General features: G+C 50.1%; 2 protein-coding genes across 6 annotated transcripts; both read right to left on the bottom strand.

Annotated features, from left to right (window-relative positions):
- Positions 1 to 16,764: 16,764 nt before the first annotated feature.
- LOC142108842 (ephrin-A4-like) lies at positions 16,765 to 31,625 on the bottom strand. 2 transcript variants are annotated; one of them, XM_075192765.1, is made up of 6 exons: positions 31,414 to 31,625; positions 23,233 to 23,525; positions 19,080 to 19,148; positions 18,646 to 18,720; positions 17,828 to 18,417; positions 16,765 to 17,525 (listed from the first exon to the last, which is right to left on the bottom strand). In XM_075192765.1, exons 1-5 carry the CDS (start codon positions 31,524 to 31,526, stop codon positions 18,326 to 18,328), a joined length of 642 nt encoding a protein of 213 aa, XP_075048866.1. In that variant the 5' UTR covers positions 31,527 to 31,625; the 3' UTR covers positions 16,765 to 17,525; positions 17,828 to 18,325. The 2 variants fall into 2 exon arrangements, with proteins under 2 accessions (XP_075048866.1, XP_075048867.1); XM_075192766.1 differs by lacking the exon at positions 31,414 to 31,625 and adding an exon at positions 30,358 to 30,762.
- A 13,435-nt stretch (positions 31,626 to 45,060) lies between these two features.
- Positions 45,061 to 69,735, bottom strand: ADAM15 (ADAM metallopeptidase domain 15). Of its 4 annotated transcripts, XM_075192317.1 has the most exons (24): positions 69,572 to 69,735; positions 66,926 to 67,023; positions 64,787 to 64,860; positions 63,198 to 63,276; positions 62,916 to 62,992; positions 61,881 to 62,118; positions 61,666 to 61,731; positions 61,517 to 61,588; positions 60,486 to 60,655; positions 60,296 to 60,380; positions 59,558 to 59,700; positions 58,530 to 58,707; positions 57,694 to 57,786; positions 57,415 to 57,610; positions 54,009 to 54,117; positions 53,558 to 53,753; positions 53,240 to 53,317; positions 51,544 to 51,655; positions 51,315 to 51,459; positions 51,074 to 51,170; positions 49,172 to 49,276; positions 48,786 to 48,857; positions 46,338 to 46,462; positions 45,061 to 45,684 (listed from the first exon to the last, which is right to left on the bottom strand). In XM_075192317.1, exons 1-24 carry the CDS (start codon positions 69,654 to 69,656, stop codon positions 45,639 to 45,641), a joined length of 2,739 nt encoding a protein of 912 aa, XP_075048418.1. In that variant the 5' UTR covers positions 69,657 to 69,735; the 3' UTR covers positions 45,061 to 45,638. The 4 variants fall into 4 exon arrangements, with proteins under 4 accessions (XP_075048418.1, XP_075048419.1, XP_075048420.1 ...); XM_075192318.1 differs by lacking the exon at positions 48,786 to 48,857; XM_075192319.1 differs by lacking the exon at positions 49,172 to 49,276.
- Positions 69,736 to 72,089: the final 2,354 nt, after the last annotated feature.

Raw genomic sequence — 72,089 nt, 5'->3', positions numbered from 1 at the left:
TCTGACTCATTTACCTGATGAGGCAATTTCCCCTCTGCCCATAAGCATCTTACTCCCAGCTGATCTGCATCTCTCCCTCAGGACAGTGCTCGTATATAACCAGGGCCGGATTAACCCGAGGTCTAACTGGGCTACAGCCCAGGGGCCTCTGGCATCCAGGGGGCCCTTGAAAGTGCTCATCAGCATTATTGATCGGTGCTGGGGCGGCCCGATCCATGCTGCTGAGCCTGTCACTGTAGTTCTTCCGCGGCGCTCAGTAATTGATCTCGTAGAGTGAGACTATGAGTCTCACTCTCACAAGATCTCCTGAGTAAGGAGCTTACAGCGCTGTGGAAGGACTACAGTGACAGGAGAACAGGGAGAGGTAAGCGCTTGGGACGAGGCCTCACGGTGGAATTGGCTCACAGTGGCGGCCTCACGGGGGAATGGAGGCCCACTTAGCCCAGGGGTCTCCATTCCCTTAATCCAGCCCTGTATATAACAAGAGACCACCCTGCACTCAGAGCCCACTCCTCTCTCCAACAGGTTAGACCACTGTGTACCAGGTGTGTTCTCCCAGGTTAGATGTGAGACGGATGGGTCTATACTCCTGCTCTGCTCTCAGTTGTCACCTACTCATTACATAGTACGTAGGATGGACTTATACTCCTGCTCTGCTCTCAGTTGTCACCTATACATTACATAGTACATAGGATGGACCTATACTTCTGGTCTGCTCTCAGTTGTCACCTATACATTACATAGTATGTAGGATGGACTTATACTCCTGCTCTGCTCTCAGTTGTCACCAACATGCAACACAGGATGGACCTATACTCCTGCTCTGCTCTCAGTTGTCACCTACACATTACATAATACATAGGATGGCCCTATACTCCTGCTCTGCTCTTAGTTGTCACCTACACATTACATAGTACATAGGATGGACCTATACTTCTGGTCTGCTCTCAGTTGTCACCTACATGTAACACAGTACACAGGATGGGTCTAAACTCCTGTTCTGCTCTCAGTTGTCACCTACACATTACATAGTACGTAGGATGGACTTATACTCCTGCTCTGCTCTCAGTTGTCACCTATACATTACATAGTACGTAGGATGGACTTATACTCCTGCTCTGCTCTCAGTTGTCACCTATACATTACATAGTACGTAGGATGGACTTATACTCCTGCTCTGCTCTCAGTTGTCACCAACATGCAACACAGTACACAGGATGGGTCTAAACTCCTGTTCTGCTCTCAGTTGTCGCCAACATGCAACACAGTACACAGGATGGACCTATACTCCTGCTCTGCTCTCAGTTGTCACCTACACATTACATAGTACATAGGATGGTTCTAAACTCCTGTTCTGCTCTCAGTTGTCACCTACACATTACATAGTACATAGGATGGTTCTAAACTCCTGTTCTGCCCTCAGTTGTCACCAACATGCAACACAGTACACAGGATGGACCTATACTCCTGGTCTGCTCTCAGTTGTCAACTACACATTACATAGTACGTAGGATGGACCTATACTCCTGCTCTGCTCTCAGTTGTCACCTACATGTAACACAGTACACAGGATGGGTCTAAACTCCTGCTCTGCTCTCTGTTGTCACCTACATGTAACACAGTACACAGGATGGGTCTAAACTCCTGCTCTGCTCTCAGTTGTCACCTATACATTACATAGTACGTAGGATGGACCTATACTCCTGCTCTGCTCTCAGTTGTCACCTATACATTACATAGTACGTAGGATGGACCTATACTCCTGGTTTGCTCTCAGTTGTCACCTACATGTAACACAGTACACAGGATGGGTCTATACTTCTGGTCTGCTCTCCGTTGTCACCTACATGTAACAGTACACAGGATGGGTCTATACCCCTACTCTGCTCTCAGTTGTCACAATGCACTTTACTGAGCCCAAACCCAGGGCAGTCCCCAGCATACGGCACAATCAACATTTGTCTTGGGGACCGGATAACGTATGCCGCCTGTGCACAGATTTCACCTGAAATTACCAATTACTGCATTATGGTAAAATATGGCACCCGTTTTTGTAACCCTCTTTGTAATGCATTTGGGAATTTAAATACATGATTGAGAGTTCTTCTGCCCAGAAATTCCTGCTGCAGCTCCGTGGGTAACACCAGAGGGCTTATTACAATATCGGCAAGCTGCAGAGCCAAGGACGGGCAGTGCTAATCCGTATACCAAACACTTGGTAAAGCCAACTTGGAGGGCTGTTGCTCTGGAAGATTAGGCCAGGCTCCCAAGGTCGCCAACATGACCTTGTAACCCCCTGTGATCTGGAAACCAGGCCGGATCCAGTTCCTGTGTTTGTTGTAGCAGGTCGCCTCTCATTACCAGATTCCGGGGGAACATCCAGAGACGTATAAATAAGAGAAGCTTCTATATTACAGGATGTGGCTTCCGCAGAAGTGAGTGCGAGCGTGGACATGTTTCCATCACAGACAGGTCTACGTTCCTCGTCTATAATGGTAGCAAGCCTCACACCGACCCATGGACACCGCAATCCTTCCAAGACGGTACGTGATGCGGCCTCCATTCTGCTGATAACTTGTGCAAACAAATTCACTTTTTACTCATAACTAGCCTTTTAATGTGCAACAGGAAGCAAAGCAGTGCAAACTAATATTGCTTCCCCGGGAAATGCATCATTTTTACACCAGAAAGAGAGAAAACCTGGAAGCTGTATATGTGATCTGTCTGTCATACCCGGGATTTCTATGTATAGTTTTCCTTTAATACATAGTTTGTTGCAGATGGCTGGGATTCCTCTCTGCATGGGAAAAACAAAGACATTAGCTGCTCTACGCCATCAATTAGGAATAAACCAGATCAATACTGAGAGAGCACTAATATACTACGTGCATGACTTAGTAAGGACCTCAAGGGGCCTGGATTGCTCCATGAGTTCACCTGCCCTCTGTGTAAGGTGGAGGAACTATAATTCAACCTATCATTCACTATGAACCTCGTGCCTCGCACCTCAGTGACGTTCCTTGTGAATAGGTTGGTTTAGGGAACAAAATGGCCCTGCCCTCCATCTATAGTAAGGCTCTTATTAATTGGCGCCCTCAGCGATGGGCATAGGGCCTTCCCAATGTGTGGCATGCTGAAGGATGCATTAATGTCATGGTGACCTCCGAATCCGCTACACAAACCCCCTGAGCCGATAAACCTGCTCCAAGTCCACTGTCACAAACCAGAGCCATTATCCCCAACGCATCCTGTTTCCAGCCTCTCGTTGGTTGCGGCAAGGGTTAAGCGCAAAGACCTTTTCAGCGGTAATAAGGATGAAACGTCTGAGATTGAGGGAGGGGGGGAGAGCGAGAGCCGGGCATGGGATCAGGATACAGTTTAACGCTACAAAGGGAGATTACAGTCATTAATTGTGCCAAGTGACAGCCTAATGCAAGCCAAGGGAAAGGCGGCTTTTAGACGGAGGTTAATGGTCAGGCTGATTGCCCTCCCTCAGACTCACATGCCCCCATTAGCAGAGGGAAAAGAGCTACTGGATGGTTTCAGGGGATGGGCCCTTAATCTACTCCTGCTGGATGAGGCCCAGCATGGCCCCTCCGCTCGTAGGAAGGTAGAATCCATTAGTCCTGGCGTGCCCAGTGTGAGAGGACACAACTCTCCACTTCCCCCCCTCCTCACTCGGGGACACACTCGCCCCCCCATGCAAATACCAAACAAAGAGCTAATTAAATTTCATTTACAGCCAAAATCCAGCTGCAGGACCCCCAACGCCCTGGAGGACCCTCTATAAAAGCACTCCAGCAACGGTTAATAAAACATGGTGTTATTTTGGGTGGGGGATCTGCGACCTCACTAAACCTTTCCATAAGAATAATAACAGAGCGCAGACTAAGGTTCATGTAATGAGACTGCCACAGACATCACAAAAAATCGCGGCTTTCCTGACGGGTGAAACTGCTTTAAAATCTGGGAGATGTCAGATATTTTCTCTATATATAGAATCGCTCTAACACTCAGCAACACCAGCTCATGGCTCCTTGTTCTGCATGTAAACTTATCCATCAGTGCAGCTATGGTGATTCCCATACACAGAATGGGAGGGTACCACCTACTGGAGGAGTAATACGTGAAAAATGCAGAATTCTTATAACGAGCCATAAAGGACCTCTGAGAAATGGGAGCAGACTCTAGGTCTAATCTGGCATGATAATGACACCTCTGCTGTCACAATAGGTTACAATCAGTTTGGCACATTATATTGATAAATAACATATCAAACCCTTGTCATGTCACCTTGTCACATGACTCCATGTGCCCTTTTCCATGCCACCTCAAACATATTTATAATAAGAAATAACTCACCTGTATATCCAACTCCCACCACTGTCCCGGGGCAAATCCGAGATCATTTGTACACACTGCGAGAAACGGTACTGCTCATACAAAGAGGGAGAGAGGACATTGTATTATCTCTCCCACTACACACTGTCCCTGACAGTCTCCTCTGTGTCTCCCACTGTACCTGACAGTCTCCTCTATCTCTCCCACTGTCCCTGACAGTCTCCTCTGTCCCTCCCACTGTACCTGACAGTCTCCTCTGTACCTCCCAATGTACCTGACAGTCTCCTCTGTCCCTCCCATTGTACCTGACAGTCTCCTCTGTGTCTCACACTGTACCTGACAGTCCCTTCTGTCTCTCCCACTGTACCTGACAGTCTCCTCTGTCTCTCACACTGTACCTGACAGTCTCCTCTGTACCTCCCAATGTACCTGACAGTCTCCTCTGTGTCTCACACTGTACCTGACAGTCTCCTCTGTCTCTCCCACTGTACCTGACAGTCTCCTCTGTCTCTCACACTGTACCTGACAGTCTCCTCTGTCCCTCCCACTGTACCTGACAGTCTCTTCTGTCCCTCCCAATGCACACTGTCCCTGACAGTCTCCTCTGTCTCTCCCACTGCACACTGTCCCTGACAGTCTCCTCTGTCTCTCCCACTGTACCTGACAGTCTCCTCTGTGTCTCACACTGTACCTGACAGTCTCTTCTGTCCCTCCCACTGTACCTGACAGTCTCCTCTGTCTCTCCCACTGCACACTGTCCCTGACAGTCTCCTCTGTCTCTCCCACTGTACCTGACAGTCTCCTCTGTGTCTCACACTGTACCTGACAGTCTCCTCTGTCTCTCCCACTGTACCTGACAGTCTCCTCTGTCTCTCACACTGTACCTGACAGTCTCCTCTGTCTCTCACACTGTACCTGACAGTCTCTTCTGTCCCTCCCACTGTACCTGACAGTCTCCTCTGTCTCTCCCACTGCACACTGTCCCTGACAGTCTCCTCTGTCCCTCCCAATGTACCGGACAGTCCCTTCTGTCCCTCCCACTGTACCTGACAGTCTCCTCTGTCTCTCACACTGTACCTGACAGTCTCCTCTGTACCTAACACTGTACCTGACAGTCTCCTCTGTACCTAACACTACCTGACAGTCTCCTGTCCCTCCCACTGTACATTGTATTATCTCTCCCACTACACACTGTCCCTGACAGTCTCCTCTGTCCCTCCCACTGTACCTGACAGTCTCCTCTGTACCTCCCAATGTACCTGACAGTCTCCTCTGTCCCTCCCATTGTACCTGACAGTCTCCTCTGTGTCTCACACTGTACCTGACAGTCCCTTCTGTTCCTCCCACTGTACCTGACAGTCTCCTCTGTCTCTCACACTGTACCTGACAGTCTCCTCTGTCCCTCCCACTGTACCTGACAGTCTCTTCTGTCCCTCCCAATGCACACTGTCCCTGACAGTCTCCTCTGTCTCTCCCACTGCACACTGTCCCTGACAGTCTCCTCTGTCCCTCCCACTGTACCTGACAGTCTCCTCTCCCACTGCACACTGTACCTGACAGTCTCCTCTGTCCCTCCCACTGTACCTGACAGTCTCCTCTGTCCCTCCCAATGCACACTGTCCCTGACAGTCTCCTCTGTATCTCCCACTGCACACTGTCCCTGACAGTCTCCTCTGTCCCTCCCACTGTACCTGACAGTCTCCTCTGTCTCTCACACTGTACCTGACAGTCTCCTCTGTCTCTCACACTGTACCTGACAGTCTCCTCTGTCTCTCCCACTGTACCTGACAGTCTCCTCTGTCTCTCACACTGTACCTGACAGTCTCCTCTGTCTCTCACACTGTACCTGACAGTCTCTTCTGTCCCTCCCACTGTACCTGACAGTCTCCTCTGTCTCTCCCACTGCACACTGTCCCTGACAGTCTCCTCTGTCCCTCCCAATGTACCGGACAGTCCCTTCTGTCCCTCCCACTGTACCTGACAGTCTCCTCTGTCTCTCACACTGTACCTGACAGTCTCCTCTGTACCTAACACTGTACCTGACAGTCTCCTCTGTACCTAACACTGTACCTGACAGTCTCCTCTGTCCCTCCCACTGTACATTGTATTATCTCTCCCACTACACACTGTCCCTGACAGTCTCCTCTGTCCCTCCCACTGTACCTGACAGTCTCCTCTGTACCTCCCAATGTACCTGACAGTCTCCTCTGTCCCTCCCATTGTACCTGACAGTCTCCTCTGTGTCTCACACTGTACCTGACAGTCCCTTCTGTTCCTCCCACAGTACCTGACAGTCTCCTCTGTCTCTCACACTGTACCTGACAGTCTCCTCTGTCCCTCCCACTGTACCTGACAGTCTCTTCTGTCCCTCCCAATGCACACTGTCCCTGACAGTCTCCTCTGTCTCTCCCACTGCACACTGTCCCTGACAGTCTCCTCTGTCCCTCCCACTGTACCTGACAGTCTCCTGTCTCTCACACTGAACACTGTCCCTGACAGTCTCCTCTGTCTCTCACACTGTACCTGACAGTCTCCTCTGTACCTCCCAATGTACCTGACAGTCTCCTCTGTCTCTCACACTGTACCTGACAGTCTCCTCTGTCTCTCCCACTGTACCTGACAGTCTCCTCTGTCTCTCACACTGTACCTGACAGTCTCCTCTGTCCCTCCCAATGCACACTGTCCCTGACAGTCTCCTCTGTCTCTCCCACTGCACACTGTCCCTGACAGTCTCCTCTGTCCCTCCCACTGTACCTGACAGTCTCCTCTGTCTCTCACACTGTACCTGACAGTCTCCTCTGTACCTCCCAATGTACCTGACAGTCTCCTCTGTCCCTCCCACTGTACCTGACAGTCTCCTCTGTCTCTCACACTGTACCTGACAGTCTCCTCTGTCTCTCACACTGTACCTGACAGTCTCCTCTGTACCTCCCAATGTACCTGACAGTCTCCTCTGTCCCTCCCACTGTACCTGACAGTCTCCTCTGTCCCTCCCACTGTACCTGACAGTCTCTTCTGTCCCTCCCAATGCACACTGTCCCTGACAGTCTCCTCTGTCTCTCCCACTGCACACTGTCCCTGACAGTCTCCTCTGTCCCTCCCACTGTACCTGACAGTCTCCTCTGTCTCTCACACTGAACACTGTCCCTGACAGTCTCCTCTGTCTCTCCCACTGCACACTGTCCCTGACAGTCTCCTCTGTCCCTCCCACTGTACCTGACAGTCTCCTCTGTCTCTCACACTGTACCTGACAGTCTCCTCTGTACCTAACACTGTACCTGACAGTCTCCTCTGTACCTAACACTACCTGACAGTCTCCTGTCCCTCCCACTGTACATTGTATTATCTCTCCCACTACACACTGTCCCTGACAGTCTCCTCTGTCCCTCCCACTGTACCTGACAGTCTCCTCTGTACCTCCCAATGTACCTGACAGTCTCCTCTGTCCCTCCCATTGTACCTGACAGTCTCCTCTGTGTCTCACACTGTACCTGACAGTCCCTTCTGTTCCTCCCACTGTACCTGACAGTCTCCTCTGTCTCTCACACTGTACCTGACAGTCTCCTCTGTCCCTCCCACTGTACCTGACAGTCTCTTCTGTCCCTCCCAATGCACACTGTCCCTGACAGTCTCCTCTGTCTCTCCCACTGCACACTGTCCCTGACAGTCTCCTCTGTCCCTCCCACTGTACCTGACAGTCTCCTCTCCCACTGCACACTGTACCTGACAGTCTCCTCTGTCCCTCCCACTGTACCTGACAGTCTCCTCTGTCCCTCCCAATGCACACTGTCCCTGACAGTCTCCTCTGTATCTCCCACTGCACACTGTCCCTGACAGTCTCCTCTGTCCCTCCCACTGTACCTGACAGTCTCCTCTGTCTCTCACACTGTACCTGACAGTCTCCTCTGTCTCTCACACTGTACCTGACAGTCTCCTCTGTCTCTCCCACTGTACCTGACAGTCTCCTCTGTCTCTCACACTGTACCTGACAGTCTCCTCTGTCTCTCACACTGTACCTGACAGTCTCTTCTGTCCCTCCCACTGTACCTGACAGTCTCCTCTGTCTCTCCCACTGCACACTGTCCCTGACAGTCTCCTCTGTCCCTCCCAATGTACCGGACAGTCCCTTCTGTCCCTCCCACTGTACCTGACAGTCTCCTCTGTCTCTCACACTGTACCTGACAGTCTCCTCTGTACCTAACACTGTACCTGACAGTCTCCTCTGTACCTAACACTGTACCTGACAGTCTCCTCTGTCCCTCCCACTGTACATTGTATTATCTCTCCCACTACACACTGTCCCTGACAGTCTCCTCTGTCCCTCCCACTGTACCTGACAGTCTCCTCTGTACCTCCCAATGTACCTGACAGTCTCCTCTGTCCCTCCCATTGTACCTGACAGTCTCCTCTGTGTCTCACACTGTACCTGACAGTCCCTTCTGTTCCTCCCACAGTACCTGACAGTCTCCTCTGTCTCTCACACTGTACCTGACAGTCTCCTCTGTCCCTCCCACTGTACCTGACAGTCTCTTCTGTCCCTCCCAATGCACACTGTCCCTGACAGTCTCCTCTGTCTCTCCCACTGCACACTGTCCCTGACAGTCTCCTCTGTCCCTCCCACTGTACCTGACAGTCTCCTGTCTCTCACACTGAACACTGTCCCTGACAGTCTCCTCTGTCTCTCACACTGTACCTGACAGTCTCCTCTGTACCTCCCAATGTACCTGACAGTCTCCTCTGTCTCTCACACTGTACCTGACAGTCTCCTCTGTCTCTCCCACTGTACCTGACAGTCTCCTCTGTCTCTCACACTGTACCTGACAGTCTCCTCTGTCCCTCCCAATGCACACTGTCCCTGACAGTCTCCTCTGTCTCTCCCACTGCACACTGTCCCTGACAGTCTCCTCTGTCCCTCCCACTGTACCTGACAGTCTCCTCTGTCTCTCACACTGTACCTGACAGTCTCCTCTGTACCTCCCAATGTACCTGACAGTCTCCTCTGTCCCTCCCACTGTACCTGACAGTCTCCTCTGTCTCTCACACTGTACCTGACAGTCTCCTCTGTCTCTCACACTGTACCTGACAGTCTCCTCTGTACCTCCCAATGTACCTGACAGTCTCCTCTGTCCCTCCCACTGTACCTGACAGTCTCCTCTGTCCCTCCCACTGTACCTGACAGTCTCTTCTGTCCCTCCCAATGCACACTGTCCCTGACAGTCTCCTCTGTCTCTCCCACTGCACACTGTCCCTGACAGTCTCCTCTGTCCCTCCCACTGTACCTGACAGTCTCCTCTGTCTCTCACACTGAACACTGTCCCTGACAGTCTCCTCTGTCTCTCCCACTGCACACTGTCCCTGACAGTCTCCTCTGTCCCTCCCAATGTACCTGACAGTCCCTTCTGTCCCTCCCACTGTACCTGACAGTCTCCTCTGTCTCTCACACTGTACCTGACAGTCTCCTCTGTCTCTCACACTGTACCTGACAATCTCCTCTGTACCTCCCAATGTACCTGACAGTCTCCTCTGTACCTCCCAATGTACCTGACAGTCTCCTATGTCCCTCCCATTGTACCTGACAGTCTCCTCTGTGTCTCACACTGTACCTGACAGTCTCCTCAGTCTCTCACACTGTACCTGACAGTCTCCTCTGTCTCTCACACTGTACCTGACAGTCTCCTCTGTCCCTCCCACTGTACCTAACAGTCTCTTCTGTCCCTCCCAATGCACACTGTCCCTGACAGTTTCCTCTGTCTCTCCCACTGCACACTGTCCCTGACAGTCTCCTCTGTCTCTCCCACTGAACACTGTCCCTGACAGTCTCCTCTGTCTCTCCCACTGCACACTGTCCCTGACAGTCTCCTCTGTCCCTCCCATTGTACCTGACAGTCTCCTCTGTGTCTCACACTGTACCTGACAGTCCCTTCTGTCCCTCCCACTGTACCTGACAGTCTCTTCTGTCTCTCACACTGTACCTGACAGTCTCCTCTGTCCCTCCCACTGTCCCTGACAGTCTCCTCTGTCTCTCCCACTGCACACTGTCCCTGACAGTCTCCTCTGTCTCTCCCACTGCACACTGTCCCTGACAGTCTCCTCTGTCTCTCCCACTGCACACTGTCCCTGACAGTCTCTTCTGTCTCTCACACTGTACCTGACAGTCTCCTCTGTCCCTCCCACTGTCCCTGACAGTCTCCTCTCTCCCTCCCACTGCACACTGTACCTGACAATCTCTTCTGTCTCTCCCACTGTCCCTGATCTTCTCTGTCCCTCCAACTGCACACTGTACCTGACCGTCTCTTCTGTCTCTCCCACTGCACCTAACAGTCTCCTCTGTCTCTGCCACAGCACACTGTACCTGACAGTCTCCTCTGTCTCTCCCACTGCATACTGTACCTGACAGTCTCCTATATCTCTCCCACTGTACCTGACAGTCTCCTCTGTCTCTCCTCTCGTGCAGTGCTTGGTAGTTTCTCTATGCAGCAGGGACAGAACATGAATATAGAAGACATCCTGATGCTGCTGCCCTGGGGGCTCTTCCTCAGACTCTCCCACCCAGGTTTATGAAGCTGACAATCCTGGCACCCAGCTTGATACTTTCTGTCTAATTAGAATGAAAGTCAATAAAGATTTAATAGTCGCTCTGTGTTGCATACTGGAGGCTCCATGCCGGAGAGATCGGGGCTCATCTCTTCTTAACGGTTCTCTGGAGATTATCAGTGTCTCGTATTCTATCACTCATTTACACCACTGAGCCTCCACCTGACACTGCTGCCTCCATCCTCTAATCCTTGTTTATTTAGCGACACTACCTAGGCTCCACCCGACCTATTTCCATCCTCTCAATGTTGTCTATTGAGATGCACTACTGACTCCAGCAGGCCCCATAATGCAGGTTCCCTTGGCTGTATAATGTGCAGTACCTTCTCATAACCATCAGATGGCTCTATGCAATCACTGAAATATATTTAGACTTGAAAATAGAATACAATGGCACCTGCTTCCATCTACAGGCAATATGGTGGTACTGCATGCTTAATGAAAATTGTAACAAACCCAGTAGTGGGAGTACCTCTGTTGTAAATAACAATCAGTACAATACACACTTATAAAACATGCCCTGATGAATGTGACGGTCTGAGGTTTACACACCTCAATATAAATGCTGTTACTCACGGCCGGGTATTGCCTGCCATAGCTACACAGTCTCCTTAATTGTGGGATTACATTTTACCAATACCATCAATATGGCCCTAAACCCATTTATAAGCCCCCGTCTCAGGTGTTGGGTATTGGGGGAGAGGGGTCTTTCTGAATACGGAGGAAGGCGTTAAAAGGAAGGTTAATTGTCTTCTATTTTAATAGTGTATCTGTAGTAGGGAATTAGATTGTAAGCTCCAATGGCTAGGGACGGATGTGCCTGGAAGAACATTCTCTGAGTGTACAGCACTCAGAGACTATACAATGAGTTGTAATAATCCCCCTAACAATGACTCCTCTCTGTTGACCTTTCTTCCTCCCCTTCCACTGTCTGGGCATGCAGGGGGTATTCTGGGATAAAGGGGCTTTTTCAGCCGCAGTGACAGATTTAGGAGAATCACAGGATGAGCTGCTGGGAGACTCTGACAATTTATCTTTCTACTTTCTGTGGGGGCTTCTAAAAACCCTGGACAAGAGTTAGGGGCTGCCCGCCGCCCCAAATATCGCTGTCACCCTCCACCTGCTGTGAATACTGATCACCTACCTCCCCCGTCCTGCTTCTTGTGCAATAGGGAAATGTTCAGTGAAGAATAAGAGGGAAGTAGTGGCCGTTCCAGGCACGTCTGCTCAGCTAAAGTGTGGAAACCCCTCGCCTCCGTGTCCTTGCATCTCCTGTACTCCATCCAGCAGTCGAGAGGGACAAATCACTGGCTGCTACAGGCCCAGCACTTGGCTGAAGGCCTGATAACACTGGTGGAGGTTACAGGAAGTGATGGAGGCCTATGGATGATGGAGGCTGTGGATGACGGGAGTATGTGGGATGATGGAGACTGTGGGTGACGGGTGTATGTGGGGTGATGGAGGCTATGGATGTCAGGAGTATGTGGGGTGATGGAGGCTGTGGGCGACGGGTGTATGTGGGGTGATGAAGGCTATGGATGTCAGGAGTATGTGGGGTGATGGAGGCTGTGGACGACGGGTGTATGTGGGGTGATGGAGGCTGTGGGTGACGGGTGTATGTGGGGTGATGGAGGCTATGGATGTCAGGAGTATGTGGGGTGATGGAGGCTGTGGGCGACGGGTGTATGGGGGGTGATGGAGGCTGTGGGTGACGGGTGTATGTGGGGTGATGGAGGCTATGGATGTCAGGAGTATGTGGGGTGATGGAGGCTATGGATGTCAGGAGTATGTGGGGTGATGGAGGCTGTGGGCGACGGGTGTATGTGGGGTGATGGAGGCTGTGGGCGACGGGTGTATGTGGGGTGATGGAGGCTGTGGGCGACGGGTGTATGTGGGGTGATGGAGGCTATGGATGTCAGGAGTATGTGGGGTGATGGAGACTGTGGGCGACGGGTGTATGTGGGGTGATGGAGGCTGTGGGCGACGGGTGTATGTGGGGTGATGGAGGCTGTGGGCGACGGCTGTATGTGGGGTGATGGAGGCTGTGGGTGACGGGTGTATGTGGGGTGATGGAGGCTTTGGATGTCAGGAGTATGTGGGGTGATGGAGGCTGTGGATGACGGGTGTATGTGGGGTGATGGAGACTGTGGATGACGGGTGTATGTGGGGTGATGGAGGCTGTGGGCGACGGGTGTATGTGGGGTGATGGAGGCTGTGGGCGACGGGTGTATGTGGGGTGATGGAGGCTGTGGGCGACGGGTGTATGTGGGGTGATGGAGGCTGTGGGTGAGGGGAGAACTTGAATGTAAATAGAGGCTGTGAGTACTGGGAGGACACAGCAGGTTGAGCCTCTCTCTCTATTCATCCATGTAAGAGGGATTAGGGCTGAGGGTGGAGTGTGAGTGGGGGATGGGGCAGCATTCAGTCCCTGGAGGACTTACAAATATCTCCTGTGGAACTGGGAATAACACGTAGGGAAGGGACACACGTGGTAGGTAATCGGGGGAATTGTGTCATGTGAATTGTGACTATTACTGTAAATGTGTTTTATGCTATTTATATGTCATGTGATTGCCCCATCCAGACACCTTACACCCTATGACAGGAGCTCGCCCCATCCAGACACCTTACACCCTGCTACAGGAGCTCGCCCCATCCAGACACCTTACACCCTGCGACAGGAGCTCGCCCCATCCAGATACTTTACACCCTATGACAGGAGCTCGCCCATCCAGGAAGCTTACATTCTGTGACAGATGGACAGGAGCTCACCCCATATAGGAATCTCACACCCTGCGACAGGAGCCCATACACGTATCTTACACTCCCGTCATCCACAGCCTCCATCACCCCACATACTCCTTGTGACAAGAGCTCGCCCCATACACGTATATCACACCCTGTGACAGAAGCTCGCCCCATACACGTATCTCACACCCTGTGACGGTGACGGGGTGCTCACCCCATACACGTATCTTACACCCTGTGAGAGAAGGACGGGGTGCTCACCCCATACACGTATATCACACCCTGCGACAGGAGCTCGCTCCATACACGTATCTCACACCCTGTGACAGGGTGACGCGGTGCTCACCCCATACACGTATCTCACACCCTGTGACAGGGTGACGCGGTGCTCACCCCATACACGTATATCACACCCTGTGACAGGAGCTCGCTCCATACACGTATCTCACACCCTGTGACAAGAGCTGGCTCCATACACGTATCTCGCACCCTGTGACAAGAGCTGGCTCCATACACGTATCTCACACCCTGTGAGAGAAGGACGGGGTGCTCACCCCATACACGTATATCACACCCTGTAACAGGGGGACAGCGTGCTCACCCCATACACGTATATCACACCCTGTAACGGGGACAGCGTGCTCGGCCCATACAGATATCTCACCCTGTCACTTGGGTGTGAGCTCTCGGATCAGAGGTGAAGGCACCTGGAAGTTATCAGCAGTCTCTGGTTAATGATTACCGACATTTGTTGCCCTACGTGAACTGTTGCATGAAGTCCCCGGCTCCCAGCACGTTCCTCCGTTCTACACTCACCAGGCTCCGTCCCATTGATGCGACTGTAACCTTGTGGGCGAGTGGATGGCGCAGCAGCCAGTATGCCTACGGATAGTGGGCTGCTGGATGGAAAGTGTTTATCCACTCTGACCCTTTAGTACCCCAACAAGCAGGGGCAGGCTGGGGAGCAAGACTCAGCCCAGCAGCTTATTAGGAATATTTTAAGGGGGAAAAAAAAAATGCAGTTGTCCCAATGATCCAGCCCAAAGTACCCACTATGGGACCAGCCCGGCGAGCAGATGCTCCCCTATCCCTGCCGACAAGGCATGTTTTCCAGATTGCCTATATTGGGGAATTTAACATTTTTGTCTGGGTCAGTAATTATCACGCCGTCCCTACAGCATGATATAGAAGTCCATGGCTTGATGGGGAGGGGTATATTGAGAGCGATGTTACCCATAAGTACATGGACAGGTGAGCAGAGGCCCCCCCAGCTCTCTACCCTCCACCTTCCCCATCAGCCTCTTATGTCCCTGTTCTGTTACTATGTACGATTTCTCTGACCAATCAGGTGCTGGCAAGTTTTGTGGCACCTTATAAACGACAACGGCATATCTTGGATTAATGAGGAGAACTGCAATGGTTTATACAGAATAATATTCAGTAATGGGACGGCCAGCGAGCTGGCCTTTGTGATACGCTATATGCGGAGGAGCACGGCTGTATATAGTGTGCGCACAGCTCCCCCTGCTGGCCATCCTGCAGCACAGCAAGCCTTGGACATTGTGTTGTGAAATACCGTTCACTCCTAGCTGTGGGAGTACTCTACATGCCTGAGGTCAGAGCTGGATAGTGTCTGACATCTGTTACTCCCAGCTATCAGAGTACCAGCCAGTACAATGGTGAAACATCTCACAGACAAAGAACTCTGGGGGAGAGGAGAGCGACAAGCAGGCAAGGTCTGTAATACAGCTCATGGGACAGAAATGTAAGGACCATTTCCTGGGTTTAGCATTGTCCCCATGTTCACACTGAGATCTGCTCTGTACTGACCACATCATCTTACAATGCTGTTAAAAATAGGGACCATTTCTCTTTTCTGACTCCAGCACCTGTGTGTACCTACCTTTAATCCAGTAGGTAACCCCACAATCAACCCTCTCCCCGTTTACATCTGCAACATTAGTGGCGCTATATTAATAAATGGTGATAATGTCCGGGATAGTATATCCCTATTTTTCAGCGACTGTTATGCTAATGAGCAAAAAGTGGTTGTAGGTTAACAATCCCTTATACAGTTATATATAATGCACGTATTGTGATTTTTTTTTAATGTATTTTCTTATGATTAAATCAGCTCCTGATTAAAAACATATGAAATTATCCCATCAGAGAATATCTATATATATATATATATATATATATATATATATATATATATATATATATATATATATATAGAGATATATATATATATATATATATATATATATATATATATATATATATATATATATATATATATATATCCAAAATAAAGACTTCATGGGGTAGGACTATGTTTTTTCAGCAAAGACATTGAAGAAGCTTTCTCCACATTAATAAGTGTTCCAGGTTGGTCTTCTTTAATTTCCCTGTGTGATTATACAACGCTGCGAAATATGTCGGTGCTATATAGAACGATAATTAATTTGCAGGATGCAGCAGCTAGTGGCTGGAGATGGGTTTGCAGATACCTGGCTGCACCCTGCTCTGGGGTGTAGAATTTAGTTATGGGCCAGGAGAACGCTCCCTGGATGAAGTCACAGGCGTTACGATAATTAGGGCTCATATAGAGGGCGTGTTGGTGCGTCACGGGAATGTATAATCAGCAGCGCACACGTGTACACACAGAAATGTCACCAGACGCTGCCACCGTCACACAGTCTCTGAGACACGGGACATTTCCCCAGCAATTACCCTATTCCGCTCGTATTGCCAGACTCGGAGACAGTCGATCAGACTTGAATTTCACACGTTAAATCACTGTCAGCAAATTAGGGGGATAATTACCCCCTAGGGAAGTCCACAACTTGTAAGGACTCTTTGAAATACAATATCAATTGCCCTTTAAAAGCCGCGTCAGGATTAAAGGCTCTCTTAGTACATAGAAGAAAAGCAATTACACAGCAGCTCCTGCAATTCCCCGTCTACCACCTCTGCCGACCTGCAGCAATGCTACCCACTACCTCCTCTGTGCGGCCTATATCACATCACTGCAGCACGTTGCATAACCGCTTGGACGGTAGTAGCCAACACTTGGGGAACAGGTGGTCACAATATTTTATTTTTGGCTCAGTTTTTAAAACAAAGAAAATAAATCTTGACATAATCATTAAAAATGGTCTGTAAACACGCCAAATACTGCAACACGTTATCTTCACGGAAGACACATCCCGTTCTCCTGAGAACAAATTCCCCGATCTGGGGAGAAAATGAGCCCCTGAAATGTTCCTCGGCGCAGAGAGGGACCAGCCAACAAAGACCAACGTCCATGGTGTGATAGAGGGAAAGGCGGGAAGGTTTAGGTGAAGGGAAGTGAGGGGGAAGGAAAGTTTTATGTCCAATGTGACGAGAAAAAGTGTAACAGGAATGTAATTCATTGTGAGCGCAATCCACAAAACAAGTGAACAGTAAGACAATCATCATCCGATCTTTGTGTGCACTTGTGCAGGTGAGTTATAGATCCCCATTTTCCTCTACTTTACAAATATTTCCTCTCCAGTACCAGAGAAAAACACCAGCGGCAAGGCCGGTCCATAGCACAGAGATCCCACTTCTAACACCAGTTTAAACAGAAGGGAAAGTCAAGTCCTCAGAAGAATTTGCATCCCTTGCCTCTTAATGTTCAGTCTCCAATGAGGAAGTCAAGTCAGAAAATAGGTCCATCATCTTTGGTCATGAAAGAAAACGTCTCTGTTCAAACTGCTCAGACCTTTATAACAGGGCAGTGGAAATACATCGGATACTGCTCCAAGCTTCTCCTCCCCAGCTGGGTCGTATCCTGAGCCCAGAGATGAAGGTCACTGAAAGGAAACGCCACATGTTACTCAACAGAAAATCACCGCCCTATAAGACTCTCTCCCTATATTGCAAGATTGTAACCTTTATTATCACAGAGTCTGTACAGTATACCACTAGAGTGCAAGCTCCTTGGGAAAGGATCTCCCTTGATACCACTAAGCTGTAAGCTCACAGTGTCAGAGTCTTCAGTTAGATCACTAGACTGATAGCTCCAAACTACATAATACTGGCTGTATGTTCTCTTATAACGGCTGTATGGCTGTATGTTCTCTTAGAGACCAAATGTCTCCAGGTGAGCACTTACCTGCAGGGTAACTGGAGGTCAGAACCACAAGATTAGAAGCCAGAGAAGACTGAGAGACGTTTCCAGGGACACAGAGCTCCTGCCCCAGGCCCAAGCACTGGGGTAATTGTTCAGAGGCAGATATTTAAGGCACAATGTTTTCTTGCTCCAGAATCCCACAAAGGTCTTTTCTGGATAAAGTGCTGAATTTCTTATTTCTACAACTCTTTAAAAAAATACATATATGCGAATAGATAGTCAGAAGTTCTTAACCAAAAACAAAATTAAAAATGGAAAGTCTGTGCAATAGGCAGATCCCTTCCGAATCCGGGCCGGATAGTTCCACAGGACAAAGGACCCCAGGAGCGTTCCACGAAAGGAGTCCCGCAAATGTGGCACATTAGTTCCAGAACAGAGGGGTGGAAGGAGTCCAGAAATGTCAAATTTGCTCCATAGCAGGGGGCCACCAGTTCTGATACATCGCTCCAGTTGGATGAGCCCATACCACGTCATTATACATCAGAACCAGAGAAGGAGGAAGAGGCAGAGGGTGACCAGGAGTGGAGAAACGTGGATCTGGAATGAGGAGCTTCGGCCTCGACGCTCGGAATCTGTAAAAGGACGAGAGACTTTAGGATATGATCTGTAGAAGTATAAACGCTACAATTCGCCAGCAGCGCCAGATACCCTCCAAATACCCCCAGTGTCCTCTCAGAAGAGGCCCTAGGTCTATTCTCACGTGCTCTGCCCCCGCAGCCAGTCAACCCCCGAGATGTATACAATCCCTCCGCCCACACCGTAAGCCCAACACCCCAAAATGGTTCCATAAAACCACTCACCTCCCGGGTACTTTCCTTCGCCGCCAGGTGCCCCGCCCCGGGGCTGGGATTTCGGGACCTCTGTGACTGGTCGCGCTGTTGTGAATGAGGAACACAAAAATGTGTCATTGTTACCCCACAATAATAACAGTCTTCCCTAAAATCTATACTTCCATTCCTGTGAGAAGTGGGTCAATGTGATCCGCAATATCTGTACTTTTCTCATTACATACACACTATATATATATATATACACACACATACATACATATACACATACATATTATATATATATATATATACACATACACACACACAAACTCAGGGAATCATACCAATATATTGCAGCTACAAAGCATTTTATCCCGCCTCCAAAGGAGAAACAAGATGGCAGCTCCCACACATTTACAGTGGTCACATGACCCATAAGAGATGTTGTGTTTGGCGATACTTACTGGTCGGTCGGCAGCAGACAGACACGCGGAGCTTCAAGCATTCGCCAACGCTGTCTGCGTACGGCATAGCTGCCAACAGAAACGTACAGTTATTATTTATATAATGTCACCAATTACACAGCGCTCTACAGAGAATATTAATCAGTCACACCATTTCCTGAACCATTGGAACTTACAATCTAAATTCTCTACCACTAATTCTATGTTGTTGGAGTGTGGGAGGAAAACCCGGCAAACATGTGGAGAACATACAAAACTCCACACAGCTAGGACCCTGGTCAAACTCATGACCCCAGGGCTGTAAGGCGGCAGTGCTAACCACTGTGCCACCCATACCACATTACCATGGCTGTTAGATCTAGAGGGAGATATCTGAGACATCATACAGATGATTAGTGAGCGCCACCCCTGGACAGAGACATTCCCTCCAGTATGGAGCCAGTCTGACCAGGTGTATGAAATACTTGGACATGGTTCCCCTGAGGACGTGTCTCTCTAGACGGAGAATTAGTGCATTCTTTTACCCACGCTGTGACCTTTCAATACCCCTCTCACCATGGCCCAACCCCAGGGGTAAGTAAGCCAAACTGACGCACTGTGAATCTAGTGTCGATCACAAACCGGTCTGACGACACAGGAATGACTGCAGAAATGAGAAAAGGAATGTGAAGTCTGAATATCCTGCTCATTAGCATTGCAATACTCTACTGATACTGAGAGGAGAAGACCAGGCATGGTGGCTTTTGCCCACAACCAGCTTGGAGAGTCCGGCTTCATGCAATATTAGCAGACCAGAAACCATCAGCTCTCTGCTTTCAATATAAAGTTTTGTCCAAGACATTAAACACACAAAGAGTGGGCGTCGCAGGCTGAATTGGTCTTTCTTTACCTGCCTCTGGTTTCACAATTTGCTATCATGAAAAGCAAACTCCAGTCTGGCAGATAAGACTCCTGGAGCCGGAAGTTAGCTCAGAAGTTCAGGAGAAGCCACCTCATCTAATAAGAGCGTTTGATGTCTTCCTGGAGAGCTGCATTGGGCTTAATCAAACAGAATGGATAATGTGGAGTGAGGAAGGGGGTCAGCCAACTTGTCTCCATGGGGCAATCTCCAAGAATATTGTAATTGACATTTGTGGAAGTGAAAAACCAAAGAGACGGCAACAGACAGGCAATACGGCTCTTACGTATACACAGAGCGAGATTTGTCCACCGTGATGCTTCACCCTACGCGACAAACTACGCTGAACCCCGAAGAGTAAAAGGCCTTGAAAGTTCCTCGCTGTCTTACAAGTTGACGCCATTAGCCGTGATTTATCCGCCGTCTTCACCAAACCCAGCAGAAACTTCCTCTGTTTGCCCCGGCCTGGGATTAGGGCAACGTGTTAGAGAGATCAGCCTCGGCTGCTGGGGATTACCCCAACAGGAAACACCTGGACTTGATGGGATCACCTGCAGCGTGGCACACCGCGGGTTAATGAGGCGCCACGCACATGAGAAACTCATCACGGCCAGGAGGAGGACACGGAGATGTGGGGGGCACGCGGGGAGAGGGGGGCTGCGAATACCAGAGCAAGATGTAGACAAACGCAAGAGGCCGGAGGAAGAGTCCGAGCAGCGATCGTTTCCTACAAATTATACGGTTATAATTGGACAGTTGTGACATCATTACTTAAGTATTCAGCTCTCGTGGGACGAAACAGGCAAATCAGGGTAGAGGGGCCCAGCGGCAGGAGAAAGGGGGCTTATAAAGCCAGAAATAAGACGTAAGAAGGAACTCTGCATGGGTAGTGCATTCAGGGAGCAGCCGTCCAGCACAGGCGGGGACATGTCATACATAACTGGTGAATACTGTAATCAGTGTCAGACCAGTAGCACATGGGGGCGAGGCCAAGAGCCGGCGTTAGCCCCCATAGGGCCAACAGATGCAGCCGTGGGCCGACATGGCCGCCTCTGAGGCGCTGATTAATGGCTGTTTGTTTTTCTCCACCTGTTTCATGCTGAAACTCCTTAATTACCAGCAGGCGGACAGACATAACATGAATGGGGCGGTGGGAGAAATAATGAGGCCGGCATGACAGCTCTCCCCCAGCCACTGACACCGGCAGATAGGAATGAGAGATAAGATTTCTGTAATCGGCCATCTTGTTCTGTCTCAGACCATTATCATCAGTGGCTGATCAGACTAATTGTTTTACACTGGTCACCAGGACAATGCGGGGACAGCGGCTAATTACAGGGCAGCAGCCAGACTAATACACTCTGTATCTCAGGAATCAGACTGTAAGCTCTGAGGGTTAATGTAGCATGATCACTACATCACAGTCCCTCCAAGTGGACATAGAAAACAGATACACAATCTTATCCCACAAGCGGCAGGGCTGTGCTGTAGAGCTTGTAATCTACCAAGACACGCTGTATCCCAGGAATTAGACTGTAAACTCTGAGGGTTAAGGAAGCAGTACATGATTACTACATTAATCAGCAGTCCCTCCAAGAGGACACAATATAATCACACAGCTGTGCTGCAGAGCTTGCAATCCACCAAGACACGTTAAATAAAACAAGATCAACGATACAAATACAGAAACAGTTTCACCAGTCTTATTCACTATTCCACTGGACTATGACTACTACCCCCACCCCAGTCACTACTACCCCCATCCTCCGCCACACACGCAGCTCCTCGTTCACTGTGACGTTGAAGGCATCCAGCAGGCGAACGGTTAAGATGCTTTTCACTTTTCCCATAGAATTAGGCATTAGAGGGGATTAAGTAAAGTATCCCATTTTCTGCCTGTAATCCCGGCTGCGTTTCATGTTCTGGCAGAATTTATCGCACAGTTTGACAATTAGGGTCATTACTGGGGAGGGGGGGGGGCAGACAGGACGGAGTCTCTGCCACTGTCACTTACCATTTAATTCTCAGGGTAATGCATTGGTTTTATCTGAGGACACAGGCAGCCCTATCTCTGCTGCTGGCACACAGATGCCCTGAGGGGGCTGGGGGGGGGAGCAGCTCGCAGGCTCCAGAGCAAGTGATAATGTTATTCATGCTTAAAGACCCCCCCCCCCAGTAGAGGCAGTGACCTCTAGGGGTCAGCCTAGGGGTCACCACTGTCAATGCTGGTGTGTAAGGGGGGGGGGGGGGGTGTTTAACTTCTGGGTGTTGAGAGAGAAAACATCTGCACATCCAACACACTGGGGGCACTTACTGGACAGACCCCCACGATGGGACTGAAAACATCAAAATAAACTGAAAAGGGGTCTTCTGTGACCTACGGTTTCTCCAACTCAGATCAGAGAGTCTTTTATAATAGAAAATAAAACAATCTACAAGAAGATATCACAAACCTAACGCTCGATTCACCACCTAAAATTTCGTTCATCAACGTTTAGCGGAGATTAGTCAATATACTCAACCATCAGAATTATGAGCAAAGAGGAGACTTCAGAAAACAACTATTAATGGAACGAAGGCGTAATAACAAAATAAACGTGTGTTTACATCAGAACTGACATCCAACAGAAACGGATGAGTGAAAAATGAAGCATCAGCCGCTCAGAGACACCGACAGAGCAACGGCGACCAAGACGCAGCGCTGGGAGAATCTGGTCCTTATTCGCAATCAGATCATTACCGGACTAATAATTGTATTAATTCATCATATAACTATAGAGATGCTTTCTCTCTGCTTCCCATCTTACCCACTCACAGAAACAGCTGTATGTAACTGGGCCGTTCTGTCGCTCAGCGCAACACAGCGACAACACTCCCCCCTCCCCCTCTTACCCGTCTAATTCTACCAGATTATTAAAGCACACTTTGCTGTATATCAAATTAAACAGCTCCGGCTGGGTTTGAGGTAACATGACCGGTCCATAACGCTGCGGTGAAGGTCTGAGATACCAGATATGCCAATGTGGAACAAGTCAGTGATAAGACCACAAATCGTTCAACGTGGCTTCCTTTGGGGGGTGATGGGGACAATATCGTGGATATCACAGACTCACCAGCCGACCAGGAGCCACCACACCCAGTATAAACGTTGGGGCGTCTATGTTCAGGTGACCCCTACGTTCAGCTTAGAGCATAAAACAATTGTACAACACCCCACAGAATTTACTGACATACAAGGATGACAAAGCTACTTACATATGTAGTAATAATCCTTCCCTCCATGGAACTCGAACCCCAAGGAGAACGGGGTGAATCGTTGAATCTTTTCAGAGAACTTTATGGGCGTGAAGGGGGCGTGAGGTAGGTTACACTCCCAACGTTTGAAGGCTCCTGGGGTTTCGTAGCATCCCTCGTAGCCCTCCCGGTCCACCATATACAGGGCGAAGGTTTCTGTGTGTTCCCTGGGAACCCGGATGTCGTAGTGTGGGCAGTAGATGTCCAGGTAATCGTTAATATCCACACGCACCGTATAGTCCTCCTTCAGGAACCTGCCGGAATAGAAGAACATTAGAGGACACCGATGGGGACAACCATTAAATAAAGAACTAGGGAAGAGGCACCTGTAAGACGGATTAGACGTCAATGAGGGAAACGTGAGGACAGACGGGCGAGATTGGGTAAAATGCTTTGGATAGGCAGATAAGCCCACCTGGCCCCCTCAGACTACCCCAGATATTCCCCTGCGGAAATCATGTGGTTCAGCCATGAGAGAGTCTGCCATCATTAGTACAGCTCATTAACAGATATACAGGTCACATCCCTCGTCCTCAGCACAAATTAATGAGCTACCTTATCCAGGTAGAGTACTGCCCATTATGATTGCAAGCCTCAATGACAAAGATCAGACAAAGGGCTCTTAACAAGACCTAAAAACACGCACGTCACCCCTCTCCTTGTTCCTATATTATACACCCTGACCATATGCCACCCAACAATGTGCTACACACCCTCAATACCCACGTAGAGGAGGCAGCGGTATCCCATCTATATAGGGGTTACCCCCCATTCACTTCAGAACAAAGCCACCGTGCCAGGAACCCCCAAATGTGCGCAATCATTCCCCGCACACACACAATGTATGTTACATACATAGACGCACACAACAGAGATCATGTTACATGAAGTGGCAGAGTGTGTGTACTGGAGCGTGCTGAAGGTAGCGTGTAGAGTGATTGTCAGGTACTCACCCCGCCTTCATCACACGCTATGCTCACACAGGCGTGCAGCCAAACAGCAAATATTTCCACAATGAGCCTCCGTGCAAGAGAGGAATGTGCAAAAGTTCAATCGTGAAAGGAATAGTAACATTACTATAGGAGGTGTGTTATATAAGTAGGGAGTAACATTACTATAGGAGGTGTGTTATATAAGTAGGGAGTAACATTACTATAGGAGGTGTGTTATATAAGTAGGGAGTAACATTACTATAGGAGGTGTGTTATATAAGTAGGGAGTAACATTCCTAGTATAGGGGGGAGTATTCTATAAGTAGGGAGTAACATTCCTAGTATAGGGGGGAGTATTCTATAAGTAGGGAGTAACATTCCTATTAGAGGGGGGAGTATTCTATAAGTAGGGAGTAACAATCCTAGTATAGGGGGGAGTATTCTATAAGTAGGGAGTAACATTCCTAGTATAGGGGGGAGTATTCTATAAGTAGGGAGTAACATTCCTAGTATAGGGGGGAGTATTCTATAAGTAGGGAGTAACATTCCTATTAGAGGGGGGGAGTATTCTATAAGTAGGGAGTAACATTCCTAGTATAGGGGGGAGTATTCTATAAGTAGGGAGTAACATTCCTATTAGAGGGGGGGGGTATTCTATAAGTAGGGAGTAACATTCCTAGTATAGAAGGAGTATTCTACAAGTAGGGAGTAACATTCATAGTATAGAAGGAGTATTCTATAAGTAGGGAGTAACATTCCTAGTAGAGGGGGGAGTATTCTATAAGTAGGGAGTAACATTCCTAGTATAGGAGTATTATATAAGTTGGGAGTAACATTACTAGTATAGAAGGAGTATTATATAAGTAGGGAGTAACATTTATTTTATAGGGGGAGTATTATAGAAGTAGATGAGTAACATTGCTAATATAGGAAGTGTATTAAATAAGGAGTAACATTACTTTTTTTAGGGGGAATACTATTATATAAGTAGGCGAGTGCCATTATTACTATTACTATTGAAGGAGATAAGTAACAAGAACTGAGGGTAATAATATTAGGAGAGTACCATAACCACTAATACTACACAAGGAGGAGGAGTAACACCAGCAGAGGGCAATATTCCTACTGTTATCATAGAAGTAGGAGAGTAACAATGCTACCAATACACCAACAGAGGGTAACATTACTGCAGGGTAATATTACTGCTGTATGAAGAGTAACACACAGGATGGGAGTGTATTAATGATCAGCAGTAATAAGACCACTGTGGGAGGAGAGCAGGGTGCCATGATGGTAGAGTACAGGAGTATTAATATATAGTGGCCCCCGTTTCTTGCAGTACTCGTGTACATCTGAATGTAAGCTCTGCAGGCAGGTGCTGATGACTTATTAGTACAGCACAGGGATTCCTGGAAACATGACTCGCACCCCCACACACACAGGATGACTTGTTGAGGACAGTGGGAGGGGCTTATATCACCCCCCCCCCCCCGCACCCCCCATCAGGATCTGTACATAATGATCACATTCTTCGCTGTCATATAGGATACACTCAGGCACAGAGACAACAACAGTAGATTGTCAGCTCCTTGGGACAAACCTCATCCTGCTCTGATACTAGAGTCACCTGCAGTCGGTAATCACTACAAGCCACAGCCGAGCAGCTCTGATGAACTAGAAGTCTCAGCATGCTGTGTAAACCCTGCCAGGACAGGAGCTGTGTATAAACACTGGAGGCCTCCGTATAACAGTACATGTCTATACACACTGACGCCCTTTGTCTCTCTCCTATGATTAAACATTGACTGGGCACAAGAACGTGTTAAACAAACATATGGGATTGTATTAATCTCAGGACGCCGAGAATGAAAGGCAGGAGCGCGGGGGAGGGGGGCAGAATGGGGCGACATGCAGATTCTGCACAATCCTGACCCCTCCAGGGCCCAAACACACAACCGGCGCGTCTCCCAAGCGCAGACATCGGCTGAATGCGAAAAGTCGCATCTCCCGCCGTGCGGGACGGCTATTCATCGGGACCTTAACCTGAAATAACACCAGTTTCTGCGCCGTTTGCCCAGAGGAAGCCGAGGAACAGAGAATAGCCCCTACGCCTTACACACAGGAGAGTCAGTGATACCACTACAAAGGCCGGACGCTCAGACAGAGCGCCCAGTGTTGATGTCGTCCCTTGCGGAGGTTTTTACCGGTAACCGTTTCCATGTGAAGGCACTGTGGCGACAGACGCGGTCACTAACCCTACTGGTTTTGTATATAATGGAGCATTTATAGTTTCATATATCTGCACAGAGCTCCGGCTTAGAAACTTCTCTCTCCAGGAGAAAGACGCAGTTCGAACATCCACCATTGGAAAGATCATATCTTGTGTAATAGAACCGTCTAGGTGCGTTCTGTGTTTCAGTGCGACCCCCAAGGTGAAGTTTTATCATCTCTATAAAGATTCTAGCGGTATCAATGCCCAACTCCCCAAAAACATTCGCTGCCACGTCATCCATGGAAAAATGTCTCACTGCGCCTACAAGAGCCACGTGGTGAACGCGCGTCAGCTGACGCAGCCATTGCAATCCATCGAGCTCCGGTAACTTTAGCGACAGAATGAATCTTTCACAAGGTCCAGATGCACCAAACACAACACAATTATTGTGTTTACAAAGTTATACAGAACAAAGAGTGTCAGAGGCGCATTAAGCGTTTGCCAAAGTCTCCGGTAGACACCGTATGGCGGAGGGAACAGGCGTATATCCATCATCATCATCATCTATTTATATAGCACCACTAATTCCGCAGCGCTGTACAGAGAACCCACATCAGTCCCTGCCCCATTGGAGCTTACAGTCTAAGGGGTCTATTTATGACCCTTCGTTTTTTTGACTTGATACTTTTCAATCCTTATCTCCTTGATAAAGATTGAAAAGTAACGGCTATGTATTAAAAAACTTCTCAGGGACAGCAGTGCCGATAACCTGCTATCCCTGAGAAGTGACTCACCTGATCATCGCAGTCTTTTCTCATTTTTCAAGGCTGCGATGATCTTCTCTTTTTTTTTTTTTTTTTGTTAGTGCGCATGTACCGACCGAATAGTTGGTGCATGCGCAGTAACATCCTGGCCGGCAAACTGCAGGATGAGTGACAGGGAGGGATCACATGATCCCTCCACACATGCGCTGTCCAGCTCTGCTCTTCAGAGCAGAGCTGGACAGCGCGAAAGTTTTCAGATATGTTAATGTACGCCAGCTTCAGATGGCTCCAGCTTCAGATGGCACCAGCTTCAGATGGCTCCAGCTTCAGATGGCACCATGGAGTACATTAACATGTAAAAAAAAGAGAAAATTTTCTCTAGTTAGCCTTTAATACATAGCGGTTCTGAGCACTTCCGATACACTGTTATGGGGAGTGCTCAGAAAAAGGACAGGAAATGCAAAGCAGCAGATATCTCAGATATCTGCTGCGATGCTTCAATAGTACATAGTGATTTCACGGTAAACACCCAAAAACTGTTGTTTTCGGGGGTTTACCACAGGAAAAATGCTTGGTAAATAGACCCCTAAATTCCCTAACACACACACACACACACACACACACACAGAGACTAGGGGTCAATTTGTTAACAGCCAATTAACCTACTAGTATGTTTTTGGAGTGTGGGAGGAAACCGGAGCACCCGGAGGAAACCCACGCAAACACGAGGAGAATATACAAACTCCACACAGATAAGGCCATGGTCGGGAATTGAACTCATGACACCAGTGCTGTAAGGCAGAAGTGCTAACCACTACGCCACCGTGCTGCCCAAAATCCTTGTGTTTTTCAGGCATCCGACTAGGAAGAAACCCATATGGTGTACGCAGGAACAACGCAAGACCCCCGATGCGGGAGTCGTAACCGCCTACGTAGCCATTTTCCCACTCAGGAGCCACCTTCGGATCCCAGGATACAAGGGCCTAGATCGCTATCGCGCCTCTAGTCACCCTGCACACAGATGCCCCCATTAAGGAAACAGAGCCTCTCTTGGACACGTCGCAGAAAGTAAAGCAGTGCAAGCCTGGAAGAGACAGGAGTGGTGGTTTCCCAGAGCGGCCTCCCAGCAGAGAGAGAAGTGGCGCTGGATAATTAGGCAGCTGTGGTGCGGGAGTGATGTGGGATGTTCACAGGATTGAGGATTTTCTGACAGATCCTCTCTTGTCGAGTTTGGAATAATTGTTCTTTGAAGTCTCTAAGAAGAGCTGGCAGCGCAGGGCGTGGGGCTCACAGGACAAGTGTCCCGGGGAACGCAGGAAAAGGACTCTGCACCTTCAGTCCAATATCCAGGATATAAAACAAGAAATTTGCAACAAAAATTTGTCTTGTTACAAAGTGCAATATACAGGGCTCTGCAGTCTCCACATCATGTGAGAGATCGTTCTACCTGCAGGACGTTTCATGGACAACCAGAAACTGCAAATCTGCAGCACAATAAGGAAGAAATTGTGTTTCACTGAGCAGGAGGTACCAGCCCTTACACTGAGATCTGGCCAGACCAGGACGGGGGAGGGGAGAGCCGAGAGGAGGGGGGAAGGGAGGGGGTCCGTGCAATCCCTGCAAAGATATGAACTAGATTCAACAGAGACTGAGGAATGTAGAAGTGAATCAGTTCAAGAAAATGTAAAATAGGTTAAGAAAAGTCAAATCCAGCACTCTATAAACCTCACAGGTCTCTTCTTCATGTGTCCAGCACTATATAAACCTCACAGGTCTCTTCTTCATGTGTCCAGCACTCTATAAACCTCACAGGTCTCTTCTTCATGTGTCCAGCACTCTATAAACCTCACAGATCTCTTCTGCATGTGTCCAGCACTCTATAAACCCCACAGGTCTCTTCTTCATGTGTCCAGCACTCTATAAACCCCACAGGTCTCTTCTTCATGTGTCCAGCACTCTATAAACCCCACAGGTCTCTTCTTCATGTGTCCAGCACTCTATAAACCCCACAGGTCTCTTCTTCATGTGTCCTGTGCTATATAAACCTCACAGATCTCTTCTTCATGTGTCCAGCACTATATAAACCTCACAGATCTCTTCTTCATGTGTCCAGCACTATATAAACCTCACAGGTCTCTTCTTCATGTGTCCAGCACTATATAAACCTCACAGGTCTCTTCTTCATGTGTCCAGCGCTATATAAACCTCACAGGTCTCTTCTTCATGTGTCCAGCACTCTATAAACCTCACAGGTCTCTTCATGTGTCCAGCACTATATAAACCTCACAGGTCTCTTCTTCATGTGTCCAGCACTATATAAACCTCACAGGTCTCTTTCAACCTGCAAATCACTCACTCCCAGGCCCATTAAGGGGTAATTTGGCAGTCACTGCACAGTGTAAACCCCACAAACCCAGCAGGTAGCACCCCCTCCCCCCTTGCTGCCTGGGCCTCTGATCTGTCACCCATAAATCTGTGGCTGCTGGTGCTGGTGTCTGTTTATAGAAGCATCAGCTCAGCTGTGACACATTACAGGACCCCCCCCCCCCCCCTTGTCTAACACACATTCCTGTGCAGGGACCCTACTGTCTCCCCCTTCACAGACCACGCTCAGCAACCCCTTAACCCCTCCAAACACACTGCCCACAGGGGGCATTACAGATGGCCCATAAATCACTGCATTATTAATATTCCTATAAAACCAAGAGAATAGGTGAGCACCCAACATACAGACGCAGGACGGCAGAGATCACAGCGGGACCAAGAGCTTACAATCTACTGGTGAGAACCTCACATTACAATGCAGATTATCCTACGTGCACCAATGTCAGGTCAAAGGCCAAACACTTCAAACAAGGGCATGAACCTCAAATTAAAAGCTTCTTGGGGCCCCACATCCAGGACCTGTCAGATGGCTGCACAATGCCCCAAAAGAAATCTTCCCCAAGCCATGGGAGTACCATCATTGAACTAAAAACTATAATACTTCATCGCCTCAAAGCTCCACGACCCATAGCCCTGCCGGATTATTAACATTTATTTATATAGCGCCAACAGATTCCATAGCGCTTTACAATTGGTGACAAGCACTGTAATATAACAATACTGGGTCATACAGACAGAGAGAGAGGTAAGAAAGAAATAAATGTATTTTGGCATTAATCACAACGAAGACTACCTATAAGCCGCAGGCCTCGGTAACATTGCCAATCTGTCAGGAACATGAAGATTATACCATCGGCTTTGTCTTATTCCACAATTCACAGACAGAACACAAGAACAGCAACAAACAACACAACCCAAAAAGTACAAAGTTGGTTAACAAAAAAAAAAAAAAGTTATAAAAGAAGGAAATTCGGCGCCTGGGCCCACAGAGCGATCGCTGCCAGCGGACACAGCCTGGGCCAAAATAAACAGCCCCCAATCCATCCACACGGCTCATTTCAGCCTGAATCCCAGCCTGGAAAATGGGATTCTGCTTCTCAGAGAAAACACAATCTGCTCCAACATAAGCATTGGGGCCCGTGCCCAAAATAACAAACCTTTCCTGCATCACAGAGTACCCAGAGAGAAGGGGGGGGGGGGGGGGGAGGCACTGCCTGCACAGACAGATTGCAAGCTCTTAGGTCAGAGCACAGACACGGCTCCGGCTGCAACTTTTATGGCTAATAAACCAGACAAGCCCTTATTAATATAAATGTCAGCTGTAGCAGGATGAAAACTTGTAACAACCAATAACTCAGACAAAAACAAGAATGTAACTTTCACCTACACCCAGAAAGCCACAATCTGAGTCCGTTGTAACTGACATCTCTACACAATAGCACAGACAAAAACACAGAGGTTTATCCAGCGGGCACTAAAGGCTGCTCCACAAGTGCTTTCATTGAGAAATCCTGCAGCCAAACTCTCTCCACCCCTCTCTGATCCCTATTGTAGGGGGCTCAGTCATGCAATGAGCAGCTGGGTGCAGACAAAGGAGGTATAGAGGGGTCTATAGGTAACAGGGAATCTGGACAGACTGGTTCATCAGATGCTTGGCATACCTCTGACCCCCCTGTAATGTACAGCCCCCTCCCCTAAATCCCAGGACCCTGTGCTGGGGACATCCAGCTCCCTCTCTGGTTCTCATTAGAAGCTGAGACCTAACAAAGGGGCAGGAGGGAGGGGGCTAGATGGATGATGGACCCTGGAGTAGGGGGAACACAGACACCAGGGGGTGGGGGGGTCTTACCTGGGGTTGGTGCTGTTCCAGTACACCCCATGCCTGGCACTGTACACCCTCGGCAGCTGGTCCAGCACCGTGCACACCCACAGCAGCCTCCTGAGCAGCCCCTCACTCTTCATGACTGTACTCTGCTCCAGATCACTGCTCCCCAACCCTCCCAGGCAAAGGTACACAGGCCCCACCCACAGGGGCTCAGCTCCAGCCAATCAGCGGCCAGGAGCTCAAAGTCTGCAAAAGTGTCTGTGTAACCCTTCACATCCCAGGGGGAGCTCCCTGTGTGTTATATCCTTATAGTAGGATACATCAGTCACATGATCTGTCTTATATCCTTATATTATTATTATCAGTCACATGACCTGTGTGTTATATCCTTATATTATTATTATATTGTTATTATATTATTATCAGTCACATGATATGTGTGTTATATCCTTATATTATTATCAGTCACATGATCTGTGTGTTATATCCTTATATTATCAGTCACATGATCTGTACGTTATATCCTTATATTATTATATATCAGTCACATGATCTGTGTATTATATCCTTATATTATTATTATTATTATATTATCAGTCACATGATCTGTGTGTTATATTCTTATATTATCGTATTATAAGATCGCCCTTATCCTCATCTGCACTAGATCTTCACACCTCATTCTCAGTTTGCACTACACCCCCCATATTAATCCTCCTACAGCCAGCTGTATTTTCTCTCTTAATCTGCTCTGGATCCCCCAACACTGATTCCCACTCCTCCCCCCACACACAGCCAATCCCCCGAGCCTTGTCACCCCAATATCCAGCAGTTTATAACAACCCCAACACCCAAAGCTTCTTCCCATCCGCCCCTGTGTCTACCAGCCTCAACCTTCACCCCCCATCTTCCATCTTACCCGTCTCACCCCATGCAGCCTCCTTCTCTGCCAGCCTCACCCCATGCAGCCTCCTTCTCTGCCAGCCTCACCCCATGCAGCCCCCTTCTCTGCCAGCCTCACCTCATGCAGCCTCCTTCTCTGCCAGCCTCACCCCATGCAGCTCCCTTCTCTACCAGCCTCACCCCATGCAGCTCCCTTCTCTACCAGCCTCACCCCATGCAGCCTCCTTCTCTACCAGCCTCACCCCATGCAGCCTCCTTCTCTACCAGCCTCACCCCATGCAGCCTCCTTCTCTACCAGCCTCACCCCATGCAGCTCCCTTCTCTACCAGCCTCACCCCATGCAGCCTCCTTCTCTACCAGCCTCACCCCATGCAGCCTCCTTCTCTACCAGCCTCACCCCATGCAGCTCCCTTCTCTGCCAGCCTCACCTCATGCAGCTCCCTTCTCTGCCAGCCTCACCTCATGCAGCCTCCTTCTCTACCCACCTCACCCCATGCAGCCCCCTTCTCTACCAGCCTCACCTCATGCAGCCTCCTTCTCTGCCAGCCTCACTCCATGCAGCCTCCTTCTCTGCCAGCCTCACCCCATGCAGCCTCCTTCTCTGCCAGCCTCACCCCATGCAGCCTCCTTCTCTGCCAGCCTCACCCCATGCAGCCCCCTTCTCTGCCAGCCTCACCCCATGCAGCCCCCTTCTCTACCAGCCTCACCCCATGCAGCCTCCTTCTCTACCCGCCTCACCCCATGCAGCCTCCTTCTCTACCAGCCTCACCCCATGCAGCCTCCTTCTCTAACCGCCTCACCCCATGCAGCCTCCCTTCTCTGCCAGCCTCACCCCATGCAGCTCCCTTCTCTACCAGCCTCACCCCATGCAGCCTCCTTCTCTACCAGCCTCACCCCATGCAGCCCCCTTCTCTGCCAGCCTCACCCCATGCAGCCTCCTTCTCTACCCGCCTCACCCCATGCAGCCTCCTTCTCTACCAGCCTCACCCCATGCAGCCTCCTTCTCTGCCAGCCTCACCCCATGCAGCCCCCTTCTCTGCCAGCCTCACCCCATGCAGCCTCCTTCTCTGCCAGCCTCACCTCATGCAGCCTCCTTCTCTACCAGCCTCACCTCATGCAGCCTCCTTCTCTGCCAGCCTCACCCCATGCAGCTCCCTTCTCTGCCAGCCTCACCCCATGCAGCTCCCTTCTCTACCAGCCTCACCCCATGCAGCCTCCTTCTCTACCAGCCTCACCCCATGCAGCCCCCTTCTCTGCCAGCCTCACCCCATGCAGCCCCCTTCTCTACCAGCCTCACCCCATGCAGCCTCCTTCTCTACCAGCCTCACCCCATGCAGCTCCCTTCTCTACCAGCCTCACCCCATGCAGCCTCCTTCTCTACCAGCCTCACCCCATGCAGCCTCCTTCTCTACCAGCCTCACCCCATGCAGCCCCCTTCTCTGCCAGCCTCACCTCATGCAGCCTCCTTCTCTACCAGCCTCACCTCATGCAGCCTCCTTCTCTGCCAGCCTCACCCCATGCAGCTCCCTTCTCTGCCAGCCTCACCCCATGCAGCTCCCTTCTCTACCAGCCTCACCTCATGCAGCCTCCTTCTCTGCCAGCCTCACCCCATGCAGCCCCCTTCTCTGCCAGCCTCACCCCATGCAGCCTCCTTCTCTGCCAGCCTCACCTCATGCAGCCTCCTTCTCTACCAGCCTCACCTCATGCAGCCTCCTTCTCTGCCAGCCTCACCCCATGCAGCTCCCTTCTCTGCCAGCCTCACCCCATGCAGCTCCCTTCTCTACCAGCCTCACCCCATGCAGCCTCCTTCTCTACCAGCCTCACCCCATGCAGCCCCCTTCTCTGCCAGCCTCACCCCATGCAGCCTCCTTCTCTACCCGCCTCACCCCATGCAGCCTCCTTCTTTACCAGCCTCACCCCATGCAGCCCCCTTCTCTGCCAGCCTCACCCCATGCAGCCTCCTTCTCTACCAGCCTCACCCCATGCAGCCCCCTTCTCTGCCAACCTCACCCCATGCAGCCTCCTTCTCTACCAGCCTCACCCCATGCAGCCCCCTTCTCTACCAACCTCACCCCATGCAGCTCCCTTCTCTACCAGCCTCACCCCATGCAGCCCCCTTCTCTGCCAGCCTCACCCCATGCAGCCCCCTTCTCTACCAGCCTCACCCCATGCAGCCTCCTTCTCTGCCAGCCTCACCCCATGCAGCTCCCTTCTCTACCAGCCTCACCCCATGCAGCCCCCTTCTCTGCCAGCCTCACCCCATGCAGCCCCCTTCTCTACCAGCCTCACCCCATGCAGCCTCCTTCTCTACCAGCCTCACCCCATGCAGCCCCCTTCTCTGCCAGCCTCACCCCATGCAGCCTCCTTCTCTACCAGCCTCACCCCATGCAGCCTCCTTCTCTGCCAGCCTCACCCCATGCAGCTCCCTTCTCTGCCAGCCTCACCCCATGCAGCCTCCTTCTCTGCCAGCCTCACCCCATGCAGCCTCCTTCTCTACCAGCCTCACCTCATGCAGCCTCCTTCTCTGCCAGCCTCACCCCATGCAGCCCCCTTCTCTGCCAGCCTCACCCCATGCAGCCCCCTTCTCTACCAGCCTCACCCCATGCAGCCTCCTTCTCTACCCGCCTCACCCCATGCAGCCTCCTTCTCTACCAGCCTCACCCCATGCAGCCTCCTTCTCTAACCGCCTCACCCCATGCAGCCTCCCTTCTCTGCCAGCCTCACCCCATGCAGCTCCCTTCTCTACCAGCCTCACCCCATGCAGCCTCCTTCTCTACCAGCCTCACCCCATGCAGCCCCCTTCTCTGCCAGCCTCACCCCATGCAGCCTCCTTCTCTACCCGCCTCACCCCATGCAGCCTCCTTCTCTACCAGCCTCACCCCATGCAGCCTCCTTCTCTACCAGCCTCACCCCATGCAGCCTCCTTCTCTAACCGCCTCACCCCATGCAGCCCCCTTCTCTGCCAGCCTCACCTCATGCAGCCCCCTTCTCTGCCAGCCTCACCCCATGCAGCCTCCTTCTCTACCCGCCTCACCCCATGCAGCCTCCTTCTCTACCAGCCTCACCCCATGCAGCCTCCTTCTCTACCAGCCTCACCCCATGCAGCCTCCTTCTCTAACCGCCTCACCCCATGCAGCTCCCTTCTCTACCAGCCTCACCCCATGCAGCCCCCTTCTCTGCCAGCATCACCCAATGCAGCCCCCTTCTCTACCAGCCTCACCCCATGCAGCCCCCTTCTCTGCCAGCCTCACCCCATGCAGCCTCCTTCTCTACCAGCCTCACCTCATGCAGCCTCCTTCTCTACCAGCCTCACCTCATGCAGCCTCCTTCTCTGCCAGCCTCACCCCATGCAGCTCCCTTCTCTGCCAGCCTCACCCCATGCAGCCCCCTTCTCTGCCAGCCTCACCCCATGCAGCCTCCTTCTCTACCAGCCTCACCTCATGCAGCCTCCTTCTCTACCACCTCACTCCATGCAGCCCCCTTCTCTACCAGCCTCACCCCATGCAGCCCCCTTCTCTACCAGCCTCACCCCATGCAGCCTCCTTCTCTACCAGCCTCACCCCATGCAGCCTCCTTCTCTACCAGCCTCACCCCATGCAGCCTCCTTCTCTACCAGCCTCACCCCATGCAGCCTCCCTTCTCTGCCAGCCTCACCCCATGCAGCCCCCTTCTCTGCCAGCCTCACCCCATGCAGCCCCCTTCTCTGCCAGCCTCACCCCATGCAGCCCCCTTCTCTGCCAGCCTCACCCCATGCAGCCTCCTTCTCTACCCGCCTCACCCCATGCAGCCTCCTTCTCTACCAGCCTCACCCCATGCAGCCCCCTTCTCTGCCAGCCTCACCCCATGCAGCCCCCTTCTCTGCCAGCCTCACCTCATGCAGCCTCCTTCTCTGCCAGCCTCACCCCATGCAGCCTCCTTCTCTGCCAGCCTCACCCCATGCAGCCCCCTTCTCTGCCAGCCTCACCCCATGCAGCCTCCTTCTCTGCCAGCCTCACCCCATGCAGCCCCCTTCTCTGCCAGCATCACCCAATGCAGCCCCCTTCTCTACCAGCCTCTACATTCCTCAAGCTGTCACCCCAGATACCATCTGTCCCCTGACTTCTACCAAGACCCTAACATCTAATCTCAAGTTATCTGATTTCATCCCTCCATATCCAATACAGTGTCCCCCAATTATACCCACACAGACCCCCAAATTCTCCATAGCAAATCCAACTATAGTGATCTCTTATCTCTCAGACCCCCAATTTTGTCCTATGCATAGAATGCCCTCCCCAGGCCCCATAATCTCCCTCACCCCCAATGTACCCCAGTTATAGGTAGACAGATAGATTGATACGAGATAGATAGATAGACAGACAGACAGACAGATAGATACGAGATAGGGGAGAGGGAGAGGGAGAGGGAGGGAGAGAGTGAGTGAGAGAGAGGGAGACAGAGATGGAGGGAGAGGGAGGGAGGGAGAGAGAGAGAGAGAGACAGAGGGAGAGAAAAAGAGAGAGAGAGAGGGAGGGAGAGAGGAAGAAAGAAGAGCGAAAGGGGGGAGAGAAGGGGATGTATGTGTATTATGCAGCGAGTGGGGGGGTGAGTATTATACAGAGAGTGGGGTGTGTATGTGAGTATTATACAGAAAGTGGAGGATGTATGTCTATTATACAGAGAGTGGGGTGTGTGTATTATACAGAGAGGGGGATGTGTATTATACAGAGAGTGGGGGGGTTGAGTATTATACAGAGAGTGGGGTGTGTGTGATTATCATACAGAGAGTAGGGGGGTATATGTGTATTATACAGAGTGTGGGGGTGTATGTGTATTATACAGAGTGTGGGGGTGTATGTGTATTATACAGAGTGTGAGGGGGTGAGTATTATACAGAGAGTGGGTGTGTGTGTGAGTATTATACAGAGAGTGGGGTGTGTGTATTATACAGAGAGTAGGGGGGAGTATTATACAGAGAGTAGGGGGGTGTATGTGTATTATACAGAGTGTGGGGGTGTATGTGTATTATACAGAGTGTGAGGGGGTGAGTATTATACAGAGAGTGGGTGTGTGTGTGTGAGTATTATACAGAGAGTGGGGGGGAGTATTATACAGAGAGTAGGGGGGTGTATGTGTATTATACAGAGTGTGGGGGTGTATGTGTATTATACAGAGTGTGGGGGTGTATGTGTATTATACAGAGTGTGAGGGGCTGAGTATTATACAGAGAGTGGGTGTGTGTGTGAGTATTATACAGAGAGTGGGGTGTGTGTATTATACAGAGAGTGGTGTGTGTGTATTATACAGAGTGGGGTGTGTGTATTATACAGAGAGTGGGGTGTGTGTGAGTATTATACAGAGAGTGGGGGGGGAGTATTATACAGAGAGTGGGGGGGGGGAGTATTATACAGAGAGTGGGGGGGGTGTCAGTATTATACAGAGAGTGGGGGTGTATGTGTATTATACAGAGTGTGGGGGTGTATGTGTATTATACAGAGTGTGAGGGGGTGAGTATTATACAGAGAGTGAGTGTGTGTGTGAGTATTATACAGAGAGTGGGGTGTGTGTATTATACAGAGAGGGGGATGTGTATTATACAGAGAGTGGGGTGTGTGTATTATACAGAGAGTGGGGTGTGTGTGAGTATTATACAGAGAGTGGGGGGGGAGTATTATACAGAGAGTGGGGGGGAGTATTATACAGAGAGTGGGGGGGGTCAGTATTATACAGAGAGTGGGGGTGTATGTGTATTATACAGAGTGTGGGGGTGTATGTGTATTATACAGAGTGTGAAGGGGTGAGTATTATACAGAGAGTGGGTGTGTGTGTGAGTATTATACAGAGAGTGGGGTGTGAGTATTATACAGAGAGTGGGGTGTGTGTATTATACAGAGAGTGGGGTGTGTGTATTATACAGAGAGTGGGGTGTGTGTGAGTATTATACAGAGAGTGGGGGGGGAGTATTATACAGAGAGTGGGGGGGAGTATTATACAGAGAGTGGGGGGGTCAGTATTATACAGAGTGTGGGGGTGTATGTGTATTATACAGAGTGTGAGGGGGTGAGTATTATACAGAGAGTGGGTGTGTGTGTGAGTATTATACAGAGAGTGGGGTGTGTGTATTATACAGAGAGTGGTGTGTGTGTATTATACAGAGAGTGGGGTGTGTGTATTATACAGAGAGGGGGATGTGTATTATACAGAGAGTGGGGTGTGTGTATTATACAGAGAGTGGGGTGTGTGTGAGTATTATACAGAGAGTGGGGGGGGAGTATTATACAGAGAGTGGGGGGGAGTATTATACAGAGAGTGGGGGGGGTCAGTATTATACAGAGAGTGGGGGTGTATGTGTATTATACAGAGTGTGGGGGTGTATGTGTATTATACAGAGTGTGAAGGGGTGAGTATTATACAGAGAGTGGGTGTGTGTGTGAGTATTATACAGAGAGTGGGGTGTGAGTATTATACAGAGAGTGGGGTGTGTGTATTATACAGAGAGTGGGGTGTGTGTATTATACAGAGAGTGGGGTGTGTGTGAGTATTATACAGAGAGTGGGGGGGGAGTATTATACAGAGAGTGGGGGGGAGTATTATACAGAGAGTGGGGGGGTCAGTATTATACAGAGTGTGGGGGTGTATGTGTATTATACAGAGTGTGAGGGGGTGAGTATTATACAGAGAGTGGGTGTGTGTGTGAGTATTATACAGAGAGTGGGGTGTGTGTATTATACAGAGAGTGGTGTGTGTGTATTATACAGAGTGGGGTGTGTGTATTATACAGAGAGTGGGGTGTGTGTGAGTATTATACAGAGAGTGGGGGGGGGAGTATTATACAGAGAGTGGGGGGGGAGTATTATACAGAGAGTGGGGGGGGGGTCAGTATTATACAGAGAGTGGGGGTGTATGTGTATTATACAGAGTGTGGGGGTGTATGTGTATTATACAGAGTGTGAGGGGGTAAGTATTATACAGAGAGTGAGTGTGTGTGTGAGTATTATACAGAGAGTGGGGTGTGTATGTTATACAGAGAGTGGTGTGTGTGTATTATACAGAGAGTGGGGTGTGTGTATTATACAGTGAGTGGGGTGTGTGTGAGTATTATACAGAGAGTGGGGGGGGAGTATTATACAGAGAGTGCGGGGGGAGTATTATACAGAGAGTGGGGGGGGGTCAGTATTATACAGAGAGTGGGGGTGTATGTGTATTATACAGGGAGGGAGGGTCTCTCAGCCATTATAAGGAGACCATCCTGGCTGTCAGGCCCCATATTGTAACCTCAGGTCCTGGATTCCTGGAGCTCCCTCTCTGGGACGTCACTGTGGGCTCAGTCTCCTGCTCTCAGCTTTCCTGTGATGTCATAATTGGATCAAGGAATTCAAACAAGACGACGCAGATCCTGTCAGGATCCTGGCTGCACCAAGGGCCTTCATCATCATCATCACTATTTATTTATATGTACAGAGAACTCACATCAGTCCCTGCCCCATTGGAGCTTACAGTCTAAATTCCCTAACATACATACACACACACACACACACACACGGGTCAATTTTGATAGCAGCCAATTAACCTACCAGTATATTTTTGGAGTGTGGGATGAAACCAGAGCACCAGGAGGAAACCCCACGCAAACACAGGGAGAACATACAAACTCCACACAGATAAGGCCATGGTCGGGAATTGAACTCATGACCCCAGTGCTGTGGGGCAGAAGTGCTAACTACTGAGCCACCGTGCTGGGCCCCTGTAACCCATAATATGTATTGTTTCTGGAAATCTCATATTTATCCACATACCCCAGGTCCCACATTCACCCCTGGAACCCTCATGCCCCAGGTCCCACATTCACCCCTGGAACCCTCATACCCCAGGTCCCACATTCACCCCTGGAACCCTCATACCCCAGGTCCCACATTCACCCCTGGACCCCTCATACCCCAGGTCCCACATTCACCCCTGGACCCCTCATATCCCAGGTCCAACATTCACCCCTGGATCTCTTATACCCCAGGTCCCACATTCACCCCTGGAACCCTCATTCCCCAGGTCCCACATTCACCCCTGGATCCCTCATACCCCAGGTCCCATATTCATCTCTGGACCCCTCATTCCCCAGGTCCCACATTCACCCCTGGATCCCTCATACCCCAGGTCCCACATTCACCCCTGGACCCCTCATGCCCCAGGTCCCACATTCACCCCTGCACCCCTCATACCCCAGGTCCCATATTCACCTTTGGGCCCCTCATTCCCCAGGTCCCACATTCACCCCTGGACCCCTCATTCCCCAGGTCCCACATTCACCCCTGGAACCCTCATACCCCAGGTCCCATATTCACCCCTGGACCCCTCATACCCCAGGTCCCACATTCACCCCTGGATCTCTCATGCCCCAGGTCCCACATTCACCCCTGGACCCTTCATGCCCCAGGTCCCACATTCAGTTCTGGACCCCTCATACCCCAGGTCCCACATTCAGTTCTGGACCCCTCATACCCCAGGTCCCACATTCACCCCTGGAACCCTCATACCCCAGGTCCCACATTCACCCCTGGAACCCTCATACCCCAGGTCCCACATTCACCCCTGGAACCCTCATACCCCAGGTCCCACATTCACCCCTGGATCTCTCATACCCCAGGTCCTATATTCACCCCTGGACCCCTCATACCCCAGGTCCCACATTCACCCCTGGACCCCTCATACTCCAGGTCCCACATTCACCCCTGGAACCCTCATACCCCAGGTCCCACATTCACCCCTGGATCCCTCATACTCCAGGTCCCACATTCACCCCTGGAACCCTCATACCCCAGGTCCCATATTCACCCCTGGACCCCTCATACTCCAGGTCCCACATTCACCCCTGGAACCCTCATACCCCAGGTCCCATATTCACCCCTGGACCCCTCATACCCCAGGTCCCACATTCACCCCTGGAACCCTCATACCCCAGGTCCCACATTCACCCCTGGATCTCCCATACCCCAGGTCCCATATTTACCCCTAGACCCCTCACACCCCAGAGGTCCCACATTCACCCCTGGACCCCTCATACCCCAGGTCCCACATTCACCCCTGGATCTTTCATACCCCAGGTCCCATATTTACCCCTGGACCCCTCATACCCCAGGTCCCACATTCACCCCTGGATCTCTCTTACCCCAGGTCCCATATTCACCTCTGGACCCCTCATTCCCCAGGTCCCACATTCAGTCCTGGACCCCTAATACCCCAGGACCCACATTCACCCCTGGACCCCTCATGCCCCAGGTTCCACATTCAGTTCTGGACCCCTCATACCCCAGGTCCCACATTCACACCTGGACCCCTCATACCCCAGGTCCCACATTCACCCCTGGAACCCTCATACCCCAGGTCCCACATTCACCCCTGGATCTCTCATACCCCAGGTCCCACATTCACCCCTGGAACCCTCATACCCCAGGTCCCACATTCACCCCTGGATCTCTCATACCCCAGGTCCCATATTTACCCCTGGACCCCTCATACCCCAGAGGTTCCAAATTCACCCCTGGATCTCTCATACCCCAGGTCCCACATTCACCCCCTGGGCCCCTCATACCCCAGGTCCCACATTCAGTCCAGCATAACACATATCTTGGGGTCCTGCACATACGATATCAGTTCTTCTCTGAGGATAATTACGGAATGAGTATTATATATAACTGAGCATTATCGGCATATAATAATCCTAATATTGTTCTGCAGATACCTTGCAGACTTGTCCAGTTATCAACAGGTCATGGGAAATGTATGTAATGCAGTATGGATTTCCCACAATTCACCTTGGGATCAGACCTCAGCAAATTACAATAAATAATTGGCATTGTCCAGGCAGATTATATAAACCCAGCGCATTATTATGATCAAGTAAACCAACGCATTTCACATCTAAAAACAATTTCACTTCTATGAAGCCCCTCACTGATGCACCTTTACCATCCAGGGTGAAACTACTTGGCACTGGTGAATATCCTTGTAACGCTAATGGTCAACCCTACCCCGTGGCTCAGTGAGGTAATGTTTCCTCTTGTATTATAGAAAATCTCTCATTTTCTGGCTCAATGGGGTAACATTCCCTGTGGTATTATACAGATTCTCTCACATGATCTGGCTCAGTGGGGTAACATTCCGCTTGTATTATAGAGTATCTCTCATCTCATCTGGATCAGTGGGGTAACATTCCCCTTATACTATAGAATATCTATCATCTCACCTGGATCAGTGGGGTAACGTTACCTCTTGTATTATGGAGAATCTCCTACATTATTTGGCTCAGTGGAGTAACGTTCCCTGTGGTATTATACAGAATCTCTCATATTATCTGGCTCAGTGGGGTAATGTTCCCCTTGTACTATAGAGTATCTCATCTCATCTGGATCAGTGGGGTAACAATCCCAATTGTATTATGGAGAATCTCCTACGTTATCTGGCTCAGTGGAGTAACGTTTTCTCTTGTATTATGGAGAATCTCCTACATTATTTGGCTCAGTGGGGTAACGTTCCCTGTGGTATTATACAGAATCTCTCACATGATCTGGCTCAGTGGGGTAATGTTCCCCTTGTACTATAGAGTATCTCATCTCATCTGGATCAGTGGGGTAACAATCCCAATTGTATTATACAGAATCTCTCACATGATCTGGCTCAGTGGGGTAACGTTGCCCTTGTATTATAGAATATCTCTCATCTCATCTGGATCACTGGGGTAACGTTTTCTCTTGTACTATAGAGAATCTCTCATATCTGGCTCAGTGGGGTAATGCACCCCCATATATACCGATATATCACCTTATTATTATGACCCGCAAATTATTCTCACCACATTAGAGATTCCACCCAGCGCTTCATTGGGGACCACACGGTCTATCAGCTGACAATGGTTGAACTGGTCTAACTCCTGCCGATAGACCAGGCTGCTAATAATAGACGAATGCCCCCAATGGACCAGTTCCTGCCCCTGGTAACACCTCACTATTAATACAGGTGTCCCTGTAAGCCCCCCGGCACTTTATAACCGTGTCATTCCCGCACTGTAGTCGTCTGCACCATAGCAATCACATTATTCAATCTCCGTGATCAAGATGGGATAGAGGTGGCCTAAAATACACCGAAAATCCCCCCACTATATATAAACTACAGTAATATATCGGCATGACCTGATTGTCTGCTACGTCTGTCACTGAACTGCAAATGTCTTTCTGCGCTGTCAGATCAAACCGGTAACGTGCCCAGGATCTAGTGGCCCTGTTTTCTCAACCGGGCCTGGTGCTCATTAGACCACGTCTGGTTTTGTATCATTAAATCTGAGTGCTCCCTTCATATAATCCCTGTAGATTCCTTTGCACCATGAAATCCTGGGTAATATGATATATACACTGACCACCATGACCCGCCTATGGCGCCCGCCACAAGTACAGTACGTTTTACTACTGGCCAAAACCTGCCTCAATTTGCAGAATGTGGGAAGACACTGACAGGTTCCAACGTCTGAGCAGTATTTATTGTGTTGTTGTACATGGCACACAATCCATGGTGTCTGTTTGCACAAGCAGCGTTGACTCACTTCAGTAATGGGTGTTGTACAGACTTGTATCAGACACACGCCTGCCCCTGTGTTTTCATTCCACCACATCTGTGCTACTGGATGGGTCTTAGAGGTGGAGCGGACAGGTCATGTCAGCATCCATTGCTGGGGGTCTCATGTCAGAGCAGACGAGACGTACGTCCACTGATAGGAAAGGTGTTATCAGCCTGAGGAGGGGGCGTACCTGGTGACAGGACCACCTGGAACGCTGTAAACGGACTGGGGTGGATTCACTACAGCTGTGAATCCACAAAGGGTTGTGTGTGTCTGTCCTGGACATGCTGGGACCTGTAGTTCTGGCTGCTCACCTGTGTTACAGCAGGTAACCCCCCCCCCCCCTCCAGTTTCTGTGTACACCTTATCTGATCGCCTGGTAGGGAGACTGGGCGGGCGAGGCCTCCACAGCAGATTACCTATTGGGGAAAGCCCAGTTACTGTAAAGGTGACCTAAAGTTTAGGAGTATAAAGGTTGTAGCTGATATCTGAGCTTTTAATAAATACAATTTTAACTTACACCTAAAAACTACATTTATATTTGTATGTTTCTTTCATTCCTCTCATGTCCATGAGCAATATAAACTAAAAGATAAGAATTTGGGAATACACTAACCCTCATTACAATGACTTTCTGACTACACATTTGAGGTGAGTCTTCCCCAGTTAGTGTTTCTTTCTCTCTACTTTTATCTCAAAAATCTGAGAATTTCTGTCTGTAATCCCACTGGATACAGATATATAATAACTGTGGGATTATTCACAGCATCCGGGGAAAGGTCAATCTTAGGGGGTATTAGACACAAGACAAAAGGAGGACGAGTTAAACCCACACCCGTATATTATACCTCCAGAAAAGACGTGTTTATTCCTATGTCACATACTGACTGTAGGCGGCCATGATGGTTTCTTACAGAGTGGGCGGGGCTAAGAAGAGAGGAAATTGTAAGAATGTAAATTCTCAGAGGTGATTTAATCTGTAGACTGGTGAGAGACCCAAGACAAGGGCTGCAGTATGAAACATGGATAAGAGCAGTCTATGTACTGAACCAAGGCAGTGATTTGGTAGTGTGCGGTGAGAAACCTCTGAATGATTTCAGGAAGGGGAGAGAACGATGTGAGGGGGAGAATAGAGGAGGGGAGGGGTCAGAAGTCACTGAAATAAATAAAACACAGCAAAAGCAGATCGGCCATTTTTCTTTATCTGCCATCAAGTTTCATAGAGAATTCATGTTCACACTGGTTGATGTGATACAATGTGTCTCCTGCAAACCAGAAGCGTTACAATAAGCAAATGCTGCCACCTGCTGGCCGCTCAAAGCATCAGCTGGAAATAACACTTGTGCAGATGGCTCAGCTCCCGATCTAGGGATCCACCAGACGTCTTGCTGCCAGGAAAGTGCCGCAGATAGGGGTCTCTGCCCCCGCCCCCCACTCAGCACTGGAGTGCTATCGTTCCATAAAATCCCCCCCGCCGGACACCCAGCTTATTGCACATTGTTTTGAAAACCCCCCCACGTAAAAAAAAACGCACACATGAAGGCGATACAATATATACACTGCGCCAACAGTCCAAGAAATCAGGGGCCCCACAAGTCCAGCTGGGGGTGCAGGGGACACAGTCACCCCATACTATACAAAGTGTTACAAGCCCCAATGAGCGATAGTCGTGTACACAAGTCTCCTTCTCCTGAGTCATGGGACGCTGCTCTGGGTGCCAGCCCTCTCGTGGGGTCTCCTCAAACCAATCTCCATAGATCTGCTACACCCTGGGGGTCCTTCCTGTGTATGGAGGTGGGGGAGCATGCCTGGGGTGTGAGAGAAAAATTAGTTACATCACAACCGGGCGGCCCAAACAACAGTGCCTGATTAACATACACCATGATCCAGTGACATCACTGAGAGTGCAGCCTATCCAGTCACTAGGATGCAGTGACATCACTGAGAATGTAGCCTATCCACTCATTAGGAACCAGTGACATCACTGAGAGTGCAACCTATACGTTCACTAGGAACCAGTGACATCATGCAGCCTATCCAGTCACTAGGAACCAATGACATCACTGAGAGTGCAGCCTATCCAGTCACTAGGAACCAATGACATCACTGAGAGTGCAGCCTATCCAGTCACTAGGAACCAGTGACATCACTGAGAGTGCAGCCTATCCAGTCACTAGGGACCAGTGACATCACTGAGAGTGCAGCCTATCCAGTCACTAGGAACCAGCGACATCACTGAGAGTGCAGCCTATCCAGTCACTAGGGACCAGTGACATCACTGAGAGTGCAGCCTATCCAGTCACTAGGATCCAGTGACATCACTGAGAGTGCAGCCTATCCAGTCACTTGTTTATTACAATCTCTTTATGGGGCCACATTAATAGTAACAACAGAGTAAAGCTGCAACACGTCAACATTGCACCTATTTACATACATGTTATACAATGTTCGTGTGTCTTACCGTGTTGGCAGTGCTATGATATGATCAGGGTACGCCGGCACGCCAAGCAGGGGGTCCTGGCAAGGCAGTATGGGACTCCGGGGTATTGGTTTTCTAGGGGGAGGGGGTTTCACAGAGGCAGCCACCTGCAGGGACAGAGGTAGAGATGGGGGAGTCAGCAGCTGAATCTGCAGGTGTCCTCTCTCCTGTCTATAGGCAGCATTTGTACATGACCCTGCCAGGATAACACAGCCCTGCAGTGAGGATGGAACTAATATCCGAGGGGACGCTCATTAATCAAGAACCCGTCAGTCTCATTATTTTCAATACCCTCCGCTCAGATCAATGGAAAATCATTTCTGGGTCCTATTATATATCAATAGTGAGATGCATTACTAGAGCACTAGCGCCACCTTGTGACCGACATCAGCCACTGAAGACTACTCTACTAGCATGCCATCCAACTGTGCTCTGTGCCTGTTTCTATGAAGGAGACCCGTGAGGTTTGTATAGCGCAGGACACCTGAAGGAGAGACCCGTGAGGTTTGTATAGCGCAGGACACCTGAAGGAGAGACCCGTGAGGTTTCTATAGCGCAGGACACCTGAAGGAGAGACCCGTGAGGTTTCTATAGCGCAGGACACCTGAAGGAGAGACCCGTGAGGTTTCTATAGCGCAGGACACCTGAAGGAGAGACCCGTGAGGTTTCTATAGCGCAGGACACCTGAAGGAGAGACCCGTGAGGTTTCTATAGCGCAGGACAGCTGAAGGAGAGACCCGTGAGGTTTCTATAGCGCAGGACAGCTGAAGGAGAGACCCGTGAGGTTTCTATAGCGCAGGACACCTGAAGGAGAGACCCGTGAGGTTTCTATAGCGCAGGACACCTGAAGGAGAGACCCGTGAGGTTTCTATAGCGCAGGACACCTGAAGGAGAGACCCGTGAGGTTTCTATAGCGCAGGACAGCTGAAGGAGAGACCCGTGAGGTTTCTATAGCGCAGGACAGCTGAAGGAGAGACCCGTGAGGTTTCTATAGCGCAGGACAGCTGAAGGAGAGACCCGTGAGGTTTCTATAGCGCAGGACAGCTGAAGGAGAGACCCGTGAGGTTTCTATAGCGCAGGACAGCTGAAGGAGAGACCCGTGAGGTTTCTATAGCGCAGGACACCTGAAGGAGAGACCCGTGAGGTTTCTATAGCGCAGGACACCTGAAGGAGAGACCCGTGAGGTTTCTATAGCGCAGGACACCTGAAGGAGAGACCCGTGAGGTTTCTATAGCGCAGGTCACATGAGGAATAGAGCACAGATATCATAGCATGTATAAAGACATAATTGAAGGTGGTCAATGACTTAATCCCTGCTAGGATCTTTACTTAGTCCTGGATCTCTCTGCTGCATGTGACACTGTTGACCACTCTCTCCTCATACAAACGCTACAATCCCTAGGTCTTGAAGACACTGTCATATCCTGGTTCTCATCCTATCTATCTAATCGCTCTTTCAGTGTTAATTTCTCTGGATCCCCCTCTGCTTCGCTTCCTTCATCAGTTGGAGACCACAAGGCTCAGTTATTCTCTATCTACACCATTTCTCTGGGGAAACTAAAAAGCTCCTTTAGATTTCAGTATCATCTCTAAGCGATGATATCTATCCTCTCCTGATCTCTCACCATCTGTGTTGTCTCGCGTTACTGACTGTCTTTCTGTCATTTCATCTTGGATGTCTTCTGGCCAACTCAAACTCAATCTTTCAAAAAGAGAGTTAATAATATTCCCACCCACCAAGAGAAGTTACCTACCTGACATCTCTATTTCTGTTGACAACACAACGATAAATCCCACCCCACAAGGTCGCTGCTTAGGTGTAATCCTTGACTCACAACTATCCTTTGTTCCCCACATTGACTCTATATCTAAATCATGTTATACACATCTAAGACACATTTCTAGAATACGCACATATCTCACACCAGACGTTGTGAAAACTTTAACTCATGCACTCATCATCTTCCACATTGACTTTTGAAATTCCGTTCTCACTGGTCGCCCTTGAATCAGACTCTCACCCCTACGATCTATTTTGAATATACATCTCCTCACTTGTCTCATCTCTCCCACCTCAACACCTCCGTTCTGCACAAGATCTGCTTCTCTCTTCTACTCTCATCACATCCTCCCATTCCCGGGCTGCACCCACTTTGTGGAATTCCCTCCCTCGCACAGTAAGACGTTACTCTGGTCTTCAAAACCTTCAAGCGTTCTCTGAAAACCACCTCTTCAGGCAGCTTACCAAATTCCAGAGTCCTCTTCTTGTCACCCCAGGTGTATTCTACCCTATCCCCCACCCCCAGGCTGTATAATAAATATATCATTTAGCACAGGTGTTGAACATCTGAGCCTCTGTACCCTGGGTGGTCTTACATGGATTTATTTGGGTCACACACTATTGTCCATGCGAAGCACCCTGCTTGTTACCTGGGCCCGTCGGAGGAGGGGGTCCGCAGGGAGAGGCCGTGTTGGGGCAGGTGGCCTGTCCTGAGCAGCAGCCTGGATGAAGAGAGCTGTGAGAATGATTGACAGCCATGCTGGGGGGCAGAGACCCCCGAAAGGATGCAAAGTTGGGGTGAAGAAATTAATGACAGATGGGTGTTTACAAAGAGGTGAAACATGCTCAGGGCATACAAAGCAGGGCATCATGCATTGCAAGGGCCACACTCTTACAGGGGCCACACCATTGCACCACCAACAGGGAGTGTGACTTCACCACACAAGGGCCACAATGTATAAATTATAAAGGGACCATAACATAAGAGTACCACACACCAGCCATGGGAACACCACTACACACCAACACCCATTACCTGGCAGCGTCTCAGCACTGGGTCAGGGGGAAGAGGCTTAGACGGTGGGTCGGGTGGAAGAGGCTTGGATGGTGGCTCCGGCCGGTCATAGCCCTGATAATCAGGCTGAGCAGGAGAAGCACAAAGATATTCCTCAGAGGAAGAGAAATGAGGGGCGCGGAAGGGTCACAGATTGTGGGGCGGGAGAAGCAGAAAGAGCGGAGGGGTCACGTAGGATGATGTAGTCAGAGAAAGATTGGTGTCCGGGAGAAAAGAGAGACGGACGAGGAAACCAGAGAGAGGAAGAGAATAAGCAAGATAAGGAGGAAGGAATGTTATAAAGTAGGGGGTGGAGAGAAATGGGGGATGATGATGCAGGGCGGAGTATTTAGATGGACAGAAATGGGCAGAAATAGGGGAGAAGAGCAGAGGAGGTAGGAAAGATGGAGGAGATAGAACGAGAAGGAACGTGGTAAGTGGATGTGGAGAGAAGAGAAAAATGAGATACTGTTAATATAAGAGGTTAGTCTCATGTTAAACTCAGGATGTACACATATAGAACATGCCAAGACACATGCAGTGGCAGCCAGGCTCTTAACATGACAGGGACCAGAGGCCGATCCTCGATATCTAAACCTGGAGGAGACACCTAATGTGTAGTGGTGGAAGTGTCCCAACATACAGACCCTCTACATACGACCGACCTGTCTACCTAGACGTATGCCACATGGTCACACCAGTCCATCTGCTCATACCTTCCTCATCCCCCGGCTACGTCCCCCATCCTCCGTCCAAGTCCCCCGTCCAAGTTGCCCATCCCCATCCTCCGTCCAAGTTGCTCGTCCGCCGTCCACGTTCCCCATTCCCCATCCCCCAACCTCCGTGTACGTTCCCCATCTCGTCCTCCGTTTCCCTTCTACGTTCCCCAACCTCCGTGTACGTTCCCGTTCACCGTCCCCCGTCTACGTTCACCATCCCCAGTCCACGTTCACCGTCCCCATTCCCCGTCCCCAGTCCACGTTCCCAGTCCACGTTCCCCGTCCACGTTCCCCGTCCCCAGTCCACGTTCCCCATCCCAGTCCTCCATCCACGTTCCCCATCCCAGTCCTCCATCCACGTTCCCCATCCCCGTCCATGTTCCCCCGCCTACGTTCCCCATCCACATTCCCCGTCCTCGTTTCCCGTCCACCATCGCCCATCTACGTTCACCATCACCATCCCCGTCTACGTTCACCATCACCATCCCCGTCTACGTTCACCATCACCATCCCCGTCTACGTTCACCATCACCATCCCCGTCTACGTTCACCATCACCATCCCCGTCTACGTTCACCATCACCATCCCCGTCTACGTTCACCATCCCCGTTCCCAGTCCCCCGTCCACGTACACTACGTTCACCATCACCATCCCCGTCTACGTTCACCATCCCCGTCTACGTTCACCATCACCATCCCCGTCTACGTTCACCATCACCATCCCCGTCTACGTTCACCATCCCCGTCTACGTTCACCATCCACGTTCCCAGTCCCCCGTCCACGTACACCATCCCCGTCCACAGGCCACGTTCCCCATCCCTGTCCACAGGCCACGTTCCCCATCCCCAGTCTACGTTCCCCGTCACCCATCTACATTCCCCACCCCCCGTCTATATTCCTGTAAGCTGTACTTAGGACCTTTCTCCTACATTCTCAGTACCTAATACATACATGTCCGGCTCTCACATTCCTCAATCCTTTGTTCTTTTTCTATCCATCCCCCCTGTCCCTCCATTATTCTTCCAGAGATAGACTCTAATGAGTAGTGCATATTCCAGACCATGATGTCTACTGCCCGGTTACCCCGGCCATGTATCAGCGTGTGCCAGTTCTTCCGTTGTATATGAACCACATGAGCTTCACCAGAGCTGCCCATTCTCTCACCTGATGGCTGGCTGACATCACCTGCAGCTCCGTACTCTGCGTCCGGTGAGGTGGTGGTGGGCGCTGGGGGCGGGGCTGGTGGTTGCTTTGGGTCACTCTGTAAAAGGGCAGATACGAGATAAGTATATAGTACACACAATGGAGGGGTATACAGGGGGCTTATTGTGAGGGTACTGCCTGGATGACATAAACTGCTGTGTATAGGACGAGATACTGGGGACATATGTCTACGTTTACTGACCTGTACTGACATTTACTGCTCTTGTTGAAGAAGTTACCCAGTTTCTGCTGGATAAATCCCCTTTTCCGGTAACAGAAGAAGAGCAGTACGAGGAGGAGGAGGAAGAGCAGGATCGGGAGAACAGTGCTGGTGATTGTTCTACTGGCTGCATAGAATAAAACACACATATAACACGTCTGTCTGGCACGTATGACAAGACTCATGTTATAGAAACACGTCACATACTTACCGCGTTCCAGACCGATGGGCCCACTGTCTGTGCTGCCACCGCCCCCCGATCTTCCACAGTCTGGGGGGGCCCACCCGGGGTCACAATGACAATTATTGTTACTGTTACAAATCTGGAAATGGGAGAGGAAGAGATTGTGTAAAAACAGGGACTGATAAGAGGAGAAAAGAGGAACCGATAGTCACACAGGAGTGGGAGAGAGAGTATAGAGCGTGGGCCGAGAGAGGCGGCCAGACAAAATAGACAGGCAGTGAACAGAGGGACAAGCAGACAGGAAGTGGGGAGTACATAGAGAACGGACAGACAGGAAGTGGGGAGTACATAGAGAGACGGACAGACAGAAGGTGGGGAGTACATAGAGAGACGGACAGACAGAAGGTGGGGAGTACATAGAGAGACGGACAGACAGAAGGTGGGGAGTACATAGAGAGACGGACAGACAGAAGGTGGGGAGTACATAGAGAGACGGACAGACAGAAGGTGGGGAGTACATAGAGAGACGGACAGACAGAAGGTGGGGAGTACATAGAGAGACGGACAGACAGAAGGTGGGGAGTACATAGAGAGACGGACAGACAGAAGGTGGGGAGTACATAGAGAGACGGACAGACAGAAGGTGGGGAGTACATAGAGAGACGGACAGACAGAAGGTGGGGAGTACATAGAGAGACGGACAGACAGAAGGTGGGGAGTACATAGAGAGACGGACAGACAGAAGGTGGGGAGTACATAGAGAGACGGACAGACAGAAGGTGGGGAGTACATAGAGAGACGGACAGACAGAAGGTGGGGAGTACATAGAGAGACGGACAGACAGAAGGTGGGGAGTACATAGAGAGACGGACAGACAGAAGGTGGGGAGTACATAGAGAGACGGACAGACAGAAGGTGGGGAGTACATAGAGAGACGGACAGACAGAAGGTGGGGAGTACATAGAGAGACGGACAGACAGAAGGTGGGGAGTACATAGAGAGACGGACAGACAGAAGGTGGGGAGTACATAGAGAGACGGACAGACAGAAGGTGGGGAGTACATAGAGAGACGGACAGACAGAAGGTGGGGAGTACATAGAGAGACGGACAGACAGAAGGTGGGGAGTACATAGAGAGACGGACAGACAGAAGGTGGGGAGTACATAGAGAGACGGACAGACAGAAGGTGGGGAGTACATAGAGAGACGGACAGACAGAAGGTGGGGAGTACATAGAGAGACGGACAGACAGAAGGTGGGGAGTACATAGAGAGACGGACAGACAGAAGGTGGGGAGTACATAGAGAGACGGACAGACAGAAGGTGGGGAGTACATAGAGAGACGGACAGACAGAAGGTGGGGAGTACATAGAGAGACGGACAGACAGAAGGTGGGGAGTACATAGAGAGACGGACAGACAGAAGGTGGGGAGTACATAGAGAGACGGACAGACAGAAGGTGGGGAGTACATAGAGAGACGGACAGACAGAAGGTGGGGAGTACATAGAGAGACGGACAGACAGAAGGTGGGGAGTGTATAGAAAGATGGACAGGAAGTGCGGAGTGGGGGAGGGTATAGAGAGATAGACAGACAGAACGTGGTTTGTGAATAGAGAGGTGGAAAGGGGCAGAGTCTGGGCTCAGTAACAGGTCCAGGAAGCACATTGAGAAGGCGTCAGTAGAAGCAGGAGATATAGGGATAATTAGAGACCACTCTCTCACCCCGTGGCCCCCACATTTGCTCCGGCAGGCTTCCACCTTCAGCGCTGCTACATCTTGACACTGCTGATTGACACAGACCTAGGAGAACGGAGGCAGAAGGGGTCAATGTATGGGATATATATGGAAATATATGGTGGGCACTGCTGTGTGACATATGTAAAGAGGTTGTACAGAATGGGGCTTAGAGCTGGGTGTATATAGCAGTAGGGGGTACATGCTGTGTACAGAATAGGGGTATATGGTTTGGGGTTTGTGTGAGAGGAGTGTGGGGTACATGAGAGGAGTGTGGGGTACACGCTGAGTACAGGGTAGAGATACCTTTCCTGCCCCACAGATGGTTCCCGTCTTCACCACAACCGGATCCCAAACATCATCCCCCAAATTGAAGTATGTGCCACGACAGGAGACCTGAGATCCATTCACGATGACACTGACGGTAACAATCTCTGCATTGGAGCCCAGCAGGGGGCGATCACTACCTCCCTGACACTGGATGGCACCACAAAGCACGTTCCTGCAAGAGAGATGGGCTATATCACATGGGAAGGGTTCTTTGCAGTAAGAGCAGTGCAGACAATGAATGTGAGGACCAATAAACATCATTCAGGGTATATGACCTAACAGAGCCAGTTACAAAGAAGAACAACTACTTTCTCTAATTCTAGGATAATAGTAACCCAGAGAGTAACGGTAATAATACTTGTGGAATGTAAGACACTAACTACATAGGACAGGTGGTATATAGAGGTGCAGGGGAGTGTGCAGGTACCTTGGTGCACAGGGCAGGTAAGTGCCATTTGCTCGCCGTCCACAGTTTCCAAATTTATCGCCCCTCATGTTCACTTTGGCAAAGCAGGAATCAGGCGCTGGCGACGATCCTGCGGAAATAGGACGATTTCTAAGCGTGACCCCCAAAATCTGTCCATAATGACCTGATCCAAGCACCTGTGTGCGCTCGCTTCCCCTCTGTATACCCATCTCCCAGGACCTGCGTGTGCTCGCTTCCCCTCTGTATACCCATCTCCCAGGACCTGTGTGTGCTCGCTTCTCTTCTGTATACCCATCTCCCAGAACCTGTGTGTGCTCGCTTCCCCTCTGTATACCCATCTCCCAGGACCTGTGTGTGCTCGCTTCCCCTCTGTATACCCATCTCCCAGGACCTGTGTGTGTGTGCTCGCTTCTCTTCTGTATACCCATCTCCCAGGACCTGTGTGTGCTCGCTTCCCTCTGTATACCCATCTCCCAGTACCTGTGTGTGATCGCTTCCCCTCTGTATACCCATCTCCCAGTACCTGTGTGTGCTCGCTTCCCCTCTGTATACCCATCTCCCAGGACCTGTGTGCGCTCACTTCCCCTCTGTATACCCATCTCCCAGGACCTGTGTGCGCTCGCTTCCCCTCTGTATACCCATCTCCCAGGACCTGTGTGTGATCGCTTCCCCTTTGTATACCCATCTCCCAGGACCTGTGTGTGCTCGCTTCCCCTCTGTATACCCATCTCCCAGGACCTGTGTGTGCTCGCTTCCCCTCTGTATACCCATCTCCCAGGACCTGTGTGTGCTCGCTTCTCTTCTGTATACCCATCTCCCAGGACCTGAGTGTGCTCGCTTCCCCTCTGTATACCCATCTCCCAGGATCTGTGTGCGCTCGCTTCCCCTCTGTATACCCATCTCCCAGGACCTGTGTGTGATCGCTTCCCCTTTGTATACCCATCTCCCAGGACCTGCGTGTGCTCGCTTCTCTTCTGTATACCCATCTCCCAGGACCTGCGTGTGCTCGCTTCCCCTCTGTATACCCATCTCCCAGGACCTGCGTGTGCTCGCTTCCCCTCTGTATACCCATCTCCCAGCACCTGTGTGTGCTCGCTTCCCTTCTGTATACCCATCTCCCAGGACCTGTGTGTGCTCGCTTCTCTTCTGTATACCCATCTCCCAGGACCTGAGTGTGCTCGCTTCCCCTCTGTATACCCATCTCCCAGGACCTGTGTGCGCTCGCTTCCCCTTTGTATACCCATCTCCCAGGACCTGCGTGTGCTCGCTTCTCTTCTGTATATCCATCTCCCAGGACCTGCGTGTGCTCGCTTCCCCTCTGTATACCCATCTCCCAGGACCTGCGTGTGCTCGCTTCCCCTCTGTATACCCATCTCCCAGCACCTGCGTGTGCTCGCTTCCCTTCTGTATACCCATCTCCCAGGACCTGCGTGTGCTCGCTTCCCCTCTGTTTACCCATCTCCCAGGACCTGCGTGTGCTCGCTTCCCCTCTGTATACCCATCTCCCAGGACCTGTGTGTGCTCGCTTCCCCTCTGTATACCCATCTCCCAGCACCTGTGTGTGCTCGCTTCCCCTCTGTATACCTATCTCCCAGGACCTGTGTGTGCTCGCTTCTCTTCTGTATACCCATCTCCCAGCACCTGTGTGTGCTCGCTTCCCCTCTGTATACCCATCTCCCAGGACCTGCGTGTGCTCGCTTCCCCTCTGTATACCCATCTCCCAGGACCTGCGTGTGCTCGCTTCCCCTCTGTATACCCATCTCCCAGGACCTGCGTGTGCTCGCTTCCCCTCTGTATACCCATCTCCCAGGACCTGCGTGTGCTCGCTTCTCTTCTGTATACCCATCTCCCAGGACCTGTGTGTGCTCGCTTCCCCTCTGTATACCCATCTCCCAGCACCTGTGTGCGCTCGCTTCCCCTCTGTATACCCATCTCCCAGGACCTGTGTGTGATCGCTTCCCCTCTGTATACCCATCTCCCAGCACCTGTGTGTGCTCGCTTCTCTTCTGTATACCCATCTCCCAGGACCTGCGTGTGCTCGCTTCCCCTCTGTATACCCATCTCCCAGAACCTGCGTGTGCTCGCTTCCCCTCTGTATACCCATCTCCCAGGACCTGTGTGTGATCGCTTCACCTCTGTATACCCATCTCCCAGCACCTGTGTGAGCTCGCTTCTCTTCTGTATACCCATCTCCCAGCACCTGTGTGTGCTCGCTTCTCTTCTGTATACCCATCTCCCAGCACCTGTGTGAGCTCGCTTCCCCTCTGTATACCCATCTCCCAGCAACTGAGTGCGCTCACATCCCCTCTATATACCCATCTCCCAGCACCTGTGTGTGCTCGCTTCTCTTCTGTATACCCATCTCCCAGGACCTGCGTGTGCTCGCTTCTCTTCTGTATACCCATCTCCCAGCACCTGTGTGTGCTCGCTTCCCCTCTGTATACCCATCTCCCAGCACCTGTGTGTGCTCGCTTCCCCTCTGTATACCCATCTCCCAGCACCCGTGTGTGCTCGCTTCTCTTCTGTATACCCATCTCCCAGCACCTGTGTGCGCTCGCTTCCCCGCTGTATACGTATCTCCCAGGACCTGTGTGTGCTCGCTTCCCCTCTGTATACCCATCTCCCAGCACCTGTGTGCTCTCGCTTCCCCTCTGTATACCCATCTCCCAGCACCTGTGTGCGCTCGCTTCCCCTCTGTATACCCATCTCCCAGCACCCGTGTGTGCTCGCTTCTCTTCTGTATGCCCATCTCCCAGCACCCGTGTGTGCTCGCTTCTCTTCTGTATACCCATCTCCCAGCACCTGTGTGCGCTCGCTTCCCCGCTGTATACGTATCTCCCAGGACCTGTGTGTGCTCGCTTCCCCTCTGTATACCCATCTCCCAGCACCTGTGTGCTCTCGCTTCCCCTCTGTATACCCATCTCCCAGCACCTGTGTGCGCTCGCTTCCCCTCTGTATACCCATCTCCCAGCACCCGTGTGTGCTCGCTTCTCTTCTGTATGCCCATCTCCCAGCACCCGTGTGTGCTCGCTTCTCTTCTGTATACCCATCTCCCAGCACCTGTGTGCGCTCGCTTCCCCGCTGTATACGTATCTCCCAGGACCTGTGTGTGCTCGCTTCCCCTCTGTATACCCATCTCCCAGCACCTGTGTGCTCTCGCTTCCCCTCTGTATACCCATCTCCCAGCACCTGTGTGCGCTCGCTTCCCCTCTGTATACCCATCTCCCAGCACCCGTATGTGCTCGCTTCTCTTCTCTTCTGTATGCCCATCTCCCAGCACTGTGTGTGCGTGCTTATGTATATAGCCCATGTGTGTGTACTTGTGTCCCCTCTGCTACTTTGCGTATCCTTGTTCCTACCCCCAGTCTGTATCTTCTGTACAATATACCCCTATAGACTACCTTACCAGGACCCCAGAGGTTCCAGCACTGGCTCTGAAGAGTTCGACATTGGCCTTGGTAACAGTGAGCTTCTCCTCTCCCACAGGGCTCCCCATTCTGAAAGTATACATTCGGGGGGCAGTGAGGGGACGTTCCTGTGCAATATTCTGGCAGGTCACACTCCCCCAATGGCTCCCGGCACACGGTCCCTGAAGGTTTTATCTGTGGATGGCAGGGAGAGGAAGGTAATCACCGCAGAAAGGACACTTACATCAATATAACATGTAAACAGAAAGTGAACTTACCATACACTGGTCACAACACAGATCACCCGAGGCACACTCAGCCCCCGACACCAGCTGGCATGTACTGGCATTACAGCACGGATCTGTGCAATCCTACAGGCAGAAGGAAGGACCGTGAGACGGATGTACCATGCAGGAGAAGACACAGAAGTATATACTGATGGCAGCGTAGCCAGTTGTGGAACTACCACCACGGCAGGGGGATGTAGCCACTACAGGGTCCGGCGGTAAGGGGTGGGGGGCCTGGCCACACAATGTTTGAAGGCAGATCCACAATGCTATTTATACAGCAAACAAGAAATCACCAACATCAAACTCAACAGAAGAACATGTACATATATGATCAACCGAACCTCCGATGACACCGGAGGCCACAGTTGGCCGTTTCCTGTTGTAGATAAGGCGCAATCTGCTGTGGGGCGTCTCTTTGGTTACCCGCGGCAGGGGAAAATAACATTACATGCCACTCTTTTGCAGTATACTAAATTAGACTTTTCAGAAATAACGGAGAAATGGTGCCAGAAGTGGGATTGGGAACAGACTCCTATTATGTCAAAATGACCTTGACTAATATTAGAAATAGAAGACATAGGGATGGATTGTGTGAAATATGTGGTATAAAAAAGGTCACCTCAGTTTACATGCTGCGGGACTATAGGGATAATTATATTTCTGGAGAAGTTTATACTATTCTGTAAAATGTGATCACTACCTGCGTTAGACTGACATGGGTGACGGAACTGGGAGAACTCAGCTAATCGACACTCTTTTAGACCAGGAAAGAGTGATATAATAGACAGCAGGGATTGGGGGACTGTGATAAGAGACCCTCTCACCTGGGTCAGGCCGCAGTCACACTGTTCTCCCTTCTCCACCAGCAGGTTCCCACAGATGGGCTTCCCAAACACACTGCCCGGCTCTGGGACATCAAACAGGCACATTCCTCCCCCTTGCTGAAGACTCGAGGTGAGGTCAGCGACACTGCACGTACTAAACTCCAACCCCGGCATGAACCTGGCATAGATATACAGAGATATGTATATACACACAAATATAGATACATACTGTAGGAAATATATATATATGGTTTTGTTTCAAAATATTGCCTTTTTGTCATAGCAGCTGGTACCATATATAATGTGGGATATACCGAGCGCGGGCTTATTTTTCTCTGGATTTGTTTTAAAATATTGCCTTTTTTTCATAACAGCTGTCCATTAAGCCTATTTAAGGCACATTTGGGTGTGGCTCACAAGCCAGCCCTTGCTAGATGTAAACCCCTATACCTGGGAGGTGAGTGCATCTGATTTAAACTGCATTTTAATGGTGTTTAAAGCATATAGGTCAGTGTAAGACCTGCATATAATGAGGTTCCCTTGAGGCTTAAGTCTTTTGATCAAAATATGAACTAATACTAATGTTTTCATCTTGTTAGACACACATAGATATGCAGTGTGAAGGATAAGCGCTGACAACTGTCTTTTTGTTTTGTATGTGTAAATATATATACACATACATACACACACATATACATATATATATATATATATACACATATATATATATATATATATATATATATATATATATATATATATATATATACACACACACATATATATACACATATATACACATACACACACACATACATATACATAGAGTGTATAGATACATATGAGAGCCCTGTCTGTGTCACCCTATGTCAGTGGGAGGGGAAGACCCTGTGTCTCACAGCCCCCCGTCTGTGTCACCCTACAGTGGAAAGGGCAGACCCCACATCTCAGAGCTCCATCCTGTCTGTGTCACCCCCCTGTAGTGGGAGGAAACTCCTCATGAGTCGATTATAATAGGGTTTACTCACCCCGAAGACTGCTCCATTATCCACTGCTTCCCGATCTTCGGCTGCCCACATTTCCTGTCTACGGTGTCGTGGCTCAAACCCAGATTGTGCCCCAGTTCATGTGCCACGGTGGATGCCACCCCCAGGATACTCACGGAGTGGTCCTGCGGAGGGACAGAGGGTGTTTTATCAATCAGCCCAGGATCTATCGCTGTCACAGAGGATATAACCCGGCGAGAGGTCAAAGAGTTAATATGTAACTAAATGCTGGGCGTCTCATCCACATCACACACATTATTTTCTTTAAAAATAAATATCTAAGCGACTTAGGGTAAAAAAATAAAAAATTACAAAAAGCCCTCAAAGCTATTGTAATCACCTTTCAGCTCTACAATGCTGCTGAATCCGCCCTCTTATTTTCATACTAGAGACAATGATTTTCAGGTCATGTAAAATAAACTTCAGAAAAAAGGAAAATAATTTGTTCATATTTATTAGTGGTTGATAAGCTTGCAGTGCCTTGTCCAGTCCACAAGATGGCACCATAGCTCACACAAAGGAGGCATTTGGGGATATTATATAACAGGAAAATTGGGATTTTGCTGTACTCTATCTTTAGGATCAACCCTCTTTCTACCCCATTTTATATAACTTTGTATCCCTATTTTTAGGACAGTTCCTCATTTTCCGGTTTCTCCACTTTTATAGACCCGTTTAGTTATATTTAAATGTTATCTGTATGCGCACGTATCCGCTCACCATGTTCACACCTCCAGACCGATCTGCCGTACAAATAGAGTTCACTGTTGCCATGCCAACCGAGGAACCCTTAAATGTGACACCCCTAAAAAGACACAGAAGGGTTAGGAACAGCCGTATAGGAAATACACATAGTGCACCTAGCCATGTATGTGTTCCACACCAGGACACGTAAACATGCAACACTCACGTGAGGAGCTGTGCGTTGTCATGATGAATGCGAGGGAGCAGATCCTTCTCTCTCCAGGACAGGAATCTGTTCAGCGTTTCCGCGGGATCTGTACTGACCGGGATCTTGTCCTTCTGGTTCCAAACTTCTGCCATAACCAATACCACTCTGATGTTCAACACTCGGTAAAACTGGATAGAGGAAATAGAGTTACCTATGAGGAACGTCACAATGAAATCTCACCCCGAGAGACCTCTCAGAGAGCAATCAGCCTTGGGAAAGAATCACAGAAAGCAATCGGCCTTGGGGAAGAATCACAGAGAGCAATCGGCCTTGGGGAAGAATCACAGAGAGCAATCGGCCTTGGGGAAGAATCACAGAGAGCAATCGGCCTTGGGGAAGAATCACAGAGAGCAATCGGCCTTGGGGAAGAATCACAGAGAGCAATCGGCCTTGGGGAAGAATCACAGAGAGCAATCGGCCTTGGGGAAGAATCACAGAGAGCAATCGGCCTTGGGGAAGAATCACAGAGAGCAATCGGCCTTGGGGAAGAATCACAGAGAGCAATCGGCCTTGGGGAAGACTCACAGAGAAGAATCGGCCTTGAGGAAGACTCACAGAGAAGAATCGGCCTTGAGGAACTCCCAGAACCCTGAGAAACCTCCTATAGAAGAAACACCTCTAAGGGCCCTACCAGTGAAGAATCATCCGAGGAACCCCTGAGCAACCACCCAAAGGAGAAACACCACTGAGGAACCTCCCAAAGAAGAATCCTGCTGAGGAACCTGTCACAGATGTTTTAGCCTGAGGAACCTCCCAAAGAAAATCATCCTCAACATACTATCCCGGGAACTCTTCCACAAGGACATCATCCAATGAACCTTCCACAGAGGAGTAATGAACAAGAAGCTGCCATCATAGACCTCACCCTTGCTGAAGTTCCCACATGGAATGGAGAAGAGTGATTGGGGCATTGTTTAATTACTTCAGGTAACGTCACAAGGCTGGATGCATTTTACAAGCAGCCTGACGAAGATTCACCAGATACTGACCGCGTCCACCTTGTTGGCGATCTCTAGCATCCTCAGGTGCAGCTCCTTCAGGTCTCTGTGAAGCATGTGGTACTGGAAATTGGAAAATAAAAAATGAATACACAGTAACACAATCATTAGATACGTGTCCGCACTGTCATCACACTGACCTCACTATTATCTGCCACCATCGCAAGCTCTACGTACTTCATCTCACTTGTCACGTCCCTCCTCACCTAGAGGACAGACACAGAGATATAACCACAGTCCTCCTGAGACCGCTCCTCCATACATGTGTTCCAGAACCCCACTTCCCTTCACGTATGCTCAGGAGCCATCCGTGAAGGTATACCGCATGAGGGTTCCCCGTTAGGTAATTTCTCACCCGCTGAAAATCTGCCTGTTGTGGGAGTGATCGCTCCTCTTGTGTATAGTTGGGGTCTTGTGAACTGAGCAGCGTCCTTCCCTTCCTGTGATTCACAGACATATTGTGGCCCGTGTCCTGCGTCTCACACGTCACGTTCTGGCTGTCCTCGATCTGCCGAAGTATGTGCTTGTAGGACGGGTCTCCTGGAACTGGTTCAATGCTGTACTGGTGCTCCGGAGCCAAAATGATTGTCCCCCTTTTACAGAGAAGGTGATAAGAATACCAGTAATGGCCACAGGAACAGAGGGTAACATCTATATCAGTAAACACCATTTACCACATCACAAGGTTAAATATGTTCACTAAATATGGTGCGACAACACGGAAGGGTTCCTCTGTGCTGGGGTCTAACGTTAGTGAGGGTTCATATAGTCACACACAGGAAGCTCAGTGTATGCCGGCAGCACACACAGCACGTATATTATATATATAGTTTATATATCTCTGAGTGTCTACAGGATTATTATGAGAACAGCCATCTCAAGGACACACCCTGAAGCTCAGGACGCTGACACAAGTCAAGTCTGGGCTAGTATGATACATAGGTCACGTTAAATGGGGTTCAGAAGGGCCGGGCTCTCGGCTATTGCGGACGGAGCCACGGGTGGGCCGGGCTCTCGGGTAATCCGGACGGAGCCTCGGGTGGGCCGGGCTCTCGGGTAATCCGGACGGAGCCTCGGGTGGGCCGGGCTCTCGGGTAATCCGGACGGAGCCTCGGGTGGGCCGGGCTCTCGGGTAATCCGGACGGAGCCTCGGGTGGGCCGGGCTCTCGGGTAATCCGGACGGAGCCTCGGGTGGGCCGGGCTCTCGGGTAATCCGGACGGAGCCTCGGGTGGGCCGGGCTCTCGGGTAACCTGGAAGGTGTGTCGGGCTCTCGGGTAACCTGGAAGGGGTCTCAGGTGGGCTGTGGACCCCCCAGCCCTGTAAATGTCGTGTAATAGAGAATAAGGAATAAATAGGTAGATACTGTGATAATCTGACTTCCCAGAATACCTGAGTCCTGAGCACAGACTGAGGCTGCTCCAGGGGCCCCGGGGTCCCAGCACTCTCCCATGATAGTAACAGTTTACCTGTAATAAGAGGAGACAATATTATAACTCCTGTAATAATTACCTGAAGGGTGGTACTCCTATACAGCAAGTACCCACAAACCAGCACATGAAATACAGCAATGAGAACATAAGGGAGATAACTAGATTTTAATCATCCGGCCTGGAATCACTACTATAAACCTCCCAGCAGGGGGCGACGTAGCATCACTACGGAGTAACATACCAGCTCTGAGACGTGATTGGTCCGCCGGGTCCCATCAGGAAGGTAATAGGTTAAAGTGTGAGAGTCTGGCAGCAGAAGTCTGAAAGAGAGGGGGCAGGAAGGGGTTAAACCACCAAAATATCCTCACAAGTGGCATCATCACCCTCTCTGACATGAGTGACCCTCTAGAATCTGTTCCCTCACCCAAATTTGATGCTCACTACACCCTGGAATGGAAGGGGTCCGCACACTGACACCCCATACAGCAAAGTGCGACTCCCCGGCTGTGGAGGAAGTCCTGGTGATACCAGTGCCAGTGATACATCGGTGCCCGGGCACTGCCCACGTACTAAGGGGTGCCCCCTGATTGTACTATTCAATGACTGTAATCTCTGAGCGTGGCGGCCATCACTAGTGGGTAAGGAAGGAACGGGAGCGTTCTGTCCTGTGGGTCTAAGCACATCACGTTCCTTTTCAATTCCCATGTGCCCCCTCCTCCCTGACAACATTCCTATCCCACCCCTCCTCCTCTAAGGGCGAGAGGAAACCCTGCAAGCTTCCGCACACAATGTAAATAAAAGATGTCTAACACCCCTCATTGTGTCCGGATACCTCCCATCCTGTGCTGCCCGTCTAGTGCCAAGCTCAGCGCCTTCACTGGCACCTCCACATGCCCCCTCTGCGATGTGCCGTGCACATCACACACCGTTGCCCACTCTGCCCCTCTGCAATGTGCACATCACACACTGTGGCCCACTTTACACTGCTCTCTGTACACCAAACAGGGTCGGATACATCATACACTGCGCCCTGTACACCAGGCAGGGTCGGATACGTCATACACTGCGACCTGTACGCCAGGCAGGGTCGGAAACGTCATACACTGCGCCCTGTACGCCAGGCAGGGTCGGATACGTCATACACTGCGCCCTGTACGCCAGACAGGGTCGGATACGTCATACACTGCGCCCTGTACGCCAGACAGGGTCGGATACGTCATACACTGCGCCCTGTACGCCAGACAGGGTCGGATACGTCATGCACTGCGCCCTGTACGCCAGACAGGGTCGGATACGTCATGCACTGCGCCCTGTACGCCAGGCAGGGTCGGATACACAATACAGTGCTCCATTTACGCCAGGCAGGGTCGGATACACAATACAGTGCTCCATTTACGCCAGGCAGGGTCGGATACATCATACACTGCGCCCTGTACGCCAGGCAGGGTCGGATACACCATACACTGCTCCATTTACACCAGGCAGGGTCGGATACGTCATACACTGCGCCCTGTACGCCAGACAGGGTCGGATACGTCATGCACTGCGCCCTGTACGCCAGACAGGGTCGGATACGTCATGCACTGCGCCCTGTACGCCAGACAGGGTCGGATACGTCATGCACTGCGCCCTGTACGCCAGGCAGGGTCGGATACACAATACAGTGCTCCATTTACGCCAGGCAGGGTCGGATACACAATACAGTGCTCCATTTACGCCAGGCAGGGTCGGATACATCATACACTGCGCCCTGTACGCCAGGCAGGGTCGGATACACCATACACTGCTCCATTTACACCAGGCAGGGTCGGATACATCTGTTATACTCACCGGTTGTGCTGCAGTCCCATCTGGAATACGATCCGTCCTATCTGCAGAGAGAGCTGTAGCCGGCTGGGGAGACCCTGTAGGAGGAGGAGAGGAGGGTCAGGTGGGAGATACCGGTCTATTAATGGTCGGATACATCTCCTCCTGTGCCCGTTACACTAGAGGTAGCTCCGACAGTCCACGTTTTCATTATTACTAGAATTAAATCCACTTCACCAACATAGGACGACACAGAATTAGTAACCAAACAATTATCACACCTTACGACAGGGGTCCGGGGGGGGTGAAGGAAAAGGATACAGCAGTCATAATAATCCTGCTCCCCCCATGACCTCTACGACTTGTAACAGAACCTTTAATCACAGAAAGTATGTATTACCCTTCCTATATCACTTCCACCGAGGGAGATGAGGAAACAGGGAGATCCTGAGATACATCTACATGTTAACCCGTTGTGTACAGGACCCTGCGGAGACCTGTGAGGTTTCTAGAATGCCGGACACACAAAGGGGAGACCTGTGAGGTTTCTAGAGAGCCGGACACACAAAGGGGAGACCTGTGAGGTTTCTAGGGCGCAGGGCACACGAAGGGGAGATCTGTGAGGTTTTTAGGGCGCAGGGCACACGAAGGGGAGATCTGTGAGGTTTTTAGGGTGCAGGGCACACGAAGGGGAGACCTGTGAGGTTTCTAGGGCGCAGGGCACACGAAGGGGAGACCTGTGAGGTTTCTAGAGAGCCGGACACACGAAGGGGAGACCTGTGAGGTTTCTAGAGTGCTGGACACATGAAGAAGAGACCTGTGAGGTTTATATAGTGCTGGACACATGAAGAACAGACCTGTGAGGTTTATATAGGGCTGGACACATGAAGAACAGACCTGTGAGGTTTATATAGCGCTGGACACATGAAGAAGAGACCTGTGAGGTTTATATAGGGCTGGACACATGAAGAGACCTGTGAGGTTTATATAGCGCAGGACACATGAAGAGACCTGTGAGGTTTATATAGTGCTGGACACATGAAGAGACCTGTGAGGTTTATATAGCGCTGGACACATGAAGAAGAGACCTGTGAGGTTTATATAGCGCTGGACACATGAAGAAGAGACCTGTGAGGTTTATATAGCGCTGGACACATGAAGAAGAGACCTGTGAGGTTTATATAGTGCTGGACACATGAAGAAGAGACCTGTGAGGTTTATATAGCGCTGGACACATGAAGAAGAGACCTGTGAGGTTTATAGAGTGCTGGACACATGAAGAGGAGACCTGTGAGGTTTATAGAGTGCTGGACACATGAAGAGGAGACCTGTGAGGTTTATATACTGCCGGACACATGAAGAGGAGACCTGTGAGGTTTATATACTGCCGGACACTAGACGTGTCAGTCTGAGGGGTGTATGCTGTATTAGACAGGGCTATCTGCGGATCTGGGTGTGGAAGTTACATGCAGAGTGTTAAGCAGCTGGAGTGCACATTAAACACCAAAAATTAGGAAGTGAGGGGTGGGTGTACCCCTCCTCCCACCATTATTGTTCCAAGGTGCAGGAGGAAGGAACCCTCCCTATGAGGTCAGGCCGTGCTGACATGCTTGTAAAGCCCCTGATCACTGCGGGAGGAAGTGTCTCACTCCTTCCAGAATGCAGCAGTGATGTAATCCTGGCAGAGCGCCGGGCGAGGGAAGGGTTAATCAGTGCACCTGTCCTGTGCACACCTGGGGGACAAAGTGGCACAACTGGTAACAGCTGCCCCGCCCTGCAAGGTATCAGCCTATCGGCACGTTGTCCTCCCACAGGCGAGGCCCAGACAGGTAAATAGACAGGAAGATCTATCACTACGAGCTCGCCCTATAGTGACGCAGGATAGAGAGCAGACAGTATGTCAGACATATTTATACAACGAGATGTCCCCCCTATCTCATAATTATTATAATCAATTACTAAAAATACATTGAGCGGTGTCTTGGTGAAGAATAAAAGGTTTTATTCAATAACATGGTCGTAGGTTGGGTGGAAGTGACGCTAAAAAATTTTGGATTCCTCCAAACGCAATCATTCCAGATTATCCAGAATAACGGAGAAACATTTCATATATCACAGCTCCAATTATACATCTATTATAACAGATACCGGCCGGGGTCCTACCTGAACGGCTTCCTCTGGGGTGACTCTGTGTCCGTCAAGGCTCAGTTGTGGAACCACTTCTAAGTATGGGGTGTGCTTCACGACGGGTAGATCCGTGTCTGAAAATAATAATAATATATAATGATATATTCAATGTGTTTTCATTCACAATGGTTTACTTTGTGTCTCTGGAAAACATGGTGCAGTATAGAGCTGTACAGAGTATCACACGGCAACCCCTGACCTCCATCTCCCTAACTTGTCAATAATATTTATTATGTATATATATCTATCTATAAGCTGTAACGTTGGCCGACATTCTGGCTTCCTGCCGAGTTACTTCCTGACTCCGTCTTTACACCGGACATGAAGAGGTTAACATTCCTGAATGAGCGCTGGAGTGGCTCATCTCCCAAATAACTCCGCTACAGCCCCCCCTCTTACTCTCATTCACATCTGGAGGAGGGGCAGAAGGCCAAGTCGGGTCCCACCCTCTGTTCCTCACACACATGGTCCATCTCATGGAAACATTTCCAGATGACGAGACACTTCTTTCTCCTTGAACTTTGGAGCTGTCTGCAATCATCGGACACCCCAATTCCCACCCGCCCCGTGGACACGGTCTGAATCTTCTGATCCAAAATTCTTAGTGGCAGAGAAAATGTTCCTTGAACTCTTGAACTGTCAGCATAGAACAAGCATCCAACTTCCACGTTCCCTGTGGATCTGGTCTGTGTGTTCTGTCAATAAAACATGCTGTATAATTCTATGACGTTACCTGCGTTCAGGTAGAGAACATCCAACGTTCCCTCCTCTATGGGTACGAGACGTGTCTTCTGGCCATTAAGCATGTTCTATAGTCCTATGACCTGGGTTCAGGTAGAGAACATCCAACGTTCCCTCCTCTATGGGTACGAGATGTGTCTTCTGACCATAAAGCATGTTCTATAGTCCTGTGACCTACGTTCAGGTAGAGAACATCCAACGTTCCCTCCTCTATGGGTACGAGATGTGTCTTCTGACCATAAAGCATGTTCTATAGTCCTATGACCTGCGTTCAGGTAGAGAACATCCAACGTGTCCTTCTCTATGGGTACGAGATGTGTCTTCTGACCATAAAGCATGTTCTATAGTCCTGTGACCTACGTTCAGGTAGAGAACATCCAACGTTCCCTCCTCTATGGGTACGAGATGTGTCTTCTGACCATAAAGCATGTTCTATAGTCCTATGACCTGCGTTCAGGTAGAGAACATCCAACGTGTCCTTCTCTATGGGTACGAGACGTGTCTTCTGCCCATAAAGCCTGTTCTATAGTCCTGTGACCTACGTTCAGGTAGAGAACATCCAATGTTCCCTCCTCTATGGGTACGAGATGTGTCTTCTGACCATAAAGCATGTTCTATAGTCCTATGACCTGCGTTCAGGTAGAGAACATCCAACGTGTCCTTCTCTATGGGTACGAGACGTGCCTTCTGACCATAAATATATCAGCCAGCAAACTGTGCCCACAGATACCCCAAATAAACCCGCTCCCTGCCACAGCTCAGACAGCCTCCTATAGTAGAGGTCACATCTTGGTTTAGGCTCTAATGCCGTGTTTCCCAAACCCAGTCCTCAGGACCCCTAACAGGGCAGGTTTCCAGGTGACAGGGAAAATAACTATACCTGTGGATCTGTTACAATGTATCAGTCAGTAATGAGTACACCTGTACTAAAGCAAGGAGATATGGAAAACCTGCCCTGTTGGAGGTCCTTGAGGACTGAGTTTGGGAAACACTGCTCTAATGTAACCACCAGAGGACAGGAAGTGAGAGCTTGGATCATGGAACAGAACCACGCGTCGGGCTCTAGATATGATCATATTAGTGTCCGGTTAATTCTGTCTGAAAAACAGAGCTGACTAAACCCACCAGGTTCACCTGGAGAATATACACATTATAATCACCAGAGAGAGTGCTGCCATCTAGTAGTCATGGTGAGGAACTGAAGCTGGCAAATCACAGTGGTTCTATACAGTACTGTGTTACCTATATAGTGTACTGCTCCCAAGAGCTCACACTCAGACTGTCACCTATAGTGTCAGACACTCACACGCAGTCACTTACAGTACTACACATACTGACACTCAGCCTGTCACATAGTAATACTCTCTGTCACACACACATAGACTACCACCTATAGTAATACTCTGTCACACTCACAATCAGCCTGTCATAATGTCAGACACTTACACTCAGTCACTTACAGTACTACACATACTGACACTCTGCCTGTCACCTATACTGTCAGACACTCACACTCAGCCTGTCACCTATACATACTGACACTCACACTCTGCCTGTCACCTATACATACTGACACTCACACTCTGCCTGTCACCTATACATACTGACACTCACACTCTGCCTGTCACCTATACATACTGACACTCACACTCTGCCTGTCACCTATACATACTGACACTCACACTCTGCCTGTCACCTATACATACTGACACTCACACTCTGCCTGTCACCTATACATACTGACACTCACACTCTGCCTGTCATACTGTCAGACACTCACACTCAGTCACTTACAGTACTACACATACTGACACTCCTATACTGTCACACTCAGCCTGTCCCATAATAATACTGTCACTCCCACTCCCCCCGGTCACTCACCTGCCGCCCCTCCGGGGTCCCGGGCCGGGTGTCCCGCTGTCAGCCCGCACAGGAGCAGAAGCAGCCGGCAGGATCCGTCCCCCATCCTCCGCTACCCGGAGCCCGGCATGTGAGACTGAGAGCCGGCCAGGCCGGGACACTGCCCGGGGAGGGGGAGGGGCCTGGTGAGAGGGAGGGGCCGGGGGAGGGGGAGGGGCCGGGGGAGGGGGAGGGGGAGGGGCCGGGGAGGAGAAGAGGTACTGAAAGATATTAATATACACAGCTCTGTGACTGACTATATATATATATCTATAATTTATATCAGCTTATTCTCCCTGACTCCTGACTATAACCTCCAGGCAGAATGTAAGGTGGATACAGAAGAGATTAGGGGTAAAGGGAGGATTTGATGGGATACAGAAGAGATTAGGGGTACAGGGAGGTTTTGAGGGGGATACAGAAGAGATTAGGGGTACAGGGGGGATTTGATGGGATAGAGAAGAGATTAGGGGTACAGGGGGGATTTGAGGGGGATACAGAAGAGATTAGGGGTACAGGGGGGATTTGATGGGATAGAGAAGAGATTAGGGGTACAGGGAGGATTTGATGGGACACAGAAGAGATTAGGGGTACAGGGAAGATTTGAGGGGGATACAGAAGAGATTAGTGGTACAGGGAGGATTTGATGGGATACAGAAGAGATTAGGGGTACAGGGAGGATATGAGGGGGATACAGAAGAGATTAGGGGTACAGGGGGGATTTGATGGGATAGAGATTAGGGGTACAGGGAGGATTTGATGGGATACAGAAGAGATTAGGGGTACAGGGGGGATTTGAGGGGGATACAGAAGAGATTAGGGGTACAGGGAGGATTTGAGGGGGATAGAGAAGAGATTAGAGGTACAGGGATGATTTGATGGGATAGAGAAGAGATTAGGGGTACAGGGAGGATTTGATGGGATACAGAAGAGATTAGGGGTACAGGGAGGATTTGATGGGATACAGAAGAGATTAGGGGTACAGGGAGGTTTTGAGGGGATACAGAAGAGATTAGGGGTACAGGGGGGATTTGATGGGATAGAGATTAGGGGTACAGGGAGGATTTGAGGGGGATACAGAAGAGATTAGGGGTACAGGGAGGATTTGAGAGGGATACAGAAGAGATTAGGGGTACATAGAGGATTTGAGGGGGATACAGAAGAGATTAGGGGTACAGGGAGGATTTGAGGGGGTACAGAAGAGATTAGGGGTACAGGGAGGTTTTGAGGGGGATACAGAAGAGATTAGGGGTACAGGGAGGATTTGATGGGATAGAGAAGAGATTAGGAGTACAGGGAGGATTTGATGGGATACAGAAGAGATTAGGGGTACAAGGAGGATTTGATGGGATACAGAAGAGGTTAGGGGTAGAGGGATGATTTGAGGGGATACAGAAGAGATTAGGGGTACAGGGAGGATTTGATGGGATAGAGAAGAGATTAGGGGTACAGGGAGGTTTTGAGGGGGATACAGAAGAGATTAGGGGTACAGGGAGGATTTGATGGGATATAGAAGAGATTAGGGGTACAGGGAGGATTTGATGGGATACAGAAGAGATTAGGGGTACAGGGAGGATTTGATGGGATAGAGAAGAGATTAGGGCTACAGGGAGGATTTGATGGGATAGAGAAGAGATTAGGGGTACAGGGAGGATTTGAGGGGGACACAGAAGAGATTAGGGGTACAGGGAGGATTTGAGGGGGATACAGAAGAGATTAGGGGTACAGGGAGGATTTGATGGGATACAGAAGAGATTAGGGATACAGGGAGGATTTGAGGGGGATAGAGAAGAGATTAGGGGTACAGGGGGTATTTGAGGGGGATACAGAAGAGATTAGGGGTACAGGGGGGATTTGATGGGATAGAGAAGAGATTAGGGGTACAGGGAGGATTTGCTGGGATACAGAAGAGATTGGGGGTACAGGGAGAATTTGAGGGGGATACAGAAAAGATTAGGGGTACAGGGAGGATTTGATGGGATACAGAAGAGATTAGGGGTACAGGGAGGATATGAGGGGGATACAGAAGAGATTAGGGGTACAGGGGGGATTTGATGGGGATAGAGAAGAGATTAGGGGTACAGGGGGGATTTGATGGGATAGAGAAGAGATTAGGGGTACAGGGAGGTTTTGAGGGGGATACAGAAGAGATTAGGGGTACAGGGAGGATTTGATGGGATATAGAAGAGATTAGGGGTACAGGGAGGATTTGATGGGATACAGAAGAGATTAGGGGTACAGGGAGGATTTGATGGGATAGAGAAGAGATTAGGGCTACAGGGAGGATTTGATGGGATAGAGAAGAGATTAGGGGTACAGGGAGGATTTGAGGGGGACACAGAAGAGATTAGGGGTACAGGGAGGATTTGAGGGGGATACAGAAGAGATTAGGGGTACAGGGAGGATTTGATGGGATACAGAAGAGATTAGGGATACAGGGAGGATTTGAGGGGGATAGAGAAGAGATTAGGGGTACAGGGGGGATTTGAGGGGGATACAG

This window comes from Mixophyes fleayi, chromosome 12, assembly GCF_038048845.1.
Source record: "Mixophyes fleayi isolate aMixFle1 chromosome 12, aMixFle1.hap1, whole genome shotgun sequence".
Taxonomy (NCBI): Eukaryota; Metazoa; Chordata; class Amphibia; order Anura; family Limnodynastidae; genus Mixophyes; species Mixophyes fleayi.
Note: the sequence above shows the minus strand (reverse complement) of the source record. Positions and strands in the feature narration are given on the sequence as shown.

What these genes read in the sequence shown, in the direction of transcription:
- LOC142108842 (XM_075192765.1), bottom strand. Translation starts at nt 31,526, where the DNA reads ATGAAGAGTGAGGGGCTGCTCAGGAGGCTGCTGTGGGTGTGCACGGTG. An exon ending in GAAGGATTATTACTACATAT is followed by an intron (nt 19,149 to 23,232) that starts GTAAGTAGCTTT and finishes TTCTGTTGGCAG; the next exon opens with CTATGCCGTACGCAGACAGC. An exon ending in CGAAGGAAAGTACCCGGGAG is followed by an intron (nt 18,418 to 18,645) that starts GTGAGTGGTTTT and finishes GTCCTTTTACAG; the next exon opens with ATTCCGAGCGTCGAGGCCGA.
- ADAM15 (XM_075192317.1), bottom strand. Translation starts at nt 69,656, where the DNA reads ATGGGGGACGGATCCTGCCGGCTGCTTCTGCTCCTGTGCGGGCTGACA. An exon ending in TGGTGGCAGATAATAGTGAG is followed by an intron (nt 61,589 to 61,665) that starts GTCAGTGTGATG and finishes TCCAATTTCCAG; the next exon opens with TACCACATGCTTCACAGAGA. An exon ending in ATCATAGCACTGCCAACACG is followed by an intron (nt 45,685 to 46,337) that starts GTAAGACACACG and finishes CTCACACCCCAG; the next exon opens with GCATGCTCCCCCACCTCCAT.